The sequence below is a fragment of the Falco rusticolus genome, chromosome 7, assembly GCF_015220075.1.
Source record: "Falco rusticolus isolate bFalRus1 chromosome 7, bFalRus1.pri, whole genome shotgun sequence".
NCBI classification, from domain to species: Eukaryota; Metazoa; Chordata; class Aves; order Falconiformes; family Falconidae; genus Falco; species Falco rusticolus.
In genome coordinates, this window is record NC_051193.1 from 46,241,597 (window position 1) to 46,313,685 (window position 72,089).

Consider the following 72,089-nt stretch of genomic DNA (forward strand, 5'->3'; position numbering starts at 1 on the left):
AGCTGCATTAAAAGTTGTTCTAGGTGTATGTCATATTTTATATTTAACCATACTTAACATCACCATGAGCCTCAGAAAGGATGTCCATATTATTTATCTACTGCTAATTTAAACTGACTCTGGAGTTTACTAGTCCTCTGTGTTGAGCAATAATGTTGTAGGTGCAGGTTCTTCACCTGGGACTATCTTTAGACAGGTGATCTGTTTAGAAACTTTAGGTGGGTAATGGGCTGATAATATTGCTCATTCATTCAGTAATGAGCAGGCCTGAGGATGTGTCCTGAAAGGAGCTAGAAATTATTAGTAGCAAGATTCTAAATTGCTATTAAGGGCATTCTTACAATGGCAAAGGTTGATGGCTAGAGTTTCAGAACCCTTCCAATGACAACTATTCTTTGATTCCATTATAAAAATTGTGATATTACATAGCAGAGACTCTTTCCTCATTTCCATCTGTTACATGAGACAAGGACATGTTTCTGAGGTCACAGGTACAGAAATGACAGAAGACTAAACTTATCTTCAATTGCTCATGAAATAGGTGACTCCAGTCAGCTCTTATTGCCCATGATGATCGCTATCTTTCCCTCCACAGTGATGATTTCTTAACTAGACTACAACAGGACAAAAAATTCTGGGCTTGTCTTAAATTCGCTTCAGATGTCTGTCATTTGAACTATGACTTAAGATAAAACACATCTGCTTTTTTGAAGAATAAGGAATGGGAAATGCATGTTGTGTCATGCAAGAAACTTGCATACGACCGCTCTTTCATTTGTTGCACATTTTTAGAAGTTGCTTTGTTTCTGAGGCAGGAATTTTAAGAAGAGAGAGGAATGTCACAGTTAAAACTTGTCATATGCTGAACTCAGAAATTAGGTTTTATCCTCATCTTTTCTGTTGAATTCTGATGTGTTGCCTAGCAAGTGACTTCAAACCCAAGCAGGGTTTTCAGATGAGGTCATTAACAGTTTGTTCTTTGTTCCCAGGGTGCCTAGCATGATACTCTTGTCCTGATTGGCAGGAGTGTAAAATGCTCACAACTATAGCTGCAGTCAATCAGAGATGTGCTCTCAGCATGCAAAATGAGATCAGCTGCTAAATACTCTGAAAACTTAGGTGCTATGTATCTGAGACAGTGTGCTTGATGTTAGTGGCTATGTTTGACTTGAACTGCTCTGTGGCTCAGTTTTTGGTCTATAAAAAAGGATAATGACAGCCTTCACCTCACCTGGGTTTTGAGAAGTTAAATGCATTAATGTTTGTGAAGCACTTAGATATTAGTCATGAACATTACAGAAAAGTCAATGAGGAAATGAATAGCTGTGAATTCAGAGCAGGGTTTGAATGTAATGCAGTAAATAAGGACTATGAGCACATACTGAACAATAAGAAAATCAAGTATTAAAGAGCTGTTCATTAAATACACTGTCAATTCTGAACACTGAATGAGACAACACTTCTCTGTAAATAAAAGCACATGATCATGGCATTAAGAGCTGTATCATAATGCATATATACCAGAGGCCAAACTGAATTTTGCAGGCACTCTCTCAATTCTGTTATTTCCTAATTGTCAATGCTTGCCTTTTAAAACTTTGATAAAATTCTTCAAATTGTGCACACAATAATTTCATTTTGATGAACACATATTAATACATATGCACATTCTCATAGATACACACAATCACAGAGTACATCCTACCCACTAAATAAGCATAACTAAAGCAAAACTCAAGGTCTTTCTTTTATATGTTTCTATTTCTGTTTTTTCCCCACTTTCTTCTTAACCCTTGCATCCAAGCAAGTTCATAACTCTAAATGTTGATGTTATGTCTAATGATTTACTACCTGAATATAAATCTCGAAGAGTGAATAATTAAGAATATTAATAGACAAAAGACCGGCTTTTTCTTGGAAGTAACCAAATACATTTCTCCAGACACATTTTCATCCCAATATTCTGAAAATGTAACCTGGCAGTTTCCCATATTTCTCCCTGATGTATTTCATTCCTTGTTTTTACGGCAGTTAGGCTTACATTTTTAAATGAAAGGGATTAGTTTTTTAAAGATGCTAATAACTTTTATTGCTGGACTCTGAAAGCACATTTGATGTAGGTAATAAAGCCGCTTTAAAAATACAGGTTTAACAATGCTGCAGGTTAGAGGTGATGGATATTGTAAAACGGTGTTGCCACAACACAAAATAGAATGTTAAGAGTGAATCACTTTTATATATGAAGGCAATGCTTATTTTGCATATGTGACAGATACAGTAATAACATGCAATTTTTCTTTAGAATAGATATGGGTACTCCATGCTCTACCCAATATCTCAAGAAAGCAAATGACTTATGGCCAGTTTTAAGATGAGCAATGAAAATTACCTCACTGCTCTTCCCTGATACGTTTGAAAAGGGCAGCTTTTCAGGATGTCTTTTGGCATGTTCACTTCAGGTCTTCTCAGAACTTAGAAAGCACAACTTTGTTACAAATTGTAGACTGAGGCACCTAAGTTTTGACAAATGGGGGTTATCCATTGAATGCAGCTCTGAAAAAATGCACAGAAATCTGTGGATAATATATATAAATAATAAACTGAGCTCACACAGACATAGCATCCCTTTGTTACTGTTCTAACACAGAACTTTGATAGCTCATAGGCAGGATGTATGGTCTGTATAGAGCCTGAGGATGGGAGCACTGGTTGAAGGATAGACAATTTGTAGGTGATACTAAGTGTCCAGTCTCCATATGCAGAACTAAAATGATAGTGGATATTCCAACAGCACTGAACATAAGTTTACTTAGCAAACAGCTCATTTCACTAGAAATGTGAATCCTCTCACAAAGTTGTGCAGCCAATTTACAGAAGAAACAGCTCCTGGAACCAGGTAAATCCAGGAGAGGCAGATTCAGGGGTAAACATTTCAGTGTTGGTTTAATTTTGAGACTGATACAGTGGAAGTGATGTAAAATAAATGTCAAGGTGTGATGAGTTCATCAGAAAGAATATAGAGTGCTGATTATGTAAACAACATACCTTTCTTCTCTCCTGTACGGAAAAATTAATTCCACAGAATTAATTTTGTACAAATGCTTCTCTCTGTTACTGATTTTTCCTGACATTTATAGCCAAGGGATGTGTTGCTGAAATTTAATTTTCTGCTACATGTGACCAACTTTATGTTTTGGCATGGAGGATTGCCCTTGCATTCAGATGAATAGTATTTGGATTTGCTTCTTGTTCAGGGCCCACTCTACAAAGAATTTGTACATGAACCTCAGCTAAGGAAAGCTAATAAGAAGTGGTGCAGTTTTAGAGAAGTACTAAAACCAGCTAAATAGAAGTGCTGTTTTAGAGAAGATATAGTGAACGACTTAACTCTAGGAAGCATAGATTTAAATGAAGTATTCCTTTTTCTTTTCCAGAATTGATATTCAGGGCACGAGTGTAAAAAAAAGAAGAGCTTAGATGCTCAGATGTTGGACAATAACTCATTTGGAAGGGCAAGAAATAATTTAGAGGTGGATGTGAATTGCAAGGAAGAGTAATGGTTTTACTGTATGTACCATGGCTCTGTACCTGAAGAAATAACAGGACGTGATCAATGATAAACTTATGTAGAAGAAGGGTGTGAGATGATGAAGAACCAGCAGAGATGTCCCTGAGAGAATAATGATATCTTACCCCATGGTCCACATCACCCTGCCCAGCAGGTGTGTTTGGATTGATGAGAGCTCTGTCTTAGGCAGTCAGTAGTAATTTAGTATGGTAGGCCACGCGCAAACGACTTTCGTTACTGCCGACAGCTTCATTACAGCAGGCCTATCCTTCACTTACTGCAGACCTTCTTCCATCAAGCTGAAGATGAATGAGGGAATGACCCAGACCCTATATGTTTGCAGTATTATCCTCTCCATTATTGCTCCCTGGCCTGTTTTTATTTGTAAATTCTACAGTTGTACCTTTAATTGTATAGCAAAGATCCAGAAACATCTTTAATACTTTCATCTCTTTGTACTTAGATACTCACTGCATGTACTTCAAAAGATAAACTACCAGAAATGGAAAGAGAGGCTGCAACATAGCGTGAACGTGCAGACTCTTCTGACATAAGAAATAATTTCCAGAGCATGCTGTGCCACCATGGAGTCATTTTCTTACTGGGATGGTATGAACCATCTTTCTTTAAAAGTTTCCAACCACTTTTCCAATACCTTTTGAATAGAATTAATAGGTTTTTTTTAAACAATACATATATCCAGGCATTAGTCATCCTCTTTAATCCTCTATGTGGGTGCTGTATGCCATTGGATGGAGCAAAGATGTAGTGAGCTCTGGGAATTCCTCTTTCTCAGAGCAAGTGACTCAAAGAAAAAGGGAATTCATATCTTCTGTGAAAGAAAAAATAGCACAAAGGAAGCAAAGACATTGCTCGGATGCTATGTGTATTCAAGGACTACAGGAACAGAGAATGATGAATAAGGAATACACAAGTCAAGGCTACACAGAACTAAATGCAAAAAATCAGAGGACATGAAAGTTTAAAGGATCTTACACTGGACCTTCTTGTTAAAGTCTTCAAATGCATGAGGGCAGATGTATTTGCTCCTGCTGGTGAAAGAGGTTTGACTAATGCTACAGTCCTGACTGAATGGTTTATGTGCTTCTATAAGCTCTGTAAAATCAGTTTATGACAGCATTTGCCTCTGGTTGTGATCATCCCACTCAGAAGACCTGTCAATGTCAATGCAACAACTAAGATTCTTCCTGGGGTAAGTTCTAAGTAATTTCTTAAATTATTCATTCAGCTACATAAAAAAGGCCAAGATACAGTACACAAAATCACTAGACCCCATAATAATAATAATCATCATCATCATCATCATCATCATCTTGTATATAAAGTTCTATGTAAATGTTATATCTTAGATTTGGAAGGTGTTTGAATTTCTTATACTAAGGCTGCATACCAGATGAAAATGTAAATTTCTTATTGATTACAGTCTCTGACTGTTTTGTGCTAGCTAAACCTTTAAAACTGTTTCTACTAGAGACTTGGCATTGTATCATGCAAGTTCCTTACTTCTGTGTATGGATGATATGTGCATTTGTCACACACCTAACTACAAGTTCATTCTTACAAGGGGAATCTGTGTATGTGCGTGTGTGTCTGTAAAATCGTGAGATAGGATCTCCCTGCCTACTCAGCTATCTGACCAAATATGCGCTGATTGTGCTATGAAGAGGCGCCGTCAGCCTGGCACAGGCAGGATGAATGTGTAGCCTATGTAGAATTGGTAACTGTGGACTATGACCATACCTTAATAGTAACTCAGGAAATACAGAATAAAAAGAAAGCCTTCCTACTCTGTCCCAAAGACCTGCAATGTGACTATTAGGTCAAAGGTCAAAGGCCAAAGTCTGAATGCATGTAAATGGGGTCAAATACAAAGAAACCACTGGCACAATAGCTTGGTATAAAGTGATCACACATTAATAGCCTATCAATTATCAACAATTATAAACATATTGGCAAACCATAGCTTTGAGGAAATACTTGTATGAAGATAATTAAGTAGTTTTACAAATGTTCTTCCAAGGTCTTGAATCTGTGGTCTGTTTCACGTCTCTTAGGAAACAGCATATAAACACTCTGTAAGAGGATCTAGCAAAAAACCCAAAGGACTTTATTTCCTAATTTATTTGTTCTGAATCCTACATGTTTTATTAAAACAAAACCTACATAAGTATATTATGCATGATGACTTCTCTGCCAGGTGCAGAAGTGGCAAATTTCATGAACCAGCTGGACAATTTCCTAGAGAATGCTGGTGTGGAGCTGTTGATCAATGTTCACGTGGGTAACAGCAGCACTGGGAGAACAGTGGGGTTATGTGGAAAAACTGCAGTTATGAATGAGACATTTAGTGTAACATTCATGTCAGGTACTTTGTGGGAAAGTGAAATAATTAGTGGCACACTAGAAAATCAAGAAGCAAATTAGACCCTGGCGCTTTATGCTGAGGAAAGCGTAGAGACAAAAAGTATGTATGACTGGTGTATGTTGTTTGTATAAATTAATATTAAAAAATAAAATCTCTAAATTTTCTTCACAGAAACTCTTCACATTAAGATTTCCTGTTTAAATGGGGAGAATATTAGGTGATGTCTTGACTACATGATCGGGAGGGGAATGATGACTGCACAATACTGTGAGTGATAAAAGAGCCTGCAAGGGCTGAAAACAGCTGTAGTGAGACCTCTGCTTTCCCCATGAATGTTAGCTAAGTGTCAAGGTAGACACTAGGCAAATATCCTTAGAAAACACTAGTGACTGTCCCTTGAAGCAACTATCTTCAAAAGAAAGAACAGTAATAACATGTATTCAAATTCAGCAACCTTAAGGAAGTGGAAAAAAAACAACCCACTACAGTAAAATTTAACTTCAAAATGGGAACTATGTGGTAACCAGGAAACTATTTTAAAGTATGAAGGGGAGCAATCAAATAGGTAAAATGCCTTCGAAAGCACTTGATACCATATTGCAGCCTCAAAGTAAATGTTTATCCCTACCAAAAAATAGTCTAAATGACCAAAAAGGAGGAGTATGGTTAAACAACAGAGGGAAAGAGGCAATTGTAGTAAAACTAGATCCTTCAAAAAACAGAAGTTGTATCCAAAGGTGCAGAACAGAAAATGCAAAAAATTCCGGTATGTGAAATGCAGAAACATAATAAGGTATTTCAAAACTGATTCTGAGAAGCAAGCTGCTAAGGCGTGGAAATTGTTAATAACATCTCTCTGAAACACATGAAAACCAAGAATCCTTCCCAAGTCTGTAGGGCTGACAGATGGATGAGGTATGGAAGAAGCACTGGAGGATTCTGTGGCTGTAGCAGAAAGACTAAAAAGAACTGCTTACATTAGTGTAAACCACATGGGAGCTTAGAGAGGTCACTGCACTGAAGCCTTTACTTATAAGGGATGAGTCTGAAGAACTGTCTCAAAGTGAAGTGTCAGCAGAAGAGGTTTTAGAACAGATCAATAAAATGTATAATAACAAACACTGTAAGAAACAGATGGTATTAACCCAAGAATTCTCACAGTTGCCGCTGAACTACTAATGCTCTGGGTGAACTACAGAATAAATTAGTTTTTATACCAGAGAAAGAGCAGGTGGCAAGCCTAATGCCCATTTTTAAAAGGATCCCGTGGGGTACATGCGGGTAGGGAAGAAGCAGGCTGTAAAATCTACAAACAAATAAGTCTGATTTTCTTATCAAGCAAATTGACTGAAGCTGTGATAAAGAATAATAATAATAGACATGGATAAATGTGACATTCTCAGGAAAAGTCAGTAAAGCTTTTCTTTAAAAAAAAAAACTTCCTAGCAAGTTGCAGTGCTATTAATTTTTGCAATTTGTTTACAAGCCTTCAGCTGGTTTTCAGTCCATGCAACAAAGGCTTACATCCAAGCTTCTCTGAATTAATTTTTGTGAGGTATCAAATCAATATAGTGTTTACTGTTTAACTTACTCATTGAAGAATATTTTACATTAATATAGCTCTTCTCAAGCTGAATGGTTCTGAAGCGCTTCGCAAACTATGTTAATACGACTGCAGCACTAAACCGCTGCACTAGCAGACAGTGTACAGAGAGGAGAAAATTACAGCCAAGGACAACAAGGCAAACAATTCATGTTACAAGAAACTATTTCAAAACCTTTACTGTACACTGACTGCAGAGAAATTCTAGAATAGTCTGTTATTGATAAGAGTGCTGGCAAAGCAAAAGAGAAACTGAAATACCACAGGACACTTGGGAATCATGTGCCTCTCCTGGACTCCCCTACTCCCATGGTATCAGCTGTTCTGCTCTCTTTTCTTTTGTACTTTTGGATGTGACAAGGGCTATGTAGCTTTGAAACTATCCTGGAGCCACATCATCCCCAAATGTGCTTCTCAGTTTTGTGGAAGTTGGATTTGCTTCAGAATCTCTGCCTCACTGCAAAGCTTTGGGGAATGGTTTAGCTTTCTTTTAAAAGAGGGCTGGTACTTCTGCCAAATAGGAAGCTGTGGATCTGGGAGGCATGAGATGTGCCTGTCATCAGGTTCAGTGCCTCATCACAAATGAAAGTGTGTGACAGTGAGATCTGGGATTTCTCTAATGTACCACTGACTTCAGGACCCTTTCTATACTGCCATAACTTCTTCAGGTACTGTAGGCAAGTCTCTGATGTTTGATTTTCTGTCTCCCATAACCTGGGACTGCCAGCAGCTGTCTTCTACTCTGCATCTTCCCCTCAAAGGGTCTTGGACCAAACTGCAGTGTTTATCTCCTTTTTGAGGCATTCATAGCCAGGCAGCTGGAAGGAATGAAGGAGCTGGAGATACAGACCAGTGTACAGTGGGGAGTGAGGACTGGGGAAGGGTGGACTGGATCTTGTCTCTGCTGAATTGTCTCTGCTGAGATAAGAGATTAGCAACAGAGTGGAACTCACCATTTCAGTCCCTCCTGGTCAAGCAAGGACCAAGGTGTTCAGGGTCACACTCAATGGAGTCTTCATTGACACAGCCTAGGCTCCAGGGTTACGCGGAGAATGGAGACCCAAGAGCCTATTCATCATGAAAGGTAACTGCTAATTGCTGAATTGTACACCCATGTCTCTCCATTGTAAATAGCCACCGTGGTGGTGGGTGTATTTGAGAAGCATTGCAGTGAAGGCATTTTCAGAATTTGAGTTCTTTCTTCAGACTTTGCTTTCCTCCTGTTACTAAGGCTGCAGTGGCTTACTTAAATTTTACATGCCAGTTTTCTTCTCTGTGTCATTTGCTACCTACTGGGAAAATTCTTTCTCTCGCTTTGACACTGGATTTGCACAAATGACCAGTGGAGAAGGAGCGCTACTGACCCTCCTCTCTTCCCCAATTACTTCCAGAGTCATTGCAAAATTTCTTGTGATTTCAAAGAAGCCAAAAATCTCAGCCCGATTTTATCTCATGAGAAAGAGAAATTTCCTTGGGTCTTGAAGCTAAGGATGGCTACACATGACCATTTTTTCCAAAGGTTTAAGACAGATGTGAAAGCTAGGTTATGAACATGTGATGCCATCCAAAGTAATTTTCTGCTTCATGGGTTGCTTGTTGGAATTTGCCTGGCAGGAAGAAGCAAGCTGAGCTTTTTAAGATTTATTTTTTTTAATATATATAATTAGAATAGGTTTTTATTAAGACCAAGTTTGAAACAGTTTCCCAACAATAAACCTGACAGCACATGACCTCCTGAGAACTGCAATGCAAGCAGAAGGAAGATGTGAAGTGTAAGTAGGAATGCCCCACTTTTTTGGCCCCCAGCAAACCTCACTACTAACCTTTGCTGCCCGTAAACCGCCCTCCCCAGCCCCACCCACCCCCACCCCCCACCCCCCAGCTCAGGAGACTTACTTTGACAATAGGAAAAAAGAAAAATAACTGTAATGATTCAGAATGGATAGTTATCATTACCTCTTAAGAAAATAAAGATGTAGCACATAAGTTAGAAAAAGCTACTTTTCCAAGCTAGATTCTTTTTGCTATTGCCAGAATTTGACAGTGGTAATAAATTCCATGAGGCACAGATCATCCTTTTATTCTGTGCTTACAATGTCCAGCACAATGAGGCCCTGATCCACATCAGAAAGTCCTTGATCCTACCAAACTATAAATAAAATAATTATATACCATTGCCTTTCCTTCTCCAGTTTCTTTCTTTCTTCCAGCTTTCAAGCATAATGAACATGCTGTTCTGAATTCATTCACAAAGTGATGCTGTGAGAGCTACTGAAAGAAAATGCTTTTTTTAAACTGATTTTTTAATTGGAATTTGGTTTTGGATTTCAGTGTTTGTTGTTACTTTTTAATGAAAATGCATTCCTCCTACCTTTTCTTTCTCTTTCTAAGAATATGAAGCAGTGGGAGGAGACGTGGGATGGGTAGAGAGAGACTGAAAAAAAGAGAAAGGACTCAGCAGAGCACCTCCTGAGATCAGGAGTGGAAATCCAGTCATGGGCATGCTACCTTCAAGATATTCTTTGCCTGAGTAACTTTAATACTATACTGGGCTGTCTATCTTGCACAGGCATGGTGACTTGTATCCCAACAGCAGCTGCAAGAACACAGGTTGAGACCTCCTCTGTTCTAGTCACAAATTAGCATCTTGATTCATGTGGGCATTGTGACCAGACCTAGACAACAGTGAGCATAGTTGCCTCTGTGCACACAAATGGCTGTTGCTTGTAAATGACCTCTCTTTAAATTAACCTATTCACGTATTTGTTCCATGATGTATTTTAAATATATATAGTTCTCAGCAGCTACTGTCTAATCTACAGGATTTGGGACACTCTTCAGATTTCTTAACCTTCCAGATTTCCAGATCTAGGTGTGTGTTCTGGACATGTTCAGACTCCATACAACACCTGGGGTGCACTTCATTCTTTTCTGTTGCCTTCTTACCCTGAGAAGGAAACTCAGGCATAGAGGTCTCTTTGTTCCACTCATTGAACTGGATGATAAAACCTTTGTGTAAATATGTCTACATAGGTACATGGATGCTTCTGTTTTCCTTATTATACAGGAAGCTTGTAACTAGAGCATAAAACACAGGTAATGTTTAGACTGAATGTGAAACAATTCCACATAAAATTAAAAGCAAATCACTTTTTCCTGCAGTTCAGCTTAAAAAGAAATAAACTTAATTGAATATGGACAGCTCTATTTTGCAAAAATATTACAACCAAAGGTAATTTGTTTTTGGAAAATATTTTAGTACACCATTTCAATTTCAATGAGATTACTTACTAGAAAATTAAATACATTTTCTGTTAAATGTAATAACGAATTCCATTGTCTGTATTGCTCAGGCTGAACTACAATATAATTGTGTCTAATACAATTAAACACAGTCTCTATTAAAAGTAATAATGCAGTCTATTGTCTACATTACTCAGGCAGAACTACAATACAATTAAGGTCTTGTATCTAAGTCACTCAGAAAATACATGTGCCTTACTACATCCTCATTCTGAGCATTACTTCTTCACAGCTCTCCAGGCTAGTAAGTCTTGTTTGTCCTCATTCTAGTAAGTCCCTGTTGTTACCAGCTGGTCACAGACATGCACAAAATAAATTTAGTGCTTTTATCCCAGTTATTAGTGGACTCAAATCAGCAAACTTTTCAAAGCTGCCATCCAAAGCATTTCTCTGATTTTTTTACCATATCTCATGCCATTTAGCTAGGGCTATTAATGCTTAAATATCTTTTACAGTGTTCCAACTATCCTTCAAAGCTCCAGGGGTCCTTCAGTGAAAACTACTATATACTCTGGTTTTAAAAATATTTCTATTTTATAATTATAATCATTTATGTAATTTCTAATGTCTGATAACAGAATCTGGGTGCTATATTGACTATAATAAGTAACTTATGCTTCTTGAGAAAGCACTGCATGTTAAAAATTTTGGTAGAGTGACTGGTTTTACAATGCAAAACCAGAACCTTGAGGAAGAATGGGAATGGAAACAAAAAATGTTGAAAAGAGACAAATGTGATTTTGGTAACAGGTTGTGTCTAACTGAGCAAATATTCAGTATGCCTTATTGACAGAACACCTTTAATATTAAAGCCTTATTTCTCCTCAAAAGATCAGCAGAAAGGTTGGGAAAATGAAGAATCTACAAAAGTGATCAAAGACGGTGGAGGCAGAGTAAAGAGATGTGACAAGTAGTGTAAATACAAGTGAGAAAAACTAAAATTTCTTCGTATGGCTCAGAAAATTTCTGTGAGCATCAGATCAGTTCTGGTGACCCACTTGGCATAATTTTTCTAGAAGCAGAATTAATCATTGTACAAAAGGGCAGATCTGCTAAAACTATTATCTTATTTTACTTTAAGCCATTATCTAAATTGTAATTTCTTGTTGTTCTTGTTCCTAAAAGTGAATTTTTGTCATATGTCCATCCAATGACACAAGGAAAAAACTCCTGTTTCCTTTCATCCTCTCTACTTTATTCCTAATATTCTGTTACCTTCAGAAGACACTGAGGATCACAGTGGTATGGAACCAATGCACAACTACATTGCCTTGTAGTGCATTGTGTTAGCTTCCAGTACAACTTTGACTAACTGTGGAAACTTAAACTTTTTAACATTTTGAATAACGTTTTATCAATAAATAAGATTGTTGTTAATATCTCTGAGGCCTGGGTGGTGAAAATAAGAAGGCCTATACTGAATGCAGAACTTTTGCTTCCAGGTATTTACTGCCTTGGTTTTTATTCCACTTCACGACTGTGCTTTTCACTCATGTCCTCTGTTCCTGATATCTACCTTTAGAGAAGCAGCTTTTTTGGGGTGTGGGTGAGGGTTTATGAGGTAAGAGTATAGAAACCTGCAAGAAAAAGAAATAAATGCTTCTGGATATACAGGAATTATGGCTAGTTCAATTTGGAAATTACATAAAACCTGATGCAAAGATGTATTAACTCAGTTGTAGAAATATTTATTTGGGTAACTCAGAAAAATGCTCATCAAAAGTTTAATGTTTTAACAGTGTCTGTGATACAAGGGCATTCTACTGTAGGTACCTCTCTGCCACTAAGTCCATTTTAGCATTTCAATTTCAATTTGACACTTAGATTTCATCCCATTGGAGATAATTACAGTTATTTTCATTACTATAATGCCTGGAGGTTTCAATCAAAATTAGAAAGCTTTTGCCAGGTAGTATAAAAACATATTATAAGGTATAAATTTCCACCCCTGAGAAGTTTACAATTTAAATAGACAGGATGTACAATGGGAGACTTATTTGCATCTGCAGGCATTCAAATATCAGATCTTAAATACCAGACTAAGTGGCTTGACCAATTGGAAGTGGGAATTGAAAATACTTTTCCTGAGTTCCTGACAACTCTTCAAAAGAAAAAAAAAGTCTCCTGCAATAGCTACAGTGTAAAGAATTATTTGCAGTTTTCTAAAACAAAGTTCTGACTTGCATCTGTTGCTTGTCTTGTATTTCAGAACTGGCTTTGTCCCAGCTCACTGCTGCATCCACTCTCAGGACTCACAGATGCTCCTGTGTTATTCACTTTGATAATAAACCTCATGCCAGACCTGTAACTTTCACCACTATACTAATACTCCCCATATATTTTAACCCTCCCAAAGTATTATTAAACTTACCTAAAAATCCTCAGTTTCTCTTTTTCTAGGGCTCCAAAGAATCTAAGGACGATATTAGCATGGTGCAAATAATTCTCAGCATGAATCAACAATGTAATGTACACCTAAACCTTAATTTCAGTCATCAGTATCAAGGCAAAACCAGCTATCCAAAGGTAAGACATTCAGTACCTTTTGCAGTTCAGTGTTAGCAACTCGCTGCACTAAACAGTTCTACAGGAATGTGAGGACTGAAAAAGGCATAACAGGAAAAAGATACTTAAAACCATACAACATTTCCGATTGGCTAAATGACTCAAAGTGGTAATTTCATATCCAATAGGAAAAAAGAATAAAAAATTCAAAGCTTTTTGCACTGGACCTTAATGTGTCTTTCTGTGCATCATAAAAGCAGAATGATTTTATTACTGATTATTCACAAGGAGACTGAAACTAAAGCACTGAACAATTTCTACTTCTAATCACAGGACTTTCATGCTTGAACTTCACAGTGTGGCATGTATGTTTCTGTGGGTTTCTTTGTTGTTTTTTGTGTTTTTTTTTAATTTGATTCAGTCTTTTGTCTTTGAAAGGAGCAAAAACAACAGCTGATTTGCTTGCAGAATGTTTTGTATTTTTGGGGTGTCTACAGACATTGCCAGGAGAAATTAATTTGATGACCCTGAGACTGTAGCTGCAAGTCAAGCTCGCCAAAACCTGAAGTAAATCTGATAATCTTTGAAAGGACCAAGTTATAAAAATCAGGGTTATAAATAAAAAAGAGCCCCCTGAACATTTTCTCTTATAGGCAATTCAGCCTAAATCATACAGCAGTCTTTGCAACAACATGGAAGGAATGATTGTGGTGAGGCAAAAGGGAGAAACTTTGCCTTCTCTTTATAGTAGGTATTTATCTAGCCTTGTTACTACATCATCTGAGCCCACAAAAGTTGAAATATATTTATTCACCCAGTGCTACCGAAAATAGAAGCTCGAGTTATCAGGAAGTTCTGTGAATTGCAGGTAGTCACAGTGACAATGCAGGTGCTTGAAGACCTAAGCTAGTGCAGTTACTTTTGAATAATTCGTTCTTTCTCATGAATAATTACAATTAGATCATGCTATTTTCTCTCTCATGAGGAAGAGAAGCACATTAAAGCAATGGTACTGTGGCTAAGATTACAGGCTTCCCTGTTTTCTCAGTAACTTTTCTATAACCAGGAAGACACAGCCTGGATGCTGAGGCCCAGTAAGGATGATTTATTTGAATTTTGACACTCACATCTCAAGAGGTAGCTGTAACAAAGGATGACAATTAAGCAAACCTCTGTGAGCTTGGCTTCCTAGTATCAGTTATCCAGACACTCCAAAATCAAACTTCTATCTAGCCATCTATTCCCATGATCCCCTCTCAAACTGTAATAGTAGTAAAATAGTTTCTTTTTTGACATACCGCAGTCACACAAATATTTTACTGGAATATTCTACTCTGAGACTGAAATTCTTCATGTATGTGCATCAGCCTAGGACTGTTCACAAGAGTGTTTTAGGAAATGGTTCCTTGTATGCAGACCAAACTGGTAGATGAGAGAGGATGAGTGTAAGTGAGTAAGAATACCTGAAATTTGTTTTCATTACTTTATATTTGTTATTTATTATTAATTCACTATTATAAAAGTTGCAGCCACTCACTCAGAAACAGGTAACATTCCAGGTGATTTAGATGGTAAAATCCACTGTGAATACTGGGCAGTGAATTTTTGTAAGGCATACCTCTTGGACTGTACTTTGTTTTATGGACCCTTTGCTGAATAGTCACTATTAGAGACATTCACAAATATGTGCTTGCTTTGAAATAGCCATGAACAAAGCTCAGGAAGAAGACATTGAATTATTTGCTATGAACAGATTCCCAAATCAGATTTGCTGGGGAAACATGCTGCAGTTTTAGAATGTGCTTTTTAGTGAGAACCTAGTGAAGCAACATCCCCTTACACAGATTCAACTGCCTGCTCCAGCAGTGTGAGGGCCAGACTCACCATCTGCTTTCCCTTAAAGAGAAATATTTCTGCCTGGGCAGAAGAGTAAATTAGGTTGATGTATTTTTGATTGTGGGTTTTGTTTTTTTGTGGGTTTTTTTCTTGTGTGTGTGTGGTGTTGTTTTTGGTTTTTTTGTGTGTGGTTTTTTTTGTTTGTTTGGTTGGTTTTTTTTGGTTTTTTTTCAGTTACCACATTACAAAGTATTTAAATTTAGGATCTTTCTGTGATATTTTGTCCCAACTTATAAGCTCCATATGGTTCTTCAGGACTTCCCCTAGTTAAAATACAGCTATTGGAAAAACAGTTCTTTCTCTAAATAGGCAGAAAGAAATGTGGAGTCTTAATGAAACAGGACTAGTGACTGATGGAAAGCAAACACTGAATTAGATTCTGGGCCCAGATTCTGTGCTATAACCTCCTTTCAACTTGGTTCAGATGTAAGGTGTAGCAGGAATAAAGCAGAGAAGGTGTAAATCTTTTGTCACCCCCTATTTGGATCAGATAGATATCAGTCCTAAGGCAGAGTATTTGTGCAACTACAGGGTTCCACATGAAGCTTTGTTTTTCCTCAGAGGGCTCAGAGCTGCTGAGACTAATCCAAATGCAGACTATTCCTAAGAGTTAGCTTAGCTTTTGGGGAGTATTTGGGCTGCTCTAGTTCAGGCCCCATTGCTCATAGTTCAACTAGTAACCAGAGTGAGGAATTTCTGGCAAGTCTATTGTATCAGCTTTTAACTGCTAGAAAAAGAAAAAAAGTTTAAATTTGGTCTTGGGGCAGACGTCACTTTGAGTTTTGGCGTACCTATCTCTTTCCTAATATGTATATACTGGTAAAGATTTTTCAAGTGTGGGAAAGTGGCAGACACAGAAACAGCTGGTGCAGAATATTAAATAGGCTTAGAAAGAAATGGAATAAACTCATGGAAGAAAAATCCATCAAGGACCATTGAAAACAAAGATGCCGTCCCTAACTCAGAAAGTTTTTGAGCTGCAAAGCCCTGGATACTGCTACCGTATCTCTGTTATACATTACATTACACTTGCCCTGACCTTATATTATGCCCTAGGCATCTATCTAGGGCACTGTTGAACATAAGATACTGGGCTGGCTGGACTTTTATTCTGACTCATTATGGACATTGTTATTTTTGCGTGACAAAATCTCAAATTTCAATGACATTGCTCTAGACATCATTTCCATGGAAACCAATTCTACCGCAATTTACTGACTACACTTTTAAAATACATTAGAGATGATGCATTTGCATCAAATCTCATGGAAATCGACCAACACCTTTTGTATGTTTTTTACACTTCTGTGTAATGATCCAGGAATGAGGAGCTGTCAAGCTTGACTAGTGACTGGCATAACATGCAGAAATGTTATACAAGCCTCATACTGATGAAGTTCTGATTCTGCATAGGACCACCTTCAGAGGAAACAATGTTTTTTATAGTGCAAGACACAAGAGATGAAGGTTCAGGGGTTGTTCAGCCCAGAGGCTGTTTCTTCTCCTCAGGAGCAGTGTGGAACAGGCAGAGCTTGACAGGTTCTCAAGAAATAGCTGCTGTTACAACCACAGCAGCTAGTAGAGTGCTGTGACTGTGGTTTTGTGCTGCGAATCTCAATACTTGGAAGAAGTTCACATCTAACTGTATAACCTGCCTCCACAGTCCCTTTGGTCCCACTGCTTCTAATGGGATTACAGCAGGGATCGATTTGTTCCATAGAGTTTATGTTAAAGGTGCCACTAACTCAAATATTTATTTCAGACATTCCTTCAAAAGCTTCTGTGCCTACTGACACCTGCCTCAGTGCTCAGGGTCAGTGCCTTTGTGCCTTGTAAGTCCTGAAGGAGACACTTCAAGGTACTGACCTTTTTCCAGTGAAATTGCTGTTGTGTACATACATCCTCCTATGCACGTGAAAAACCAGGCATCACCTCTTTTCTCCCTAGCTGATTAATGGTGAGGATACATTATCAGAGCTAATAGGAGTCAAATGAAGAAAACTAGTCAAGTGAAACCCTGTAAATTGGTTCCTGTGCTTTCTCCATCTCTTCTAATACCTAATGCCAGGGATTTTCATTCTTGTCCAGCCAGGGCTAAAAGGGAAAGGATTAGAAAGTAAATAACTCCCACATCTGCAATAGGGGAGCAGTCAACTGTTTCATTGGCCCATTTATTAGCAGGACAGAAATGTAAATCTACATCACAGAAATGTTTTCTTCCTCCTGTACAACCTGTCATTCATCTTGGAAAAGTAGATTTGTATATTGGCTTTACAACTATACGTGTATGTTTGTGTGTCTCTGCGTCTTTGTTATTCTCTGCCCCAAGCTATGTGACCTTTACTGAGGTGAAATTATCAGTTTCCAAAGGGAATTTTGCTACTGGAAGGCAGACAAGATTTGACCTGTTCCTCTTGGATGTCCTATTTAAACCTTTCTTTTTTTTTTTTAGTTTAAAACTTCTACCAGTACTCTCCCTGTTGTTGTGCCGGGGGCAAAAGGGTCCTGCTTCAGGTGGCAAGAATCCTGCTAGCATAGGCTTGGTGGTGATCTGAAGACCTAGTTTCAAGACCTACTGAGAAAACACTGGGAGGCAATGTTCTGTCTATCCTGGCTTTCCTTCAGCCATTGCCAATGACTACCAGTGCTGAGAAACCTTACAGGGCAAAGCTGGGTAGGTAAGAGCAGTTCCTGGCTCTACTGACACCCAGATAACAGGCCACTGCTGTCACCTGCTTTCCTTGTTGTTTTCCTCTTATGTCTCATTCTCCATCTGCCACACAAATGATTTTGAAAATTCTGTAATTGCTATTAAATTTCCTCTGCAAAAGTGCCTCCAGTCTCCTGTAACAGAATAGATAATGATATTGATCTTTGCATCTGTACTTTTCCCAAAGATAATGGTGAGAAGTTGGGGAGATCCACTGTACCAGTGAGCGGTTTCCCCATTCCTAGTGGTCTGGTGTGTCTGTGACTCTGAGACTCTCTGCACACTGGGCTGCTTCCCATAGCATGTTATCATAACACTTTCTGTGAGATATACTGCAGAGACACCTAGGGAATGCAGGATTGATCCTCTGGTCAAGAGAGAGAAATGCTCTGGGAGAGAAAGTGCAAATCCATTTCCTATACATAGAAAGATGAAATTCCTCTACATGCACATAGCTTATTATTCTTGCAGTTGCTCTGTTTCTCTCTTTGCTTCTGTCACCCTGATGATAGTTATCTCCCAACATCAGTAGTCAAAGTAATCTCTCTACCTTGACATAGAATTTGATTCAGTAAGCCTATCTGTATAATAGCTATTGTGACACAGCACACAGTGTCTCAGGCTTTTCTTACTGAATATTTCACTTTAAAGCCAGATAAACTGTTTTCTTTCTCTTCTTTTCTCTTTCTAGTTTAGAAACACTACATTAACAAAATAAATAATGTAAAAAGCCTGGACTGTCTTCTCTCCTTTCTCCCTTCTCCTCTTAGTAGTAAATATTTGAAAATAATGGAAAACCACTTTCCATGCATAAAATTGCCATACACATCTTTCCTTTTCCCTAGCTAAAGAATATTAAATTAAAAGTGTCAAGCTGCAGGACTTTGTAATAAAACATTGTCAACACAATTGGGTTTGTCTTCTTGTTTGACTAACATTCTTCTTGTTATTTTTCAGTTTGGAGCCCTGGAAAACTGTAAAACTAGCTTCATTCTTTGTGTTCTTTTTTTAAAGCTTTACTTACTAACCTTCTAAACAAAAAAGCCAGTGGCCACATTCAAGCCATCAGCAGCATGCTCTTCAACTAGCAAAAAAAAATAGTGTGTGCCTCTGGATTAATAAACAATATGAAAGCACCAAATCACTAGATGTATCTAACTGTATATAACAAGCAAATATACCACTTACTGGACTGTAAAGCTGACTGAGTGTGAACAGCAACAAGCACAGTGGAACCTGACCCAGACTTTATCTCTTATTATCACAGCAAGAATAATATAGCAATAATAATATTATCAATGTACTCTCTTTCTCAACAGTTCTGAGTATCCCAGATACACACTTGCATGCAAATGCCTAAAAGCAACACCGTAATAACAACCTATTGTATGTTCCGCAGCATTCCTGACTGTCTCTACTGTGATTTTATCTATATATGTCTACCATTTGTAAATGACTATGGGAATGAATTGTTTTCATCTTATGAGCTGCTCACGAACTTCATTATCTTCTAAGAAGTAATCAAGGGACGTGACTATCGCCTAAACATTTTTTTTTTTCTTGCCTGTGGCACACCACTGCAAGAATAACATACATCAGAGAAAAAACAATGCCCAGTGATTACTGATGTTGTGAATATAGGTATTATAAAGAATGACTACTTCCTAAAGTTTTGTGAATACAAGAGGTTTTCCACATGAGATTTTGTGGCAATCACAAGGATGATTCAGTTTAACAAAGTGACTGTTTTTAGAAAACAAAAGACTGTCTCATTATAGCTTAGCTAGAATTGCTACATAGCTTCATCTGCAGAGCTAGGCTGGCAATACTGTCCATTTGCTGCTAACAACTACCCAGATGATCCATTAAATACAGAAAATTCCTGTAGCTGAAACAGTCAGTATTTCCATGCCAGTATAATCCTATTCTGCCCTGTTCTATCATTCTATACATCTCAGAATTAGTTTTTGTCTCCTCCAATGAAAACTATAAAACAAGAAAGTGACAAAGGGAAAAGAATTGCTGAAAATAAGTCTGAAAGCAACAATTGCAAAGCTATAAAGCCAACTGATCTCTCACAGGATGATAGCTTAACTTCTTTGAGTTAGTACTGGACAGTCTTGACTGTTAAATACTAACTCATTCATTCTTCACAGGACTAAAATAATGTTTCACACCATTCTTGCTAATTTGAATAGATATTAAAAAAGCTTCTGCTCCTTCATGATCTAGTTGCTTTTTCTACAATGAAACTGTAATACTAGTATGAAAAATTCTTGTAATGCTGATACGAACAACGTTGTCTTTCCAAGCATTAACCAGTACAGGTCTAGATATCCATCAGTCATATAATTTTCAGTTTATAGCTCAGGAAAGTGCATCATAACAAATAATGGTGAGTAAACCAAAACCACAAAAAGGAATAAATGTTCAAGCTGGGTCTAGGTTGCAAGAGATCCACCCTTACAGATTTGTGCTCATAATGTTGCCTCAGGCCTGGGACATGTATAGGAATACACTGATCTCCATGATTGAAGGCTGTGATGTCATGTGCATTCCGTGCAGAGTAATGTCTTTGTTTCTGTGTCAAGGGGGAAGTCAAGCTTTAAAACATTTAGCAAAAAGAAGTATCTCTGGACACAGTAAGAAATACTCTTCTAGCACTCATTTCACTTTAGTTAGATTCTCTTTTTATTTTCAGAATTGCTCAGGTATGAAAGCTGTTCTTTGTTCTTTCAAGAATGATGTCTTAATGGCAATTCATCACAGCAGCCATGAAATCTTGATGACAAATCCATAAACCCTGAAAAAGATTGTAGGGGAATTCATCTCCTAATTTAAGCGTGAGGTAGTCTGCTGCTTAATATAATAAAATAACAAGAAGTAATTTGCTGAGTAATGTGCATGGAGATTTGGTGTGGCTTGGAGTGTGCACATCTAAAATAAACCCTAAACCCTCAGCAGTTTTCTTCCCTTGTGAGCAATCTGCAGATCAGGTGACTCTTTCTCAGAACTCCTCTGACAGTTCACTCACTGGTCTGAATAGTCCAGTGCATGCTATCGAGCTTAGAAGCAGCAGAATTTTTCATGTTCTGACCTTGTTGTGACAATATAAAAAAAAAAAGGGGGGGGGGGGGGGGAGGGGCTACCCTGCAAGAAAAAATATGCTTCTTCCAATGATTTTCTTATGCTCGTATTCCTAATACCTGCTGTTCTAGTGTATCAGGGCTTTTTTTTTTTTTTTGTCAACAGCTAACAGAATCAGTATATTTTAACTTTCCCCTGAAAATATTTTGCTTTTCAATGGCAATTCCAGTTTCCAGCAAGTTCAGTTTTAGATGCCCTGATTTCCCACAGTCACATATCATTCCAGTGTGGTGACTATTTTAAAATTTTTTTTTTTACACAGAGAAACAAGGCACAAATATTTAAAACTAGCTGTTCATTGTAAGATGTCACACTATGAGTAAACCAAGGTTAGAGCCCGACTTCTTATGGAGTTACTTCAGCCTCTGATCTGGCAAAACATATCAACAAAACCATTATAAATAGAAATAATTTCTAGAGTGTCCCTCTACCTCTAACTAAATCAGATTTTCTAAATTTCTATAGAGAGACATCTGTATACTCTAACAGTGTTGTGACTTGGAAACTCCAGTTCTGAAAGCCAGGCTTTCATGCAGCCTCCAGTAAGGTTACCCTGAGTATTACCAGCTGAGGATTGATCATTGCACATTGAATTAACAAGTATATTTTATTTCTGTGAAATCTAATGAATGTCATGAATATTTAAAAATTAAAATTATTTTTCAGGATGAATACATTCAGACTTCTACTGGATATTTCAACAGCCCCAACAGCCCAGGAGGAAGCCAGCACACATGAATTTGGAACTACTATACATTCTCCTTTTGGTGAGGACTGATTATGCTTTTTTCTTTTTTTTAAAAAAGAACAACCCTCACTGCTTTTTTCATTACATATCTAGCATAAAGTTAATTCACAGGAAGCTCGATCCCCATGCTTTCTACACTTGTATCACTTCCATTTTCCAGTGCTCATGCTAGTTTGTTGGACTGGTGCGGTACTGTTTCTAGGTGTCCCGCAACCTCTGCTGCATATGAGCTGGGAGCCCACAGCCCCACAGCTGGGCTGCTGGGCAGCCAGGGCCAGTAACAGCCTTGCCAGCAGGAGAAAACAAAAGTATCCAGACAAAAGTTGCTCACAAATTATGACAAACCCAAATTGTCATATATCTTTCTTATGACTTAGCCAACTTAAGCAGAGAAAAATCACTTTTTCTGCTAAATCAACCACTGTCACAACCCTCTTCTGTCCACTTTTATGTCCCTGATGAGTAACACCTTTACAACTAATAGAAAGTTTCTGTAACATATAAATTAGGATTTGCAAAGTGCCTTTCCACAGTACCCTTCTTTTAATTCCCTCTTATTTATCATTGTAGTTTCTATATATCTATGCATGAGAGAACAAGCAAGAACATGTTACAGAAACTAGAGGTAACTGTGAAGTTTTCAATAAAACATGATTTTGGCAAAATCTGCCAGTTTTCTGAAATTAAAATGTTCAGGGGAGGTGACTTCATTTTGACAGAGCTGTGATGTGACCATGATGCTGTCAGATCTTCTGTTTGGTGCCCTGGGACCTGAACACCTGGCTCCTCAGCATCCCATCTGGTGGGCTGATCGGAACTGAGAGCATGAGCAGCCTGGCATCCAAGCACCCTCAGCTGCTTGTCAGCCCAGGCTCCCAGAACTTCCAGCTTCTGGGGCAGCCGGACTTACAGAGCACTTCTACAGGCTGCACATCTTGGGGAATCTGTGCCAAGACCATGGGGTTGGAGCTCTAGCTTGTTTCCCAGAGAATTTAAACAACTGGGAGTTTTGTCTTGAATCAACCCCAAATCACATTTCAAAGCATTATCTGTGAAATGGAATTCTCCATCTCTGCCAATCACATAAATTACATTATTAACCAAAAAGAAATTTGATGCATGCAATTTTTAGTAGTCCATCACCAAACCCCAGACAGTAGGAAGCTTTTATTTAATTTTATATATATATATATAAAAATATATATATAATGCTCCCTCAATATAAATGGATAACAAAAAATCAATACTTTTATAAATGCAAAGAAGCTTCCATGTTACAATTATAGGCACTCTTGGATATAGCCTACATACCGTAAGGTACTTGACAAATTTAACTTGGCTGTAGTAATGAGGAATAAAGAAATGAAATTTATATGTCAAATATGACACAGGAAATCTTGAGAAGAGCCAGGCTAAGTATCCAGATCTTCAGAATTCCAACCCTATAACTTATCCATGCATTTTCTGTCACTCTGTATTTCTTTACATGGGCTGTAAGGCTTGGTATTTATGCAAAGTGAGTGGAGACATGCTAGGTTATGTTCCCTTTAGTGTCAGAGAATACAGTGTTGGAAACATTCTAGTAGGCTGAATGATGAGTGATGAGTTGCTCTCTGATAATCAAGATGTCAGTTGACAAGGCACCTTTTCATCCACTGCAGTTCTGAAATTAATTTACAGAGCAACAGTTTATACTAAGAATTGCCTAAGTCAGCTTACCAGATGTCCACTGGAAATATAACACAGCAGGAAGGAAAAAGTCTTGGAGGTTCCTGGAGTGTGTAGAAGATAACTTCCTGACACAGTTGGTTAGTGAGTCAACCAGGGGAGATGCTCCACTGGACCTGCTGTTTACAAACAGGGAAGGGCTGGTATTTTATGGCTTCTCTGTAACTTAGCCAAGTCAAGTCAACAGGTATTTGAGGTCTATGGTAAAATCTCCTGAGATGTAGGAATTACATAGCTTCCAAAGATGAGAAAGTTCTTTATTCTATAAGATCTGGATGTGTTTGCAATGCTAATAGTTCAAAAATAAACCAGCACAATATATGTTTGGTATTCTGGTACAAGGCTGAAGAAGTTGCTATTGAATACATTGCTGTTCACACTACACAATAAAGACAAGGTCACATTATCATTCTTTCTGGCTTTCAAATTCAGGAAATTCCAAAAGAAACCAGCCTGGCAGCTCTGAATATTGAACTCCTTTGCAAAAAAGCTTCTTTCACACAATCCTGCCAGTGTGCCTTCAATGCCAGGCAGTGAATGGCCATAGAGACCAAAGTATCCTTCTGTCTGGAGGTGGTCTCTCCACATCAGAGGTGATGAAGGGCTACAGAGAGAAATGTTTGCAGTAGTGCCAGTGCTCAGCCTTTTGTGAGTATAAACAAGGGACATCAGTCTCCAGTGCTGTCAGTCTACCACTCAAGCTGGCATTAAACTCCCTTTTAAAAAGAATATATGTCTGATTGATAGAAAAGAGTTTAAGAAGGGTGAAACCAAGACTCTGGATGACCTAAACAAGCATAAAGAGAGCAAAGGACACTGTGCTCTACCTCAACAGTTTACTTCAGAGTCTTAAAAGACTATTAACAAATAGATGAAGGCAATGAGTACACAAAAGGATATTTTCAATGCTCTTTGGTACCACAGAGTTTCAGCAATATGTGATCAGTGAGATGGCTAAGCATGCATGGAAACAAAAAAGGGAAAACTGTTCAGAAATTGTAAGGAAAGATGTCAGTGTTAAGTTAAAGTACTTACTTCTATCCTTTCTCAAAGTCTACTGTGCTTTCCCCAAGGAACAGTTATGGCTTTTATAGTACTTAAGATTTTTGTTGCTGTAAGAACGATGATATCAGAATCAGGTTCTTAATAAAATAATGATCTATAAAGGGCTCAGTGGCTTGATTCAGGAAAGCACATTTTTATTGCTCAGTCAAAAGAAATTTCTTGAGTTGTGGTCGTAGACAACTTGCTAAAGCCTTACAGACATGAAGCATAGATTTCTAAATTTCTAAAACTTCCAGGACTGATGGAATGGAGGCAGTGATAATGAAGTTATCTAAAGAGTGGCTGGTATATTTAAAAGTATGAGAAGCTAGAGAAGCAGAAACAGCTGCAGCACAGGGAAAGAATAGGAAGAGCAAAGAATGAGTTGGTTTTTTTAAGAATACCATCTTGGTTTACTTCGTGCCTGAAGAATCTGGAGGTGAGAAGAATGATCAGCTCTTAGGGATCTGTACATCTAGTAAAGAAGCTATAAGACTGGCTGACATCACTGATGAAATCTACTTTGATAAAATTTTAAATGAAAACCAACCCAACCCAACCCAAAATCTCAGCTTCTATTGAACCAGGTTAAATAACTCTCCTAAGATCTCTTCTTGTTAAATTCACTAAGCTCGTTAACTACCTTCCTCATAGTGTCTGAAAGTGCTGAATCCCCTTTTGATTGGCAATCATAAGTGAGAAGACTAGGAACAGGAACAGAGTTATTATCAGATTAAAACTATATGGCCTCTCCATAAGATTGACAAGGAGAGTCCATTTCAAGTTGAAATACATGAGATTTCTGCATTTTTGTCTTCTTATCATTGTTTGTATAATAATAGCACTTACTGGATATACCAAACTGGAAGCTACATGCTCCTATATGTGTTTATGAATAGAAAGACAGAGCTGGTATCCCAGAGAACTTAACCCATTAAGTAGATAACGAGAAGGAAAAATCTAAACAGATTAAAGTTTGGGATGCCTGATCCTCCCTTTTTCCTAATGTGTGACTCTAGGGCAGTTCATGTATACCTGGAAGCTGCTGAGACCTAGAGTTGTAAATGGCTGAGAGTATATACTTTGTTTCTGATTAATTGAAAAATTCAGTTCAAATATTTTAATTTCCTTCTGAAAGGTATGACATACATCAAAGCCTCAATGAGAAAACTTAATAAAACAGATGATGCCATTCATGTGCAGCTCTAATTTTGTGACTAATGCTGTACACACATAATCTGATCATTTTCTGCACAATCTGTCCCCTTGGGACATTTGAAAGTGTTCTCAGTCTATACATCAGTAAACAAGTAATATCAAAAAATGAGATTCAAGAATGGGATCAACAAAGTTTACTGTTGTGCACTGTTATCTACTGCCTACATGCAGCACTAGGTCAGGTTTTAACAGTAGAAGAGATAGTAAGGTTTTTAACTAAAGGCTAGCTTCTAGAGGTCAAAGGTAACAGGAAATCTCCACCTTATTTTCCTTTTGAGAGAACTAAACACTTTGGAGATTCTTCAGTCAATGGAAGATGACAGATACAATTCTTTAAATAGCATTATTTTTGTGCTGAAGGAGGCAGCAAAGACACAAATATACTAGCATTTCCCTGTTACGTGAAAGTAGGACCAATAGCCTTGCTTGAAAGATTCTCTCCCCTTGCCCCAAAGGGATTTTGGTTAAAGTCAAAGCAAGGATATTTTGTTTAAATATCCACGTGATACTGAAATTTAATCCTGAAAAATAAAAGAGCATTCTAATACAAATGTGTGTCAAATTAGACCTATTTATACTAATGTAGCATGAAATTGGATCATCCTGTCAAACTGGAATCTCTTGAGCTTCTAATGTATTTAAATATTCTTTTTTCTTTTTCTGTTTTTTGCCCTTGCTTTTCACTTGAACTCATTTGTTGAGTGCTCCAAGATTTATGGGTGACGTGCTCAGTCTTGAAGTCCCTAGGTGTGTGCACGCACATGGATTTTTACAGATAACTTTAGCACTGTCATGCTGATTGCAGATAGAAAGCTACTTTGTTATAGAAGTGTGAGTTATGCATCATGCTGACATCTTAGTTCTGGGATGACAGGTTTCAGTGTTTGATGCAAGGCTGGAAACAGGAAATGTTGGGATAAAGCAGAAAAGGAGCAGAGAAGAGGCAGTGACAAGTCAGAAACTGCTTTCTTCGCTTAGTTCAGTGTATATTTGCCTTTGGGTTCTGAGGGTTACTGAAATATAACAATTGGAACTATCTGAAACCGTGAGTTCTTTGCTGCATCTAAGCTGTCTGACAAACCCTGGCATTAGCTGAACTTACTGATATCTGGAAATGTATAAAGAATATTTAACTAGAGGAAGCAACAACTGTAAACAAAATTTTGTCTTGGCTGAAATGTTAGAGCCCTGCTTTGTGATCTAGTGATAGATAGTATGCTTAAGTGGCCAACTAATAATGTTTTGCAGAGGTGCCTACTGAATGATTCTGCTATAATGTAATCTGAACAGATTCAATCTGGGAGGACATGAATGTACAGAGTTGATATTCTCTGAGTGTACATTGGCTGCATATACAGTAAAAGCACAGTAAAACATTTGTCTCCGCGTTGCACATGAATGCCAGGAAAAGTCAAAATTTAAAAGTTTTCTAATAGTTCCAAGTGATAGAAATGCACTTTTTAATGCCAAGTTTCTTAAGTCCAAGTACATCCAGGAGTTTCAATGTGTACATCACCTGTTCTCCCGTGAGAACCTCCTTGCATTTTGTAGGATGTCCCCGCCAAGACATTTCACCAGTCCCTTCTCTACTTCCTGAGACAGCTGGAGAAATTCAGGGGTATTCTAGAGATCTTTAAGGGATGATTAATAGGGAAAGTGCATGACCTGCAGCACCAAAGCGCTCCTTATACACCTGGAATGTCAGTGCATATTTACTGACATTTGAAAATGAGCCTTTTAATCATGGAAAGATCATTTTGCAACTATGATGAAATGAGGATGGTTTAGAAACCTGGGGATACTGGCAGAATCCAGAAAGGATCATCTGCATTACCAATGACAGAACACACTGCAGTCATTCTGATGCAAATTTTCTTCCTTTACACTTTTTTCTCCCTCTCTCTGTACCACAAAAGCAGAAACAACAATAAATCTGGATTCTCTGCATTAGGTTGTTTCATTGCTTTCCCCAGAGATCTTCCTCTACAGTATAAATCCATCATACTGTGCTCAGATTAGCAAAGTTACTTAACAGAACAGACTGTCCTAGTGGCACATTTATTAATACCATATATAATGAGAATTTAACCTTACAGAAACTTTAGTATCTTTATATTTAGCATTAACAAAAAAGGACTCCCCTCCCTCAAAACACACACAATCACTAGTGAAGTTTAGAGGGTAGCCCACTGCCTTCAAAGATGAATAATGTACCCAAATGGCTTTTAAATATCGTATGCTGGAAGCTTATAAACCACAGTTAATTGCACTCTGATTCCTGGAAGGAAAGAACACATCTATTATTTGTTTCAGAGGCAAGAGAATAATAAAAAGAATTATAAAAATCTGCCTGCTACCTTGCAGGCAGGCAGAAGGATTCCTGAACTGATGCTAGGCAACACTGGAGGATGAAAGCACCGACTTGGAACAGAGCCCTTGCAGAAATGGTGTTACAGCAGAATCCCACCAGTACTTTCAAATCTATCACAGCTTTCTAAAGCCACTGCATGAATTGCCTATGACAGCACAAGAATAGGTAGGCAGTGACAGATAGGAACTATTCATTTAAGAACACCAGGATACAATGATACTCTGAATGCTAGCAAAGTTGCAGTCAGTCTGGTGAGGTTACTGTACCTTTGCTTAAGAAGTTGCTCTGTAGAAATGCAAATAAACATCTCTGTTGGAAGGATTAGAAGAGTTATTTGGCACATGCTGTTGGGGAGAAATGAGACTGACCAGCTGACAGGCTTTTCTCAGATCTAGATGATAAATTTTAGGAAAGATATGCAAACCTTCAGTTTTGTTTAGCACTTTAAAGGCAATTTTTCACAGAAGTCTCAGAGGTAAATACATACTTGTGGGTTGTCTACTCCCTACCTTCATTGTGCTAGCTGAAAGGAGAATTGCATTGTCCAAACTTAAGTAAGAAGTGTTGAAATACTTGGCATATGGGAAACTGTGGGTAGGGCCTTCTCCAGGAGCGGAAGAGTCACTTGACTAAAGGGGAAAATGCTCAAAGACCAAATTTCACAGACATTACAGGCACCCAGGATATACTGTATCCTCTCAGATTTGGTTTCTGTCCTGTTTGGTATAGTCCTTTGTTCTGAGGTGCAGAGTATATATTCATGCACAGAATATATTTACGGTCTTTGCCGCAATACCTCTTAAGTTACAGGCCTCCATAAAAATATGTGTTGCTAGCTAACACTTAGGGACATAGTAATATCCAGCTTACTATGTATGCTAATGATATACTAGTTGGGTAGGGAATATCAAAGGAAGATCTCCCCTAACATTAACCAATATAGCTCACATTTTTCAGACTTTTAGTCTTTCAATATTTAAAATATCCAGAAAAAACTCAGTTTGTGACTCATCTGGAGTACTTACAGGTCCAGAAAGGTTATTTTGAAAGCTTAGGTTATATGGCTAATCATGTTGGTTACTAGAGGTAGTATCCCTTATGAAAGCCATAACTACCGAGATGTTCTTCAGTGTGCCCATACACTGAAGAAAAGTGATCCAGTAGTTTTATTAAATATTTTCCTTAGAGAATGTTCTACCTAATCTTCTGGTACTCCCTTTCCCTGTTACACACAGTCATTGTCATGGTATCTGACCATACTGCCTTTCATTTGGTATACATTATAACTCTTTTTGTTCAGTATAAAAGAAAAAAATCACTAACCACATCTTGAATGTTGTGTCATATTCTAAATGGGTTGTAGAATACATTCACTTTTTAACCAAGAGAGGTAGAGAATCTTCTGACATCAGACTCTGTCTTGAAAAATTAATTATAATCTTTTTTTCAAAGCTCCTATGCTGATGGGTCATGGCTGTGGAGGGAAGTGCTTCATAAAATCAAGTCACTTCTGATACTTGCCTGCTCCTCTGCTAAGATGACCACTGCCCTGCTGGCTGGACTTAACATAATGTCAGTGGGTACCTCTAAAGGGAACACAAAGAAACTCATAACAGCTCATCTTTTCAGCTGTTGGCTGTAAAAGATGTGATCTTTTTTCCCCTGGAAACTGTGGTAATTTTAGCCATGTCTTCGGTACAGCTGGTACAATCCTGGCGGTCATGAGGCTGAACTTAGGTAAACAGCTACAGGGACTATAACTGAGATTGAACTCCTCATTGGTCTTTCTGGTATAGAGTTCAGATATGAAAAAAAAGCCTGTAATGACAATGCAGGGGATGTACACACTTGGTTTCTAAGAACTGATCCTCGACTGTTGATCCTGCATGTTCCTGACAAATTTGCCCTTTGGTGGTCACACTATAACCAACATAGGTCAGATTTGAAATGGAAGCTGCAGAGTGAAAACCCCATATCCTATGAACAGTATCTCCTTCTGGTCTTTCTTCCACTGTCCAAAAAACCCCCACCAAGTCAACAAAAGAACAATTGTGTCATAAGGGAACACATACAAGCAGAGTCCTGCTGGTGCCATGAAATCTTCCATTGTGTTTCATACCTAATGTCCCAGGGAGGGGTGCTTGAAAAGAAATAGGAGGCTGGAGGTATAATAATAATGTCAGGTGAAACAATAAGAATAAGAAAGACTGAGAGAGATAAAGCATTTGAATGGAAGAGGAAAAGGAAAGGAAAGGAAAGGAAAGGAAAGGAAAGGAAAGGAAAGGAAAGGAAAGGAAAGGAAAGGAAAGGAAAGGAAAGGAAAGGAAAGGAAAGGAAAGGAAAGGAAAGGAAAGGAAAGGAAAGGAAAGGAAAGGAAAGGAAAGGAAATGGAAAGGAAAGGAAATGGAAAGGAAATGGAAATGGAAAGGAGACTGATAAGGGGAAGTAAACATGCTTCCTTCCAAAGCCCTTTCCCAAGGTAGTCATTCATTCATCGTTGATCCATCCAAGCCTACACAGCTTAATTAATTCCAGGAAAGACAGAAGCTACTTTGTAAACCTTTTGAGCTTGGGCTAATTTTAAACCTACTCCAGCTGAAATATTTACTGAATGTCTTCCTTATAAATTATGTCATATTCAAAAAGTGAAAATCCTCATTTCAGCATCATCAAGTCAAGTGGAAAACTGCAAATCCTCCAACAGAAAATTAGGGAGCATTTGTTCTGTCACAGCTCAAGTGTTCAGTATTTTTTTCCCTGGAACAGACGTATTTAGGTTTGCTAGCTGGTGAAACTACTGTAGCTAGTCTGCAGTGTCGCTGGAGACAGGCATCCTATGGCTACAAATGAGTGCATTATTTAATCATGAAAAGACAAGACTTTGAATAAGAGAAAGCATTTCTAAGAGAAAAGGACTCTGGGATCTGACTGCATAATTCAACCTCATTCCATTTTTTGAATGAAAATGGAATGCTGCTGAAATGATGTACTCATGCCTTGGGAGTGCCCTTCATGTACACCAAAGTACACTGATGTACTTTATTCAGTCTTGGGAAGAAACCGGCTCTGTAGATAAGAGGACAGGAAAATATGCTCTCTGAGCATTTAACAACATTAATTGCTTCATGTCACATTAGAAGGTTACATACTTAGTCCGGTTTGCAAAGTAGGTTAGGTAGTAGCACTGTTTCAAGCTTTGGGGTCATCTGAAATCTTTTCAAGGGGCTTGATTTTTAAAAGGTATTTAAGTATTTAAAAAATACCTTCAAAACAAAAGTTTTTTGAAAGTACCTCTGCAATAACATTCTGTTTTGAAATCTAAGACTACCAAATCATTAGATGTGTGAACTTTTATATTGAATACTACCATTTTACTCATGTAAATGCAAGACAAAGGTTTTGTAAGTTATCTAGAAGTGACTTGGCAATAAAAGACCTGGTAAAGCTGTGTGGAAGCCTAAGCATCAAGTACCTGTCACAACCAACTACCAAATGGCACTTTGAATGTTCTTCATTTTCTCTTGCCCTTTGCGTTTCCTCTTATCTGTATTTGATTTTTTACTCCAGTTTTAGCAAATCCAGTTTTTACCAGTGCAGTCATTAAGACTAAAACCAGTTAAGAATGGATACACCCTATAATACTGTAAAAGAAGTAGCAGATTTAGGAAACTTCGTGAGCATGGGGAAGTAATTTAGAAATATATCAGCAATGCAAAAGATTGGAACTTCCTCAGAAAGAAAGTAAAACTTGTATCTTTACAAACTGTAGAAAATGCTTCTTTTGTGCGGTTCCTGAAAGGTGGCAACATTACCTTAAGTTGGAACAGGAAGAGAAGCTTCACATCTTGGTTAATTTTTGATGTGTGAAGCATGATGTGAGAATATGGCTCTGTTAGGTTGTTAAGGCTTGCATGCCCATCCAAGTCCACACAAATGACTGAGTCTCTGCTATGGAAGAATAAAAGAGCCTAAGATTAGTACTTAATCACCTTTCACTACACCTTTCAGTTAACATCTCTCTACTGCTTGCCAGTCTCCTTGCCAGTGGCCACCATGGTTCATAGCTCAGCCAAATTTTGGCAAAGAGGATAAATGTAGTCTAAGAATAGAGAAAATGGCAATTCCTATGCTAAGGCCCAAGCAGATCACATTCTATTTGGCACCCTGCTTCAGGAGCTGATTCTGCAGCAAGTTTTGTATTGGTCTTTGTAGGTTGCATCAGTGTTTTAGAGAAAAATATGCAGTGTAGTTAGGGGAACATTTCCTCCAGGAGCAATAGACTCTCAGTGTTAAATTGAACAGTTTAGAAGCAGAGAATTAAAATTTGCTAGCCCTCCTCTTTCACAACATCCAATATACAAAAAGAGTGCAAATGTTTAGATTACCTGTTACTTTTGTCTCTAGCTTTTGAGACCAATAACTCAAGTATAATATATCTAGGAATGAAAAGGCTACAAGGTGCTTACAGTAGTGTATTGTCACATTTGGAGTGCTATCACACTGATTTCTATATGATCAAAAAGAATTAAAAATCCATTTAGACCTGTGGCAAACAGGCTGTGCAGTGGACAATATTGTATAGTCTCATTTACCAAAAAAAAACGCAGGTGTCGGCTGCTTTGAAGTTTACTTTGATCTTACTGAGACCTACAACCTGGCATATAGCCAAAGAAAGGGAGACTCCACAAATGAAAAATTGAGCACCAGAATTTCATAGTATCAAGAACACAGACAGAGAGAAGCTGAGATTGTTAGGAAGTAAAGATTCATTTTATAAACACTAAACATTGAGTGGTACATCACAAGACATAAGAATAAATAGACTGTGGTGCTGAATCCCCTGTTATGCTTTGAACTTGCTATTAAGATTAACCAATAATTATAAATAGCCTCCTGAAATCACATCATTCACTGCACATTTCAGGTCCCAAAAGGAAAGAAATACAGATAGTAAGACTAATCAGGAATGAACTCAGACAACCTTCAGTCTCAAACTGTGATTGTATGTATGACATTCCCCCCCTGCCCCGCCCAAGTTACACATTTCAATGATGTTTTTAAAAAATATCCTCAATTCACTATCACAATTATTGCTCCATTTTTTTCTTCCTGAAGTCTTGGCTTTTTAACTCCTCATCTTGTCCCCCCTCTTTGAAACCACTAGTACGTTATTTTACCAAACTACTTTAAAAGAAAATCTCTAATTCACCATGCATGTCTGCCTGCAGTTTCACAATCGTGCTGATACAAAATCCTCATCTTTTAATAGAATAAAAATATGTTGATTTTTCTCAACGTATAGACATTACACACAAATAATTTTAGGTACTTTTATGGAGTTACTGATTCTTTACCCTAAATTGAATCCCTGTTCTAACACTTTCTTTTTGTCCCATTATAGGCTGGAAGATCTTAGAACAGAGTTTCTACCTGCTTTTCCTTCACTTCCTCTGTCCTGCAAAAGCTTCTTTGCCTGCTTTTGGCATAATTCATCCACATGGACTGTCTGACATTTGACTGTGATCATTACCTCCAACAGGGAAGGAGACTTGATTATTAACAGGTGGGCTGGAACTTTTATTCCTTAAAGTAAGTTACCCTCTCTAACAGACGCTTCCTCATTTTAAGGGTACCTAATTTAATACTTGGTGACTAATTTGCTGAAGTGTGGATGACTAGCAAACGGAGCAGGTGTCAGTGGCAGATACATTGGTATCAAATATTAAATACTCTGGAACACACTTTTGTTTCTTGAGTTGGACACCCAAGGCTAATTCAGAATAGCACATCTGTGCCTTTGCTTCGCATGTGTAATATGGAGCTGTAATACAATTCTCTTCACAGAACTGATATAAATATTAATGTTTTGCCTAAGAACGGAGACACGGAGTTATGAATACAGTAGATTGGCCTTTAATTTGATATTCAGTGAAGATATTGGGTGGCATATAGTAAATAAAGCATGGGAGACTGTGCAATAAATGGTGAAAATTAAAAGCAGTATCGAATAGTTACCATTCAGCAAGTACTATCCAATCTGTGCACTGAATTAGTCAGGGAACCTATGGGAAACATTTGATCTTGTGATTAAGGACTATCATAAAGGCATATGCAGAAAGGATCTGAATAAGGATTGCACTGGAAACCTTAATTCTGGCATGTCCTAACTTTGGAGTGTTGGATTTTGCAAACTTGATGTTTGTTTGGGGTTTTTTTAATGTAATTTTCAGGAGATAGGCAATATATATATATATTTGCAATATACTTGCATTTGTTTATACTAAACTGCTACTGCACTCACAGCTTCTGAGGAGAGGAACTTTATTGTCAAGGGCATCAGTGAATGATAAAATATCATTGAAATCACAAAGGAGAATGGCATCCCCTAAGCAGACATACTGAACATTGTCAGAATAACAATAAGATGTAAGAAAGCCATGGCCCATTGTGTATCTGTTACAAGAAAAGTTTCTTTCTTGTGAGAAGCCCTGTTACTTAAGAAATTTTAGGAGAAACACTGTAAAATGTATGAATGAGAATGACCTTGTTTTGGCAGAGAAGAAGAAAAGGCCTGATAGAATCTGAAAGGTCTGTTTCTAACTCACATCTCAGCACTGTTTCAATCGGCTGTTGCCCAGGGCTGATTCACTGTTACATATGTTACTGTTCTCTCTAGTATGGGGTTGAGCTTAATTAAACATGGAAGGGCTTATAAGTAAAGGCTCCAATCCCTAGGCAGGGAACATTTTGCTTAGGATCACTGACATGGTTCCTCACATGGTCCTTACAGAGGTTCTCTGAGGATTATAATTATCTGGTATCATAGCTCTTGTGCCACACTATTGCACAGTCTGAGGGTAACCTATACCTGGTTCTGATTTACCTGAAGGTTCAGGTCAGCTGCAGGGCTGACCTGATAGGCTTCTGCTATGAAAAACCTGGAAGGGGATTTCTAATGTGAATAGTCATGTCTGTACTATTAGTGAATTATGACACAAAAGCATCATTTGGGATTGGGTCCTATTGTTTTTACAGCTGTGTTTTTCCATGTCCAGAAGTCAGCCCTTGCCAGCAAAAACTCATCTCAAAGCAAATCTCAAAGTCAGACTAATGAAGCTATATGCAGATGAAGCTATACAATGCCATATATTTAGGACTCGCTTATAAGGGGAAGTAAGTGTGTAGTGCAATCCACATAACATCCACATCTCCCATGACATACACTTGTAGTGAAGGCAACACATCACCATCCAAACATGCTAGACATAGGCCTGAATGGCAGTATATGTGTGTTGTTTCAGCACTGGAATTACATTAGTTATACAAACCAAGAAGAAAGGCTAATTAGCTTCAGTGTAGTACTGTGCTGATATACTAATAGTACTTTAGAGCTAATAGTTTAGCTGAGGATTGTGTTGTATTATGTGTGCAAACCAACATATTTAGTGGTGTTTGTCTTCAGAATGCTTCCTTGCTTCATGCAGACATTTCATAGAAGTGCTTTTGTCTTCACTCAGATGCACCTTCCATCATAAAAAGTCACTTAGCCAGCAGAAAATGTGCCTTTAAGTAGTTGTGATTAATTAAAAAAAAAATTGGTTCCTAGTACACAAGCCTCACAGCTGTTACTACTAAATTCCAGTCCAAATTCTAGAAACCTATATACTATGATGTGCAAAATTAAGGTGTTCATTGCACTCCTCTCATCCCAGACATTTAGGACACATAGATATTTACAAGGTACAACTGGCACAGCATATTGTGGAGCTAATCATTATGTAAATGAATTAATTTTTAGGTCAGCAAATTGACAGACAGACTACAGTTGTTCTAGTCTCCATTTGAATTATACTATTTATTTCTTCAAACTTCTAATTTTAGAAATGGAAACAAATAATCTGAACATTACAGATTCACAGGTATTCTAAAAACTTAACCATTTCTGTTCTGTGCACAGCATACTTTGTGACTTTGTCAGTTTGCTTTCCTTAAAGACATCTAAAATGGCAAGAAAACTTGTCTGATCTTTCTAGTAAACACAGCTTCACACGTAGGGACAGTTTTATAGTGTAAATAACAGCCAGGTTAAATTACCACTATAAAAGCTTTATACTCATGAACAGTGATTTCTGCTTTTCTTAGAATGTATTTACATCATTACATTGCAAAAGTAGATTTATTTTTTTTTTGTTCTTGTGGCTCTTGAATATATAAAAGAACCCAGCCCAGTAACTAAATCAAGATAAAAGAAATCAGTATTTCCTTTTCCCTGGGATGTATCAACCTTCATTAGGAATGCAGACAGTAAAAAGGCAATTTGGGACTCTGAGAGCAGGTTGCAAAAATAATTTACAGTTGTGTTCACTGTTGGCAATATACTAAATCACATCAAGACTCTTCATTTATTCAGGTTGCATTCAGTATGGTATTAAAATCCAGTCTTTCCATTGGTGTTTTTATTGTTGTTTGCAAATAAGATACTTTCTTCTAGATTTCTAATGTGCCAATAGAGACATCTCTGCACAGATACCAATTAGTTACTTACAATGTAACAATAGCATTAGGAAGCAGACACAATGTGGAATGAAACCATGCCTTATGAAGGCAAAGTTGCTTCTCCTTTCTTTTTAATTTTATACTGGAGCAGTTCAGTCAATGCTCATATAGTAAATATACTGCCAATTTTAATTACTGAAAATCTAGGACAAACACACTAAAGTCTTATGTATTTACACTCTTTCGAAAACATTTTCCAACAGAGTGCCATCTCAATGTGCTTTATAAGCTGTGAGTTAATGAGGGAAGTCTAGTGTAGCAGCTAAGTGCAATGCTATTGGCCCTTTCTGTGAGCAGTCTGTACTTAAATATTTGTCCAACATCTCAGACTGATCAGTGGAAGAACCAGGAAAACCCCCTCAGATTTTCATAATTACTCAGTTTGGTGTGTACCAAGCAAAGCTACCTTCTGTTCCCTTCAGCTATGATCTGTCAAAGAAGTGCTTGTTGGGATATAACTTTAAAGTGTGATTACATTTGTGGTGGTTCTCCATTTAGACAAACACCCTTTTTCCTGGATTCGCCTAGTGTTCTCCTTCCATGTGCCACAGACTGCTGCCACTGAGATTTTTTTGCTGGTGCTGCACTACTATGCCAACACTCTCCTATCCCTTGAAAAGCAAAGCTCTGTCTGAGCCCTTGTACTGTCCTTGGCACAAACCTGTTCTTTATATTGTGAAATATGTATACTAACTTTCTTTCCTGTACTCCTTGTTTTAAAGGTAGCTCTGTAACTCTGGATTCCAGTCAAGAAGAAAAACCCAATTACTGCAGGCACGAGCTATTTCACCAAGATTTCAGTCTTATCTTTTCAGACTTCAAAGTAGTTTGGGTCAGTAAATACACTGCCCTCTGAAAATGTTAAAAGAATTTCTTGCTTAGCAAATTTTAATATTCTTCTTCCTTATGCCTTTGAAAGGCTAACTCTTAAAAAGAGAAAAAAGGTTTAGCAAAAAGAAGTGTTTTAACCCAGACTCTAAAGCTCCAAAGAATCTCTAATCCTCTGAATTTTCAGGTGTTTCTCTGAACTGCTCTCAGATGCTGTCTGGGTCGCAGGATGCCCTCTCAGCTCTGAGACCCTCAGTTCTTTTATCTAGTGTAAGAGCTTGCAGAATATTTCCACATTATTCACGGACTGTTGTGACATGCTTTTGTCCTTCAAAGCAAGGCTTTTACAGCTTGGTAACAGTGGTAAGAACTCATTTCCTCTGAACTGCAAATTTAAAAAGAGGCTAAGACAGCTTGTGGCACCCTGTCAAATACTGTAAATTGTTCTCAGAACACCATATTTCAAAACTGATGGCAGTGTAAACTTATGGGTGGATATGGTTGGAAGGTAGCGCTCAAAGTGAGATTGTGGGGTACCAAATCTGCTCTCTGTCAAGGAGGTCAGAACAAATTGGCTCACTTCAGGAGACAGAATATATTTTTTGTCAGATCTTCACTGCCAGGCTAGATTCCAAATCACATGTATGTTACTTCCATCTCGTATGTTAATGATTGATGATATGTGAGAATGGAAGAAACATGAAAGAAGAAACATGTGCACTTTTATGTTTACATTGTCTTTATAAGGAAAGTGAAAGGAGATTTTTATGTGTATTTAACATGACAAATGGCTCTGTGACATCAAACCTCTGTCATTCTTTGAATGAATTAGTCCCAGAGCTCTGTGGATTTTACTGCTTTCCCCCCCAAAAAAATGCACTTCAAGACAGACCCAATAAAAGGTAATTTTAAAACACTCTTAGATTTAAAAACCTCATAAAAATAATTTCTATTTAATGATGAAGTTATGAAAACTTATATAAAGACTTAATTTATTGCTGTACTAAAAGCATACATAATAAATACTAATACAAAATGTAGTATGCTTGCTATCGTAGTGTTAATGCGTATCAAACCACTAACTGGTAGAAATAAACTGTCAAATTCCAAAAATCCAATTTATTGACTTGCTAACTCAGTCAAAATGGATGTAGCCTCTTCCTGTGATACAGAAAAGAAGTCATTATTCAAAAAGTTTATTTCAATTACTGATTATATTTAAGGGGAGAAATTTGGAAAGACTTGATAAAAATGTAAAAATTGTTTTCTCTTCCATGCAATGAATAAAGTCTAAGTATAAAGAGGATCAACTAGTTTTACAAAGGTAAAGGATCTGGTGATTAGAAACAATCTTTTCAACTCATTAATAATAGAAGTTGTTTTATATTCCTCTACTGAGAGACCTTTCTTGGTGGTTTGGAAAGACTTGCACGAAGTCAGGCCTAAAGCAACTGTGCTTAGATTTAAAACAAGATGAAAAATAAAAACACAATTTTGATAGGGTTTCAATTTCCTTTCAAATGCAGCTTGGCATAAATTGTAAGATAAACCTTATGTAATAAATAAAAATGTAAATTAATGATTTTCAAACAAATTAAATGTGTGAAAATTAAGGATTTGAATGGCTATAGATTAAGGTTTCTAAATGATTTACGTCAATGTCTGTACATTTCGCATGTCCTTCTGAGTCAGTAAAAATATTGCCATATACCAGAAATGTACTTCCTTTAGAAAATCAGCTGGAATGCACCAATAATAATAGAATTTTAAAATTTTAAAGCAAATTTTCTACTCACTGATTTGAAAAATGATCAAAATCCTGTACTTTCAATCTCTTTGAATTGGTCTGCTTAAAGAGCACAATAAAACAAATAAAAGCATTGTTGTACAGATCAGCGCAAGAACTAGTAACAGCTTATATCATGTTTTGTGAGAAGCTTAGCAAGTGAATTTTGGGGAAGTCCTGAGTACCCAAGAGATTACTGACCTGAGGCAATGCAAGGATTGTAAAAACACAAGGGGTAGCAGCATTTCTTTTTTCTTCTCTGGCTGCATGGATCCCAAAAGCTAGTTTATGATAATTCTCCACTGTGCCTTTTCTTCTTTCTCTTCTGATAAAATGCAGACCCAGTAGCAAATGTGAAATGGCTCTTCGACAGCAAACATGGCAAAATTAAACATGCCCAGCAGAGACAGAAGGTCTGTCAGTGTGTCTCGCTGTCTATCAGTCTCAAGCTATGATTATTAATTTTCCAAGGTAAGTGCAGAGAATGCTTCAATGAATTACAGAGAAAGACCTGAGCCTGAACCATGTTTCAAGAGTGCAGATTAATCAATAGCATCACAAAATACTGTATATAAATTATGAATATATTTATATTTACCAAAGCTAAGGCTTGTGAAAGATATCCAGGTCTAAAAATTAATTTCTGTTGTTGCATCTGATCTCAAATCTGGCAGTGCTAGAAGAGGGTATACATGTGTGTCCTATATCAGTCTGAATACAGTCAGCTTTATTTATAAAACCAGCCTATGCCCTTATTTAATGGTTTGGCAGTCATGCTAAACAATTGAACCTTTTAGGGAATAGTGTTAGTTGAATGTCAATACATACATATGATTGCCTTTCACCCGCATAGAGAAATGATAATTAGGCTTTCCATTGAGTTTTCTGAGAAATGAAGCCAAATTAAAGCCTATTTATAAGTATTTTAATATCATAAAACAACCTTAAGGCAATCAATTTGAGCAGCATTGTAAATATGCCCTTCATTATGTAAAGGTTGGGTGTTCAACAACAATATGCAAATATCTTTTCAAGAGTACTTGCTTTTGTCTCTTCTCTTTATTTTTCAGGCCCAATGTTTCTCCCACTGGGGAAAGTGTGCAGAAAACCTACTATCACTTTCATTGTTTATTTGTATGTATAGGACTTCTGTTCTTTAGCTGAATCAAAAACTTATATCTGTGGCAGCTTTTTGCATTAAAACTTCTATTTAGATGTGACTTAGCGTCATGAGAATGTTCAATATTTACAAGCCAATGTTTAGTGGCAGAACCAGAAATTCAGACACTTTTCAGTCTATATGAATTGTCACAGCTCCACTGACTGCAGCTGAGAATCTGTCCCATAAATCCCATTTCTATTCCACTCCTCCATTTAGTCTGTTTCTAGACAAAGCTGATCATCTAATTCCAAGACTGACTTACTGCAACCATAAACAAATTACTTTTATTTTGGACTCAGATTTTCTGCCTAAAAGGTAAATCTGAAAATATCTGGCTTATTCATGTGTTGCTTTTTTAATTGAGGAATTCCACTAAAGTTAGAAGGGCACAGATCTAGTAAAAGTGAAATCAGAATAAATATGAGTATTAACACACAGATGTGTCTGAGGTCACTAGTAAATCAGTAAGATGCAAGATGTACAGCTGCAATGACAAGCAAGGGAGACAGACCCCAACAAGCTAAATACTCCTGTTCACCTGCACAGCCCTAAGAGTTAAAGCTTGTGCTCTGCAACTGAAATCAAGGACATTCTGACAATTTAACTGCTAGTAATTTATTCAGCAGCATGGTTTTGCATGACATTGTCTTCCTACTCTGCTTAAAAGAGAACGATATTATGCATTCTGCATCTTTGCTCTCTTCCCTTTAACAAGGCAATTTCATCCTTCGTCATCAACTTGTGGTATCTTAGACTTCCAAAAAATTAAACTCCTGTTTAAGCCCTTATCAATACAATCCCTTTAACTTATCCTTCTGAATTTACACACCACTAACACCAATTTATTATTTTTTTTCTTATTCTGAAGCTTGTTGGATTGGATGAAATCATACACAACTCACAGATCAATAAGTAATTCATTTAAAATGCCAGGGATCATTTGTGATCTAAGTTCTGTGTGCGGGTCAAAGTAAAACAAGCACAAAGCATATGTGTATGCTCTGAAAAATAAGCACAAAAAATTCAGTTTGCAAAACTTTTTGAGCGAGAATCACCTTAAGGAATCAGAGAGGAGAAATGAAAATGGCAGTCCAAAGTGAAGGCAATACAGAAACGTTCCTGTTATCTTAATCAGGTATACTGAAGTGTCTTGTCCATCACTGAAAACAATTACAACTACAAAATGGTACCTTGAAAATATTTGGAAATGTTGAATTACGAGGACCCTATGAGGTATCACTTCAACATTAACTAGTGTAGCAGCAAAGCAGTTTTTCTTCTGAATTTTTTGCTACAGATAGTACCATGCCATTCTGTGTTACAGGGGAAAATCCTAGATAGTCCAGTCCCTCTGTGGCAAGTGCACAGCTGTTTACCGTGGTAAAGTGAGACTTTGTTTTTTTGTCTTGAGAGACATTGCAAACCTAGTGCTTGGTAGAATCAAGGTTTACATTTTCATTTAATCTTTTTACTTACTAGTGCTGTTAGGATGCAGTGCATGTTCTCAGCTACTTCTAGTAGCTAGTTTCAACTAGGCAGCTCTGTAGAAAACAAGGAAAGCTCTCCTGCTTTATTAAAAACTTGGAAGTCACTAAAGTTCTGATAATGGGCTTTAGCTGACATGACTTCAGCAAAGAAAACGAAATGTTAAGCACTACTGAACTTACATCAGCAGTTTTTTGTGTGTGAATAAGACCTGGGATTATATAAACATCTGGAAAAGAGCTGGAGTCAGCTCTGGCACATACGGAGACAAACCCTCAAAAAGCAAATACAGAAAGCATGCTTTGGAGGCAGCTATCCATATTCTTCACCAAATGCTCACCTTTATTATGAAGCTAGCTTTAATAGGCTGTCTACAACTGGTCAGCTGTTAAAGGAAAAATGAAAAATACTCTTGGGTGAAATACTATAAGATTCCACTTATGGTTTTCAGCCATTATCATTCTGTCACATTTGAATGATATTTCCCTTGGAAGGAATGTCCATTTTGTATTAAATCTGAAGGGCACTGCTTACTGAATGGACAAGTTGTCGTCTAAGACTGCTTTGGCCTAGCTGTGCTTACTTTATGAGAACTGACAGTACCGTTAATTTTCAATAAACCCACTTGCTTGGAAGAGATTATTTATCCAGAATGCAATTTCTCCAGAAGCCAAGAATGGGGAGAACATTTAGAGTTAAGCAGTTGCTATGCTTTTAGAAGGGCATAATTTTAATTGTTCCTAGGAAATATAATTGTTAAAAGCTCGAACTGTTAAGAGTATTAACAGTTAAGAACCAGGGGTGTGTCAAAGCTATTTCTTTAGTTCTGGTCAGGATAAGGCTTTGATGTAGGTCTTCTGGGTGTCCCCACTTACTGCATTTTTGTTTGCATCTTAGAGCTCATTAAATGGCTTCATTTCAGACAGAGGCAAACTAGACAATGTGCTCCAGAAGAGTATCCACTGTGCTCCAGCTACTAATGGGTGCTCATGCTATTGGACAAGACTAGATAGATGTAGTCTGAAATGGAACCACTGATAAGTGAATAGCGTGGACTCCAGGCCTTTAGCACCAAGCTATTCAATATCTACTTCTATTGTACCATATTTTGCCAACATAGCTGTATCTAATTCTTGCAACTGGCAGTTTTGATAAATGCCTGCTTCCTGTTGATCAAATATACATAAGGCACACTGAAAAACAGTCTGTGCTCTTGTCCATAGGAATAACCCTTTCAGGGACATTATTGAGGAGTATGGAGATTTGGAAAAATCTTCACAACTTTTAGCACACTGTAAACTTTTACAGTGAGTTACTTTTTATCTTAGGTCTCACAAGCAGAGGCAATATAGAGGAAAGAAAAATGCCAGTCATGTACCAATTTCCATGGCCATTCTTTACCAGGTAGAAAAAAGAGTTCTGAGCACTCCTGTCGATATATATTAATTTGATGCTTCTGTGTACTCTTACTATACCAATTGTCATGAAAACTGATGCATACATAAGAGGCCAGGTTTTGGCTATTAGTAGATTTGTCGAAGAGCAGTGGCTGTGCTCTGGGAAGACAGAAAGTACCTAACAATCACTAAAATTCTGTAATAAAACTTTTCATGTCAAAGGCTTTAATGAGGGTCAGAAGACAAGACGTTAGTCCATTCTTATAATGATCACAAGATTGCAACGGGAGATGAGAACATTAGATCATTCCTATGGGGATTTTTTTTTTTCCTTAGATTTGGGTCATTAAAGACAGCTAATGTTCTGTTGCACACCTGTAGCAAAGGCTACTTAGTGATGGGATACCACATCTCAACACCAGACTAAATGTAATGTAAAACGGAACAACTCAGCCTTGTCTCTACCTAGTCCATAATCAGAATGCACATAATTAGTTATGCATAATCACAACTGTTTAAGCCAGTTCAAATAATGCTTATATGTCTTTCTGAGACTACATAACACAATTTCTGCAACCTCACCTGAGTACTGTACAGGTATGGCTCAAGTAACCTGTAGTCCCAGAATTTATGAACAAGTCATAGCACATGTATACAGATCAACTTTTCCTTTTGAACACTGAGGTTTTATTGCAGTCTTTTAAACTAATTCAGGAGTTAGATTTCTTTTATTGTATTATTATAACTCTTTTACCTTCACAAGATAAATTTGTAATTTGAAGCTGGAATCTTTATACTATTTAATAAGACCAGGAGGACAGAATACAATGTTAAGAATACTATTCTCTATTGGTTGCATTAAAATACCGTTAATAGTATGTAAAAAACACACCAATATCTTTTACAATGATATTGTACAAACCAGGATCCCAGTATAGTAATTGCCTTCGTGTGGTAATAAAGACATGAGAAACTTACAAAATACACCAAACAAGCAGGAAGAACAAGTGTATTGGACAGAGGATTTGAAGAGGTATGGTTAAAAACAAGTGGGATGCATCCAGTTCTCAGATACTCAGAAGTAGCTGTAGCAAAAAGCACTTCATCCCTGAGCTCCTGAAGCCCCTTCAGCACAGGAGCCTGCAATTCCCTGAAGTGCAGCATAAGATGCCAGCCCAAATTCGCCCATGAGAAGTATTTTACACATTGCAGTAGCACAGTATGGGGAAGGTAATGGAATAAATGACCAGAGAACTTCTAATCCTTAGAAAATATCTGGTCTTTCTTTTCATTCAGTGGGAATTTAAATCCCAAAAAATAAAAACTAAAAACAACTGGAAGTGTTGATCGGTGGCTGCCTCAGAAAACAGAAAAGGTACAAATGAAATAGAGTGATTGAGACAAGGGAAGAAGTCCTCAATCTGACTTGTCTGGAGACCCACAAGTTTCCTGAAGTAATAAATAAATACATAATAATAAAAATTACCAATCTTTCTTGCCTGCCTTTCTGGGGATAGACGGGGTGAAAGCAGTGCAACCACAGTAAAGTAAGTCTCGGTCTTCTCTGAAAATCATCCTGCCTGACAACATCATGCTTCCTTTTTCTGGGTGTTAGATTTACATCAGAATTTCAGTATTGTCTATATGAGCTTGTGAGACTCAGAAGAAATGCCCTCCAAGATGTGTATGATCTGTAAATACTGGTTTGTGTTTGTGTCAAAGGAAAGGGGAGAAGGGGAGTGATTTTTCTTTTTTTTTAATCAGAAGATGTAATAGCTTATGACAAGGTCTATTATCCCCTGGAAGAAAAAGGAAAAAAAGGAGTGTCTTTATGCTGTAACAAAAGCTAAATGACTTCAACTGTCAGCCCCCATCAAGACACACCAAGCAGGGACAGTGATTGCTAAGCCAATTTTTCCATCAGTTTTTGAAAGGCGCTAGCAAATACAAATAGGGAAATGGGGATGAATGTGACTCTATAAGCATTATTATGGTTGATATCTGTAGATATAATCTACCCCTTCTGATCATTTTCATGTCATTTAGGAGAGCAACGCTAGGAGCAGAATGCAGCTGTGCTTCAGGGGGCTGAGAAACATAAAGTAACATTTCTGTTTATGCTAATACAATTTGAAAAGAGTGTCCCTTAATCCCTGCAGGTTTCTCTATCAAAGGACAACACAGGTCATTTTCCTGAACCAATGTTTAGGTTAGATTTATGCATTGTCTATCATCTGTAAATGAGGTAACCTATATTAATACAATTTCAAATGTTGGTCACATTTCTGTATCCCAAAAGTTCCCAAAGCAATTAAAAGCCTGTTTCCATGCAGTACTGAAGCAGTCTGCCTGCTTCTGGAAGAAGGTGGAAGCCAGCTAGTAGGCAGTATCACTTGGGCTGATGATTTGGCAGCAGGTTCTCAGCAAGCCTCTCCAGTTGTGAAATGCAGCCACTAGAATATATTCAATGTCTACGCTTTGCAGATTGGGTGTCAGTCAGTCTGAGAATTGATAAGGCTATATGGCATAGGATATTAATCTGGTCCTAAAGGAGAGAAAACTGCATTATTTTTTTGGCCAGGATGAAAGTGAATGCTTCTTTGAAGAAGTAGAGGGGGGGAATCTGTGGATTTGCAGCTTGTATTTACACATCGAACCATTTGAGCTCCTATTAGAACAGGTAGCACAGTTTGTTACCTCTTTGGATAGGTAGCTACTGATCATAGTATCTACCTATTCACCTTTTTATACCTACTCCATCAAGGTGAGTCAAAACACTTGCTTGAAACTGTCAAGAAAAGAACTCTTTATTATGGCATTTTTCTACCAATTCAGACCAGCATGTATCTAAGTTTTGCTACATAGGGTATTTAATGAAAAAAAGATCCTAACATAAGCTTCCCTTCCTGGAAACTGGAGTTTTGAACAGTGACTTGCTTTACTAAGAACCCAAGTTGTGACTTAATAGCATCGCTAAGGTGATATGGCAACTGGCTCCCGCAGAGCCTTCAGATGCAGACCTCTACATCTTTCTTCCTCAGCCGAACCTAACAAAACAGTGATTATAAGCATGACATGTAAAGTCAGGCATATAGTTAAACCTTCTAAACTACAATATACAAGCTCAGAAATGTCTAGGGAATGTCCTGCAAACCAAGTGTTATGATGTCAGATTGTTGTAAGACCCTTAACTGTGGTTGTGCTGTGTCCTGGGGCTTGATGTTCTCAATCTTCACTGACTGAGATCCATTTCCATTTTTCACTGCTAGGGATTTTGGACCTAGGGATTCTAGTTTTGCCATTTATTTATAGCCATCCAAGGTGGCAATCTCATGTGATCAAAGTGTGGATTCTTGTGACAGCTGTACTATTGTGATGACTATTTCCCACCAGTGAGATGCACAACAGCATGTCCCTGAGGTAACTGCAGCTTTCAAGACCCCAAATAATACTGAGGCTTTTTTTGTTTGCCTTCACTGTCTCTCTATGCTTCTGTAAGTCTCCAAAGACTCTGGCATGTATTTCTACAAGTGAGGGAAGTCTTATTTTCAGTTTTCTCTTAAATAAAATGTCAGCAAGTCAGAGATGATGTCTTCAGCTATAGAATCACCTTCACATTTTGCAAACTGTAATTCTAGAAATTATTTTGTTGTTCTTCTTTTCCACCCAGAATATTTTCTTACTTCACTTGCGTTCACTTCCACTCTTAGATCACTTTCCTCCCAGGAATGTGATATTTGGAATTTACTGCCTATCATTTAAAATAAGCCCACATATGCCTTTAGTTTTGATGAAATATCTGGAGAATGCCTAAATTAATTCTTTAAAATATTTTGCTACTCCAAATTAACTGACAAGATTTAACATGAAATAAAAAAATCTGCTGAAGATCAGTCCTAGAGTTTATAAAAGTCTTGGAAAAAAAACCATATGGGAAGCTCAGGGGTTTAGGATTTGCGCGAGCCATTCTCAGCCCATGCTTTGGCTGCAAATTTTTCTTCCACACATCCAAAAGGTGCTTAGAACTTGTCTCTTGATTGCTGTGACAGCACAGCATCTTGGAAACAGCATTTGACGCTTCAGAGGCTCGGGATCAAGTGTTCCTCCCTGTATCTTTAGAACTGGTGAGATTCACTGTGGAGTGGCATTTTCACCTTCCCCCAGAGTATGACCCAGACAGCCGACAGAGGAGCACACAGCAGTCTGCATAGGTCTGTCAAATTCTGAGTTATCAGATACTGTAAGGAAAGTGAGTGAAAGGAGGGTATTTCTGACATACCGAAGCACTTCTATGAAATAGGTTTACTAAGAACCTCTGGACAATGCTTTTATAATACTTATGTGTTTATAATAGAGAAAAAGTCATATGTAAAGTAAAAATACTAATATATAACACCAGATACAGGAATCTGACAAGCTCCATTACTATAAGAAGCAGGAAAAAATTTCTATTGAGAGCTGATGGAATGCTTGACTTATAGAATCACCTAGTTCATATTTTCCCCTGCATCCAAACTAATAAGAAGATCTTGTGGATATAAAAAATAAATATACCAACATGAAATTCCTTACCCAGCTTTTTAATGTAAGTAAGTACATAGCTGTACTTAGAGAAAGGCTGTAGACAAACAACAGTTATAAAGAGAGATTCTATAGATGGCTGGAGAGAATGAAAGGTAAAAATTATTACAGAAATATTTGGACATCTTAAAACAACAAACAGTTCAATACAATTTATTTAGTCAGGGTAGACTAAAATTCACTAGTATAATAACAGAACCATTTGTCTTAGCAAGTATCTTGTTATTGGTGATCAATATTGTCCCTGAGATGACTGATGGCTTTGTTTTCCTGTGGTGCCTCAGCCAGTCTAAATTATTTATTTGACATGCTGCCTCTTGGCAAAACAAGGAAACAGTGATAAGAAATTTGCATTCCTCTGATACATACCTCTGAATTAATATAAGATATTCCTCAAGCTTTTGGTGAATGACATATGGCTGTAGTTTGAGGGACAGTTTTGCTGACCAGACTTGGTTTTGTCTCCTGGCGTGAATGGCAATGAAGACATCAGAACCCAAGGAGTTACTTCTTTTTGTTGCACGTGGCACAGGAGGACATGATGGCTTTTGCAGAAATATCCAGGATTTGGATGCCTGTGAATACTCAAGAATCTGCGCCAGTTTTCCAGAAGTTTTAAGTTGTTACACCAAATTTTAGTCTTAAGACAGGGAAAAGTGTAAAATAATAAAAGACCATAAGAACTTAATAGCAGGACAGGACAAATGTCACCCAAGCTCACCAAGCTCACGATACTGCCCCTGACAATGGACAATAGTGGAAGCTGAGGTGAAGAATGAGTATAAGAGTATAACCAGTACAAAACAATATTTCCCCTTCTGTATCTTGCCATTTCTGTGTCATCTGTTCTTCATGCTGAGGAGTCCTGTTATAAAATGTGTGCAAGCCTTTCAATAACTCCAGGCATTCTTACTCTTCTCTGTACTGTTTTAGCTGTGTTACAGCGTGTTTAAGATGCAGTGATCAAAAGTGCACTCAAGGTGTAAATGGATTTACAGAATGGTGTAACAATATTCATTTTTTCTCTATACTCTTTCTTAATACATAAGTCATAATATTCTACCGTTTTTAAATATTTACTTCTATTTCATAACATTGTTTTACATTGTTGCTGGGTATGAAGCTGATATTTCCAGACATCTGTCTGCAATAACTCCAGTGTCTCTTTCTTAAGTGTTAAGAAAAATAATAGTTTAGAGATGGTCATTGTGCATTGGTTTCTCCTCATGCATTGCTTTGCATTTTTTTACATTTATTTTAACTTGCTGTTTATAACCCAGTTGCTTAGTATCACAAGACCCTTGTACAAAACCTCATTGTTTGGTCTCCTCTTGAATAATTTTGTATTCTCTGCAGACTTTGTCTCCTCAGTATTTACCTTCTTTATTAGATCATTTAGGAATACTTTCAGTGGCACAGGCCTCAGCATAGATTCCTGTGCAGGACAAGAAAGAAACTCCAACCCTATGTAAATGCAGGATGAAAATACATTGTTAAAGACAAAGATTAACCATGATAAGACTGAGGGAACATGCCTATCTTGCATGATTGTTTTGTAGCTTTCACAGAATCACAGAAACACAGAATGGTCAGGGTTGGAAGGGACCTTTGGAGATCATGTAGTCCAACCCCCTGCTAAAGCAGGTTGCACAGGATCATGTCCAGGTGGGTTTGGAATGTCTCCAGAGAAGAACACTCCACAGCCTCTCTGGGTAGCCTGTTCCAGTGCTCTGACACCCTCAAGGTAAATAAGTTCTTCCTCATATTCAGATGGAACTTCCTGAGCTGCAGTTTGTGCCCATTTCCTCTTGTCCCGTCACGGGGCACCACTGAACAGAGCCTGGCCCCATCCTCTTGGCATCTGCCCTTAAAGTATTTGTATGCATTGGTGAGATCCCCTCTGTCTTCTCCAGGCTAAACAGGCCCAGCTCTCCCAGCCTTTCCTCACAAGGGAGATGCTCCTGTCCCCTCATTGTCTTTGTAGCCCTCCGCTGGACCCTCTCCAGTAGTTCCCTGTCTCTCTGGAACTGGGGAGCCCAGAGCTGGACATAGCATTCCAGATCCAGCCTCACCAGGGCAGAGCAGAGGGGGAGGATCACCTCCCTCTACCTGCTGGCCACAGTCTTCTTAAGGTCCCATGGGCCTTCTTGGCCCCAAGGGCACACTGCTGGCTCATGGGCAACTTGCTGCCCACCAGCACTCCCAGGTCCTTCTCTGCAGAGCTGCCTTCCAGCCAGTCATCCCCAAGCCTGTACTGGTGCATGGGGTCATTCCTTCCTAGGTGCAGGACCTTACACTGGCCTTTGTTGAACTTCATCAGGTTCCTCTCCACCCAACTCTCCAGCCTGCCCAGGATTTGCTGAATGGCAGCGCAGCCTGCTGGAGTATCAGCCGCTCCTCCCTGTTTTGTAACATCAGCAAACTTGCTCTGTTCCTTCATTCAGGTCATTGATGAATAAGTTGAACAGGAATGTACCCAGAACCTAGGGAACGTCTCTTTGCCTTAACATCATAAAAATGTTGAAACTCTGTTGTCTAACTACCCTAGTAAAATGGATGTAATGTTTGCCTCCACTATGTGCGCATGTGTGGTATTCTCACAGAGGCACTGCAAAGCACAAAATCTCTTCTATACATGGAGCAGCTCCAGAGAGAATTTTAGCTTATGTTGGCAGGTTGTTGGCAGCTCACTCACACAGATTGTGTTTCTTTATACCCCTTTCTGTGCAGAGCTGTGTGTGTAATGAGCCCTCATCCCCTCCAAAAAGTGGCAGTTCTGTAAGTGAGCTTCCATAACACAAAAGTACTACTTGACTAACCTGGAAACAGCATTTTGACAAATTTTGTTTCTGGGATATATGATTATTAGAAATGATGCCAAGTCTTCATATGAACATGAGTATTAATGCTGATGTTAGTAGTGAAACCCAAGGCAGACATTTTTCTAATCAAAGACCATCTTGCACACAACTCCCATGTCACTGTAATTGGACAGTGTTGATGGAATTACAGGACTGTCTCTGGAAAATGTAGACATGAACCACAGCAATTACTCATTTCAGGCTCAGGTAAATTAAAAATTCCCATGCTTGGTGCTGCTATGATAGGCTGCCTGGGGGTTTTTTTGTTTGTTTGTTTTGGTTTTTTGTGGTTTTTTTTTTTCATTTCAGTGGGGGTGTGCCAGTGCTAGCCCATTGCACTGGTACTAGCCTATAAAATGTGCTCCTGGCATTATGGTGGTACACAGCAGCCTTCACGTCCTCCAGCACCCACACCTACGACAAGCCTTGGCATTTGCCTGGCTCTGCCAAGACACCTAGGGCTCAGCGCTGGAGAGCGGCAGAGGGGTTTGCTCTTCTGTAATTCACAACTGGAGGCTACCACATCAACTTTCCACTGCAACGTTGTCAGTATTAAAAAACGAAGTTGGTGTGTGTGTTCATGTCTGGCTCATGACTAGTTCTGTGATACATGATTTCCAATATCTTTGATCTTGAGATCTGCAGTGTAGCAGGATGAATCTCTTGAGTACTGGAAATACTGTATTGTGTCATGCTGTGAATCCTACACAGCAACTAACAGCACTTTCAAGCTTTTGTTTATTGTTCCCATTCAGAGAAAATTAATGCACTTTGAAGAGGTAAGGCAGAATGGACAATTGCAAATACTGCTGAAAACAATTAGTTCTCATTTGCTTAACACCATTTCCTAATGCACAGCTCTAAAACTTTTCACAGGACCTTTAAAATACAATCAATTTCCCTTGTCTATTTCCTAATAATTCAAACTGAGTGCAGAACCTGACATGCAATCAAGCTGATACAGGTCGATATCCATTTTCTTTCCGTTAAATAGGGATTTTAACACAGTGACACAAGCTGTGGAATCACAAACAGGTACTGTATATCTGTCTGTGTGCTGAACACGCAGAGTGAGGACATGACTCAGCTACCTTTAGTCATACTGAATGAAACTCACCAGTACAGCTGCTTTAGTAGAACAAAGAATATTACCAGTCATTAAGACAAAACTAGTCTGACAATCATTCAACCTCAAACACATCATTTACATTTACATTTCATTTACAAAGATAAGACTTAAACACTTCACAAATTGTGTCTGATCTCACTTTGGAAAGTGGATATGAGATGTTCTGTAGCTGGAAATGTTAAAGCTGGAACATGTAAGATCAAAAACAAGCCCTACATAAAATATCCAAAAAAAGCCCCACAAAAATATCCACTTGTCTGTGGAAGCACTTTCTTCTCTGTTTTCAGCACCACACAGTAATAGAAGGTGATGGCTGGAATCTGCAAAACAGTTCTGCACCCAGTTGAAATTGCCAAAAAGGCTTAGGAAACCATGAGGGAAGGAACTGTCAGAAGCTTGCCTAAAGACCACATCTAACTATTTGTGAGTAGGACTGTGAGATGACCAGGACTTAATTTTACATGTCATCCAAAAAATGCCACATTCCCCTTAGATGAAATAACAAATTATTCATGCACAAACTCAATTACCCTTATGTCATCTATCACAAACTTCTATCTGCAATGGCTGGTTATGATAGTCTGAAATCTGAGCTTTTAATGTGGCTCTGATGCAGTCATTAAAACAAATTAAGGACAGATAAAATTAATAATTGCTTCATCTTTTTGCAACTAAAATAGCTTTTGCTTTGGTAACTGCTTTCAAGGCCGATTGACCAAGATTTTGCTGATGCATCACTGTACAGAGGTATAATTTTCTACCTGAAAATGACTGACTCAGTTTTGCTGGATCATGGTTTACAGGACACAGCTAAAATGATTAACTTTAATTTGTTGCTAGGTGTCAATGAATCATGTGCTTGTGTTTGGAAAGAAGAGTGCTAGCTAGTGAAAAGGAGGAAAATATGCGTAGCAGAATAAAGTTATTGGGATGAATGATGGACTAGATATGAAGCTCGTACAAACAGTTGCACAGGCAACAAGGAATCCTGAAAAATGGAGCTAAGCAAGTATTTCCATTAGGTCAGGATATGCTTTATTTTCATACATTCACTTGACTCTTTTTCTTCTTATGTCACTGAAAATCAATACAAGGCTATCACCACAATAAGATGGCTTTCACCAAATATTTTTCAAGTGGTCCACAAGGATGTTTTCCGCTGTGTCCTAGTTTGATATTTTATTTTTGTGTCTTGTTGCCAGAATTATTTCTCTGAGGTTTGCCATATGAATTAATAAAGGTGAAAGGGAAAGAAATTTCATAATAAAATAACTTTTCCCCAATGTTTATGAGCTCAGAACCAAAAAAAAAAAAAAAAAAAAAAGAAACCCCTCCTTATTTTACATAGAGGAAAATTTAAGGTGCAAAGACCTTTATATATAAAGAATATAATAATATTCTTTATTAATAGAAGATCATTGGTGAAACTGCACAGATTTCTGTGGCTTAGTGACCCGTGCTGGCTACAAGATCTTACTGATGAATTGGTCTCGGTGAACACCAATACTACTAAATCACTCTATGCATCTGCCTTGTTGACAGTCTCAGTGGAAGAGTTAAGGACTTCAAAATTGATATCAGGTGAGAATTTCAGTGAAGGAGCTATGGCAAATTTGCATATAAAGAAATAATTGCCTATGAACACACTGACAGCTTTAGGCTCTGCCAATACCTACACAAATCCCATGAAACTGTTCAACCCATACTCATCTGGAAGACAGTGATGTCTAACCCATGATCTATGAACCCTGGTATAATTTAACGCTTGTAAAAGTTAAAGTCAATATCTGCTGATCACCCATGTTCATTCTATCCTTTCAAAAAGTCATGCTCCATTTCTTCACCTGGTAGGAATAAAAGCAAGGTTTTGACTTACGTATCTACTGCTAGATTAATGATCTTAATATAGTCTACCTGGCAAATAGCTACCTAAGCATGCACAAAACAGTCCCAGACTCAGACCAGGGGTGATTTGTGATAACAGAATAATCCTGTAGTAGTTCCAGTATACGCTGGATTCTTCCCATTTTCTTCATGAGAAATATTGACATGTATGTGAATTTACAATGCTTGAGAGAAAGATTTACATTCCTCCCAAGTGGTCTTCTGTGTGTTTTAAAAACATTTATTTAAATATACATTTACCTACCACTGGTTACCATAGGCGGAACACCTATGCTGGGAATGTAGAACATTAGTATTTAAACAATGGTGATTACTCCCGAGATGTGCAAGTTGGGGAGAAAGAAAGACATGGATGAATGAAAGCTCCTGACTCTCCCAACATATGAAAGACTGCCTGCATCTCTCCCATTTCCAGCACACTCATGACCATATCCCTAATGTATTCAAACAAACTGTTTTGAAGCACGATGGATTCATACCTTATGCACAAGAACTAGTTCTTCCATAGCAAAACAGAATGAATGAAAAATGAATAGAATCATAGAATGGTGGAACCATAGAACATGGAACAACTCAGAATGGAAGGGACCTCAAAAAATCACCTGTCCAGCCTTTCATTGGAAAGGGAGCATAGAACCATAGAAGAGCAAGACTGTACATTCTTTCCCTCTCATACACTCACAGCACAGACACAATTAAGGCCCAGGAGGGCCACCCTTACTTGCCATGATTTCCAGGGCACACTTGCAAGACAAACATTATTTACTACGGGTGAGAATACTAGGATTTGACCTGTCGCCATATACAGTATATAGTCACAGTATATTATTCTACTAAGCAAGATTCTACATTTTTCTATCTCCTCCTTAATCATGTTTATTTATTGTTTGAAAACAAGTTTCAAAAGATATTGATTACAGAAAGTTTTTTCTTCTCTACTGTCTTTCTCTCTCTTGCTTTCATTGCTGTTATAATCAAACCCCCTTTTCTGCCAGTCTTGGTATCAAATCTGAGCTTTTGTACTAGGCTTAGTACAATTTGCACAGAGAATAAGACTGACTGTCACCCGTGGTTTGGGTCCTCTGAAGGAAAACATCTGTTGAAAGAACTGTGTGAATTTTACCCATGGATATAGTGAGGGGGGAAAGTTTAAAAGAGTTTAATTCATTTGCATCCCTAAAGATGACTTGTTAGCACTGTTGAGAATTAAAGTGTTAATGTGGTTGTGAGGGCTACATGGGTTGATTTGGTGTGTTATTGAATTATGGCAGCCTGTATCCATGCCAAACAATGTATCTCTGAGGGGAGGATGTGGAAAGTCCAAGATAATTTCTAGAGGTACCATCAATATCCCTAAAGTTCCTGCCCCAGTGTTTGTTAAATATTGCAAACAGATTTGCAGCTGAGAAGGAACAATTTAGAGCCAAAACACTCAGGGGCCCTGAAACCACAGAAAGCTTTTTCAAATTGTGGGGAGAGAGAGAGTGGAGAACCCCCCACCACATTTTTGCAATGGTTTAAAACCCATTAAAATGGCATTGTTTCTTCATTTTACATTGCATATCAGCTGGAAGATCAATGCATCAGCTTCAGTGACTGAGGCAAATCTCTACAGACAGGCACAGCTTCTTGCAAAGAATTTGTATTGCCTTTAAATATCCTGAAAATTATATATGGAGGGTGAGTGATTGGCCTCCCAGAGATTATTGTGGAGTCAACAAGCTGCTTTAAATTTTCTGAGGACAGGCACAACCAATGGTCTCATCCCAACTGAACGATAAACTTAAAAAAATAACGACCTAAAATTCAGTGTTCAGGAAAGAGCAGCAGATTATTCTTGCCATAATGAGGTGTATCTGATGGATTGTTAGGGATCTAATAAGTGTCCTGTCAATCCTGATAAATGTCTAACCAGAAGTCCTCCTTCCTGCCACCTGAGAACAGCCTGGTTTTTCTGTTACTACCATATTCAGAAAGACCAATTATCCATCTGTGTGAATACTGTATCTGCTGGCAAGGTAGAGCAGTTATTAATACTTCTAGTCATGCATCTAAATTGTGCATGGATAGCTTGAGGACCCAGAGTTTTGTGAGAGATCAGTAAGCAATCTGGACTGGGCTGCAGTATGCTAAAGGGCACGTGTTCTAGCTGTATCAGAAGAAAAAGTAATAATCCTGTCCATCAACAGCACAGATAATTGGGCACTCTCACTCTTAAATATCAAATACAAAGTGAGGGGAAGGAACTCTCCTTGATTTTAGCAAGTCTGTGCAATATATTCTTAAAAGTATTTGATAGGACATACTGGTAGACATGTGAGCTTCATCAGAGTTTACTTTGGCATGAAAGATTAACTCAAGGGATAATATGATTCAGTGATAAGGGTGCTAAAAAAGGTGTTCTCACATTATCTTAATTTTTTTCTGCAGTTCAAGCAGCTGTTTACTGCTAGCTGTCTTCCAACCTCTACTACAATTTCTTCTCCAAAAAAAGGCAGAGAGGGTATAGTCTACCATCCTTGCACTGTCCTCTAAGCTTAGCAGCAAAAATTTACAGAATCTCACGAGTCTTCAGTAGTGAAAGCACCAGTATGCCTCATAATATCATATCCAATCTAATGTAAGAGGTGATGACTTTATTATTTGCCTAAATACCCGATTCTTTTTGAATACTATACAACTGGAATAATATTCAGTGTCTGTGACTTTCCCTTGTGTTCTGAGTTTAAAAAAAAATTCTTATTACCTCTTTTAGAAGTCCCACCTGAATTTTCACTAGTTTTATTTCTTTTTGTAGAGTTGTGCCAAAAAATAATTAGAAGCACTGGATTGGCCTCCTCGGCACAATTCATTACATCAGAATTTTCCTCTTAATATTTGCCTCTCCACTACAGTTTTGTTTGGCATCTCATACATGAAATGTGCACATTGCATGAAATATATAGTTGCAGTTTCTATTATTTTACTTCAGTCCTTTGTGTATTTTGGTGTTTCATTTTGTCTTTGGCCTGGTTACACAGATGGCAAAATCCCAAGTTTCTGTATTTTTATTCATTTTATTAAAGTTGCAGATAAGATTAACTTGTGTAGGTTTGGACTAGGGATCAAGATATTTTGAATTCAGTGATATATGCCTGGAAATTGGTTATGCAGAAATGTAGTTCAGATACTGATTTGTTTGCACCAATACAGCTCCATTTGCTTTGGTAAGGTAGCACTAGGACACCTGAGGTCTTAAAGTGGTCCACGGTCCCACTACCATGCACACTATACAGCCTTGGAAATGGGGAGTAAAACAGCAGAATCTGGATGTGAGGACAGTAAATTTAACAGAACTACAGTTCTTCTTTATTTCCCACTCTTCACAGAACACCTGTGACAATTCTAATGTTTAGAAAAACAAAAGGTTATTAAAATCTGGTTGAGAGAAGCCATCAGCAGAGTAACCATCTCCCTGGCACTTCTCCCATGAGCTGTATTTCTGCCCTGAACTACCCAGTTCTACTGCTTCAGTATTGTTGGGTCCATGAGGTCAGCCAGTGCATTTCATTTTTGCCAGTGAACTCTGCCTCAGTCATTTCACTGTGAGTCATTGAGAGGCTATATTTGTGTGAGATATATGCTGAGGTTTTAAAAGAGGAGGTGCTACATGAAGTGGCTAAAAGGAGTCTCAGAGAGATGATTTGTTTGGGTCATTACGCTGTGACAGGCACTGTGGGCCAAACCAATGCCCTCAAAGGTGAAAAACAGATGGGTTAATCTAGTGCTCTTAGTCTGTACATCTATAACCATCATACCACATATTGGCACCTCTAGTTTTAAGGGGAAGCATCCTGGTTACTGTTGCTTCCAGTGCCTGAAATGACATCCAGTGTCTCCTCTAGATGCTGATACTCCCATCCAGCAGCATTTAACAAAAGCTCTTGGGACTCAGAGCATCTTTTTTTCCTTTTCAGATTCTTTCCTTATAAAGCAGGGAACATTCATCCTGCATCTTTCAAATCAATACCAAGGCAGCAGGGTGATCTGCATACAAATCAACTTGCAAATTTACACCCTGTCTGACTCTGCCAACAGGATTAAAAATCATTCATGAAACAACAGCTCCCTGTAATCACACCCAGCCACATTTCAATAATAACTCAAGCATATAAAAGCTTCTCGGTTTCATATGTATTAAAAATAGTTTCTTCTTATTTTCTACCTCTTCCTTGGATAGTAACTTCCCATTTTCTTGAAAGCTTTCTGCCCTGCATGTGTTTTACCATCCATCCTCCAAAAAACCCATCTACTTACTGTCTGGAAAGATATTTCCTACTAATCTAAAGAAAAGGTGATTGTTTATACCCCAATCTGATAGCAGGCAGGATTTGAAAAAAACCTGAATCATCAACACATTACCACAGATCCCAGTCACTGCCTTCAATAAAAGTAATTGCCCCCAGGTTGTCACTAAATGTTGATCTACAATGAGCCTGGTAGTTATAAGTCTGCTCTCTGTGGACAGTTGTCTATTTCAGAAAAGCTGTCAGGATCCTATTTAACATCTTACAAATATTACTCAATCTTTAATAAGCAAAGCAGTTAAACATCTTTACTGGGCAGCTTTGATTTTTGATTCATATTATGATGTGTCTAGGTAATTAAATGCAGTGCTCGCTGGCTACTATTACACTGCATTGTTTCTGCCTCACAGATCTATCTTAATGCAGTGTCATTTTCAGTTATTGTGGAAATGGCCAAAGTAGTGAAAAGGGGCTTTTCTTGAAACAACACATAAACGCAAAAAAGCATACTTCATCCTGCAGTTCCTTTTGCTTGGAAGAACTGAGACAGGTCTTGAGAGCTGTGAACTATTTTTGCCTTAGTGACAGTGCTGTGTAAGACCGATAGCAGTTGGAGTTCTTGATCGCCTCATGGGGACGATCTGTCACCATTTTTCAGGGGCGATTCCTACATTCCCAGCTTTAGAAAGAGTAGTTACAGACTGCAGGTATAATGGGATTCATGAGTTTGGAGGGCAAAGCAAGGTTTTTGGCAAGGATACCTAATAATCACTGCACAGTGAATTCAGTCTTAAGAACTTGAAACCAACTTGTGTCTTTTTAGTCACATAACCATTTCAGTACTCAGAGCATAGATCTGAAACTACCCTCAAAGTGATATGATATAAAAAGCTACAGTGTCTCTGTAGTATTTTTTTGGTCATAGTGCTTTCTTTTATACAAACACAGTTATTAATTAAGCATTCTGGAAAAGCATCACTGTTAATAATTTTTCTTTTTACTCTCTTCATACTAGGAGGGCAACAAATTGGCAATCACAGGAGGAATTATGCAAGAAGAGAGGGTTAAACAGATGCTGAGAATGAAAGTCAGTACTCTATCTAGTCACCTTCAATACAGCAAGGTGGAACAGCACAGTTGTTTGGTTCCCTTCAAGCAAATAGAACTGGCCTCAGCACTCATCATATATAATGTACAAAAGGAGCAATCCCTGTGTTTCTTGAGTGTTTTATGAAGAATATGTCTTGTAAACATCCAAATACAAGGCACTTCGAAACACTAAAATGGATATGAAAGCAACTACCAAGTGGTTGCTTCTCCATTACGTGGCAAGGAGCATGCATGTGTTGCTGCCTGCTGGCAGAGAGAAAGAGTTTCTCAGTAATGTCATTCCTTCCATTGTCATTACTTAATAATGCCATTATTTATTTTTGCTGCTTCAGCTGTGGGTAGTTGAGCTGCTGCAGGCATGGGAAGGGGAGATAGTGGGCTGTGCAGAGTTAGGGCTGAGAGCTGTAGTGACTAAATTGCTCTTACTCTGCTGGAGGGATGGGCTTTAGAGAAGGAATACAGTAGTTACTGGTGCTGCTGGGAAGAAGTACTCATGCAGCATCACTGCCTCTAAATATCATCCAATCCTACTGCTGACATCAGAAACCAACCTAACTTTCTGGGGCTAGTAAAAGACATTGTAAAGTAAACAGCTGGAATGTGACTATTTGCTGCTTTCAATGGTCTGCTGACCTCACCCACATCCTACTTTGCTTACATTTATGGCCTTGGGCTCATCTGTCACTGTATGACAGATCCACAGCTACCCAGTGAATTAGCAGTGGTCAGGAACAGCATGGGATTGGCTTGGCAGATACTACCTTGCTTTAGCCACTTAAAACTGCTGAAGAATGCTTTTATGTTAAAATGAATCTGATCCAAAAGCCTATGTTAGGAAATAAGATCTTAGACTTGCAGGTCTTAGACCCACTGGGATCTGGGATGCAGAAGTCATAGAAGGGTTTCAATGCGGTTTGGCAGGAACATGACAGAGATAAATCAGACAATGCTAACTGAAGCACTTGCTTCCTGTATTTGAAGGAATAGTAAAATGGTTTCCAGGTTGAAATGTCCTTCAGTGTGTTTAGTTCTTACTTCATACAACGGCCTCTTAAACTGTACCTATGCTGATGGAATCAATATAGAAAGCAGGTAGGTCTGCTTAATACATGGGCCTTGAACTTGCCTGTTCAGAAAATACCCTCAGCACAGGCAATCAAAAACATCCTGTTAATGAAGCCATAATAGTTCATTTTAATTTTCTGACTCTAGCTATTCATTCAAAGGGACTCCTTATGCACAGAGCTCCCTTAAAATGAAGACTGAAAAACCCCTTCAAGGGAATTGAATCCATTTATTTGCACCAAAGCAACTATGTTTTATGTTTGCAACATACGCTGTTTACCTACTTCTATGTTCAAAATACACAAACCAGACTGACTCTTGTGACCAAGCTATATTTGCTTAACACAAGTTTTTCTCATGAAAAAGGCTGTGACTGAGTATGTTAAGGCAAACTAAAACTCAATGCTGATAACACTACTACTCATACACTAAGAACACTTATACCTCATGTAATGTAGGACAAACCACAAGCAGGGACTTCCTGTTTCTGCATTGATATTGTTTGGCAATACTGAAGAAGAGAGATAATACAGAAGTGCAAAGTGCTTTATGCAGTGCAGTCTATGGATTTACATGGCCAGAGCACTGGCCTTTAACTGAGATCAGATTTTACTCGTAGAGCTGGGGGCAGCACTGTTGGGATGGTGAAGATGACGAGCTGTGAAATGTTGCAAACTCTTCCTTGAAAACTTTGTCTCTACTAATAAATCCCAATATACTTGGTAAATTCCAAGGGCATTGAAACTTGATTGCTAGAATGGCACTTGGCATTTGGCCCACACTGAGTAGCACTCCCCCAAATTATTCCTGGGCTTTGCTTATTCTCAATAAGCAGTTTGCATGCAGCACCCTGTTTCGGAAGCTAACAGAATAAACCAGCCTAGGCATGGGACATACTTTGCCAGCTGGCATCAGTATCTGGGAACTTTCCGGCACACATTACATTTGCTACCATAGAGGTAGCTAAAGTGTCTGATGCATTGGGTGTGTTAACAAGGGACTGCAGCCCTCTTGGTCCCTTGGCAGTCCTGCACCTGTTTAAAGCAAACACTCTTTGTCATAAAAGAGAAACTGTAGAGAAAATAAGGCATGGAAATGAAATTATTTTTGAAGTATTTGGCTTGCACTGCTTAATAAACTCAGGTTTGGAATATCTACTTTGGTGCTCATTTTCTGGCCAGAGAGATGCAAACATAAAATCTGGCCTCTTTGGGAACACATGTCATAAGGCATTAAGGAGGCAACTGGACAAATGCCAAGAAATATCTATAGGACTTTGACAGATATGCCAAATAGCAAACATCACACTCGCTAGTTATATTCCCTTGAGTCATCATGTAATTGGGCTGTGAAATTGTGTGCCAGTGGTAAAAACGGCCTACTTCCTCAGCTAGAGCCAGGCAGGGAAAGGAGGGAAATTTGGCCTTTATGTTCTCCTGATACTGAACTAGTGCTGAGCTCTAAAATACCACCTACTGACAAGCCTGACAGCCGCAGGGGCTGGACCTTGACATCGGAAGCTCTCTCTCAATTCAGAGTGATACAGAAATGGCGGTTACCACAGGAGGAAATATAACCCTGAGGGCTACTCCAAGCTGCACTCCCAAAACACTAAGTTCAGGCACATGTTGTTTAGGGCTATGTCCCACCAGCACTGTGGCACAAAGATCCTGAATCCCCACCACTTCAGCTTTGTCAGGCTATGATCAAGACCCTCTTTTTGAATACAACACTAAGATGCCACTTTGGTCATACCATAACTTCATCCCCTCCCCTATTACAGTAGAAACTCTGAGATATGAATCTGACAATGAATAGGAAATGTTATCATCTATGCATTACTAAGAAAGCAATCAAATGAAGTTAAAGGAATATAACGTCTATTTCATTTCAGAGTTGCAGTTACTTATGGTGACACCTGTATTGTACATAAATGAGCTGTAGAGGAATGCTTTACAAATGCTTTATTTATTACAAATATTTACAAATGCTTTAAATGTTTTACTGTTAAGAAATGGTAACATGAGGCCACATGATGATAACCACTGGGAGAGATGTGCTTAAACATGGGGTGAATCTATGATGTATTCCCAGGGAATTAGAAAGCACGGATGTCTTATACTTGAGCATTAGAATCTACATGGTTTTATTAATTCCTAAGAGAAAAAAAATGGATAAAATGCTGTGATTAGGATGCTTTTCCCTAAGTGGTATGCAAGACCACCATTTAAATGAAATAGTAAAATTAAAATACATTGATTTATATAGAGACTTTATCTCTTTGAGTTAGTTTTGCACAAACCGCCATGGCTGTCATGTAAAATGTCACAGGCTAATACTACCTCTGGTGTAAAAGCTATCCTAATGTCATGTAACAAACCACAAAAATTTAGATTTCTGATTAAAACAGCAACTGGTTTAAGCATGCAGGGGAATTTGTAAATCATCTTTCTGATGAAGTGTTGGACACACTCATTTGTATGAAGACTATGCATTACTGATTTGTAAGAAGACTATGGATATATCTCTTGTGTTCTTTCTTTCTTGTGAGGCTAAAGCAAAACCGATTCTTGAAAAGATGCATTCAGGAGAGTAAGGCAATGTCCTAGACAAGGAAAACCCTCAAACGTCACCTGGTCAGGTGAACTCTAGCCTTGAAAAGCAGGCTCTTCAGCCTCTGTTTACTTTTTTCATTTGAGAATCTGAGAACTGATACTGTACTATGTCTGTATTACAAAGGGGTAGAGGAACCTGTGTGTCAGCTCCCTATCAGATCAGGCTTATGGAGCAGAAGGGGCCACAGAGACGACTGGGTAAAGCAGGTACAGGCATGCCACAGCTGAAGTATCAGGTTTAGACTGCATGTGGTTAAGACAGTACACCTACTGGTCCTCCTGATTGTTTTAAATCTATGCCTTTAAGTACTGTGTGCAGTAGGCAACATAAATTTGCCCATGACTGCCTCAGTGAATCCTACTGCTGTCTACAGAACCCTGAGAGAGAACTCCAATGGGTACAGGGCTCACTGGCACTTCTAGAAAAAAACCCTGGTAATTTGTAGGGTTTAAACTGGTGCAGCCTGGCCAGATCACACAGGCAGGACAGACTACTTCAGTAACATGACAGTATCCATAATGGTATCCTGGATAAATACTGTGCTATCTGAAATGCAAAGTGACTCCCATGCACGGCAGCAACCAAAGTGAGTGGAATAAGGGTACCTGAATTATGTTTATCTCTGATGCTATGTTACAAAGTGGCATATGGAATAGTCATTTAATCTTATGACATCTCAGCTCCCCCACGTGACAGTGCTAGATTTTCCTTTGCAAAGCACTACAAGTCTTTGAATAAAAAGTCTTTTCCCTCCATGTAATAGTCCTTTCCCCTGACATAACGGCAATCTCATGTCCAAGGTAATTTAAGATTAGTAAATTTGGCGGGCTTTTCTCTGTACAATGAATGAATCACAGGTAAGTTTATATTGTTTGGTTATACACAGAAAAGCATGATAATGTATGTATTTACTCATCATACTGTCATAGTCAGAATGGAATGTAAGTTGAAATATTGGGCACTTTTGGTTATGAGAAACATGGATATTGCCATATGCATCCCTGAGCACAGTTAGGTTTCTGTTGCAGAAATGTGCAACAGAATTCTGCAGTTGCAGTATTTTCCAAACTAGGTGGCTACAACAAGGTCTTTTACTCCCACATACCAAGATACACTTCATACCACTCCCCCTGCTGCCTTCTAGTCTCTCCTCATCCAGGGCACATGCTCACTCACTCACTCACTCACTCACTCACTCACTCACTCACTCACTCACTCACTCACTCACTCACTCACTCACTCACTCACTCACTCACTCACTCACTCACTCACTCACTCACTCACTCACTCACTCACTCACTCACTCACTCACTCACTCTACTTCTTCCTCCTCCTCCTCTCTCTTCCTCGGCTGCTTTCTCTTCATTGGCTGCCCAACCACTTAACAAAACCAGCCACAGCTGCACCTTATCTACATCAGGCAACCCACCGCCCCTGAAGCCAGCCCACAGCTGTATATTATCAATGCTAATTAACTCAGCTTCATTCCTCTACAGAAAACTAGATTATTCTACAGTTTACTTCAGGGGTACTCAAACTTTTTAACCAGGAGGCCGGCAGACGGATGAAGTGGCAGGCAGCCATCTGCGGCTGCTTGGTTCCCCCCCCAACCCCCGGTGGGGGGTTCTGTAAATACTGGGGGCTGGATTGAGGACCCTGGGGGGCTGTATCCAGCCCGTGGGCCGTAGTTTGAGGACCCCTGCCTCAGTCCATAACACAACTGTAGTGGCTATGTTAAGAGGGGAAGAAAAATCAAGTCCTAAATAGGGTGATATACAAAGTGATTTAGGCTACTTTTCCCTTTTCACTGACTGTAGAAGAAATCTCTGGTGATCAAGGCCTTTACCAGGCTTTAATTCCATGACAATTTAAATTGAGATAAGTTGAAATCCCTGGTTAACCATTGCCTCCTTCCTTGTTCCAGCTGTGATGCTCATCTGAACCTGTGGTGAACCTGTTCAAGGAGTGAAACTGTCAGAAAATTATCCTTACAGGGAAAGAAAGGAAAAAAAAAAAAGAGTAGCTTTCCAGCACTTTAGTTCCCTGAATTGGATCATTTTGTGATATGAGCTGAGCACGTGGCTGACCCAAGAGATGGAGTGCTTGTCTGGAGACAGGAACACAGAGCTGGGACTAAGGGTGGGATCATGGCAACTCTAGCTCATATCTGCTTTTTGTTAGAAACATCTGGATTTAGCTAGAAAACATAGATTATAGACTGGAATTGAAAACAAGATGCCAGGGAGACTCAGGGGCTGCAGATCTCTACAGAATTTGAGGCCTGGTTTTGGGATTGTTTATAGACAAAGATCTGTTTATAGATAGGCTTTATTCTATGAAGTTTGGTAACCTCTGTATCCAGTTGCATTCTGCAAAGCAAGTGCAGAGTGAGTTTAAAATACTGTCATATGAGGATGGGAACTGTATCTAATTAATTCCTTTGGTTCTGTAGGATAATTTTCTACTGCACACTCAGCAGTATTACTTTTAATTATGAATTTTAAATAATTTATCCTTTTGGGTACCTAGTTTTTGTAAGAAAAGTATTCCACAGCTCCAAACCACTGCTGATGGAAATTATCCTTCAAATGATCCTTGATTTCCCTTAATTTATTCTTAATTTCACTATTTACTACTTTATCAAAAATGACAGGCATATTGATGGGAGAGAATGAACTTTTAGGAAGCTTTTTTCTTATCTAGAGGGAATGATAACATTAAAATCTAGCTAATTAATAAATCAAAGCAAACTACAGATACAGGTTTGCCAACATAGTGTTTCTTAGTAACTAGCTCTCAAGAGCAAACAAGCTCTGTAGTTGGAAAGGTGCGTAAACCTCTCTTAGCATAGCTGCCCTATCTTAGTAATGTGAGCTGTGCCTCAAGTCCGGATTCCCTAGAGCTTCTATGCTAGCTCATGTCTGGCAGAAGTCAGATGGACTAGTGGGTTGAAGATGAGGCAAGGCTTGAACTCCAACCTGGAAGCTTGAGCTCCTACTCACTCATGCATGTTGAGTCATCTGGCACAGTGAACTGAAGCCGCAATCAGGCAGACATAAAAAAGAAATTCTACACATGACTTCTGGATGAGTGGAAGAACCTAAAAATGTGTTATGTGCAAACTGTCCTCAAAGCTAAGGAGAACTGATAGACACTTGTAAGCTGCAACTATGTCAATAAAGTATTTCCCTGGATAGTTCATCGGCTTCAACTAACTCAGCAGATAATAAATTAAAACTTCTATTTGCACAGATAAGAAGCAGCACAGCTGTTATCTCACTAAATTATGTTTTTACTGGATCACTTTCAATTAAGCCTATTTTCAACAAGTCTTCCATTTTGCAAGATAATGCTCCTTAGTTCATATGTTATGGAATGTGTGAGAAGAAAGAAAACCAGAAGTTTCAAACCTCACCTCATCAAATCTTTGAGTAATTTATAGTAATGGCTTACACTGCTACAGTGCCTTTCATCGTCAAGGGCATTGAAGCCATTTAAGAAAGCAGGGAGAGAGAGAGAAAAGAGAGAGAAAAACAGGGAGAGAAAATTACATCACCTTTCAACAAAATGCAGCCACTTCCGAGGAAGAACGCTGAAGCTGTCAAGTGGCAAACAGAAGAATGATGGCAAAACCAATGAAGAATGCCTTCTGCCATGAAAAGCAGGAATTAATGGAACCCAAGTACAGCATCCCATCATGAAAATTATTTAAAACACCATTCATAGCATCTGTATATTTATGGGGAAAGTTCCATTGTATTTAATAACCATGGAATATTAGGGGGTTTTCTTGATTTTACTTTCAAAATGAAAAATGACAAACCTGGAAGCATAATGCCTCTTATCAAATGCTGAAGATTTTTTTGTGATTAACTTGGAGCAAAATTTATTATTATTTAACACCGCAGAACTGGAATTTGACTGGAAGTCTGCATCCAGCTACAGACCCATGTTATTTGTGACATCTGACAAAACCATGGACTGAGGCAACATAATCATAATGCTACTTGGCACTTTACATCTTTAAAGAACTATGGATATATTAATTAATTTCCACAACGGCCTAGGGAGTAAATATTTTCATACTGATTTTACAGATTAAGGGGATGAAACATAATGTGTGGACATGACTTCTCCAAGGCAATCTATCAAATAAGTGTCAGATGTAGGGCTAGAAGTCCAGATTCATCAGTCCTTTAAACAATGATGCCTGGGGCAGCCACTAATTTATTTATAAAAAGTAGCTTAAATCATTCTCAGATCCTCTTTACTATGTTATTTTACTTTGTATTGCTTATTTACAGTAGTAGCTGATGATGAGGACTTGTATTGTTTCATCTTTACAATTAAATTCTTTATATTTCAGCCTCAACAGATCCATTTTGGATCAGAATGCATGTGTCAGAATGGGTATGTCAAATCTGTCTTTCTTTCCATTGTTTGCCTGGTCTTTTCTAATGATACTTTATTTTTATAAAAGCAGACCCCATCATTGCAGCCTGCTGTTTTGCTTTTATTTTATTTTTGCTTTGTAACAATACAGAGAGTAGTTTAAGATGCATTATTTTTCTTTTCATATTCTCCTAAATATCCTGCTCCCAAGAGCTCCAGAGCTCAAGGACCTCTTGGAAAGCTTTTTAATACACAAAATCAAAGGCTTAGAAATTCAGATGACGATAGCTTGCTCAACAGATCAACTCAATTGCCAAAATGCAAAGTATCTGGTCAGATAACAAGCCTTTTTATTGACCAAACCAGTACTCCTGAAGATTCATGTTAAATAAAAGGAGCAGAAAACAGAAGAGACAGACATGATACCTTACTGCACAGCATATTTAGGTTCTGTTGGACTAAAAGGCATTTGCCTAGGAGAGTTGAAGAGCAAATCCCAAAGCTGAGACCTTTTCTTCCTCTGCTTTACCTTCTCCCTTCCGAAGCATCTGAGGTCTGATCTAACAGAAGTAACAGGTGATGTTTTCCTCATGCTACCCTACAACATCACAATGCACATCTGTGATTATCTAGGAAAGTACACTTCATAATACAAAAAGCAAATGAGCCACTTCCAAAATAACCAATATCCTTCCTCAGTCAGTGTCCCAGTTTTGTCCGCCTTAAGTCCCTGAATACACTTGAGAGCCAAGAAAGCAGAATTATCCAGACAGCAATAGTCCCATATAAAATCAATCTGATTCATTTTCTCTTATTTAGAAAAGAAGTTCTTCAGCAACATCTTGCAAAGCATTTACCTAAGGTTGTGCCTCAACAGTACATTTCACTTCCAGCTCATGACAATTCATTTTAATCACTATTTGAAGATAGAGCTAACGGAACTGAAAGCCTTAAACCACTGTATTTTTGTATGTAAGAGAAATAAAGATTTTTTATGAAATAATTTGAAATTAATTCTGATGGGAATCTGATTAGGAGCTTCACTTCTTATTTTCCAGGACTCTGTGTACATTTTAATTCTGTTATAGCTACAAACATACAGTAGTGTGTTCTTTGCACTAACTTGTGGCAAAACCAGTGCCAGATCATTTGGTTTGTTGTTGTGCTGTTTGTGAAGCTGATCAAGATGTTAACATGCAACTAGGCTTCAAAGGGTGCTCCATGGCAAAAAGGAGAAAGAAGTGAGGACAAACTAAAAGGAGGGCAGCAAGAAGAGCTTTTGCCACTGTTCAGGTTTACCCTTTTATAAGCTGATGACTTCTTGAACCCAAATGTGGTTGAGTCAGTGGGCAGAAATCATCTTCCAAATCCAACATAACACAGAAGAGAAACATTCATAAGTGATATAATTGATTTTGGCAATTGATCTCTTTCAGTGTATTGACTCAATCTTCCTTTGCCTCCAGGAACAGGGAGTAACTCTCATCTTGTAGAACTGGACCATTTGCACCTGAGACCAATCTACAAATCCCATGCTCTTCAGGCTACTATTCCACCTAACAAACCGAGAGACAACAGCCAAGAACTCCTCTAGGATGACATCTTGTTAGACTACCAAAATACTAAGCTGCTGCTAAGGCTGTGACAGTTAGCTTAGCCTACCTTCTTATTAAGATAATGAGCTCTACAGAGTTTTAAATTAACATCCATATAAAAGCTGTTTATAAGAACAAACCCAAAGCCTGGATGCTTCTGTACTGTCCTCAAACATTGCTAATGTTTATTACAACAACCACCCACTGTGTGCTGAGCATGTGAAATCCTATCTGCCCAACCTGGATGATTCTGTAGCCACAGCAATTCCAGAAGAATGGATATAGCAATAACATAAGTCTGCTAAAGAAGCTTTCTGTTCCTCTAGCAGTCATTAAGTTTCAGTGAAGGGAGCTTTGCACTGACTTGTTTCTGCTTCCTCCTCGTAGAGGTTCCTGCTTTTTAGCAATCTTTACGCCAACCATTTGTCTTCTCCCCACTGCTACTTACCCATATAGCAACATTCTCTCTTTGGTGCCCCTGTCCCTGGTGTGCAGGTATAGAACTAGAAAGCTTATGTAAAGCTCACAGCCTTACCCCGTAACTCCCTGCAGTTAAGCAAATGCAATTCCATACATCCACTTGAAGTAATACAAGGAATTAAGCAGCTTCATTTTTATGCTTAGAAGAACATTTATGATGCAATGATGGCTAAGTCCTAGGCATTGTAAACCCTTCAAGTACTCTTGTACATGAGGGGACAACAATACTGATTTAATTTGAACTGTTGAGGGTCTGTCTGGTTTTGTGAAAACTCTGTGTAATGGAACTGGCAGATCTTGAGCTGGGGGAGGTGGCACAGCCTACACCTGCCTGGATTACAGCTCTTGTTAAAAATGGCTGTCAAGAAATTATTCAAGCTGGTCACCAACTTTGTAGTACATGATCCAAACCAACACTGGCTGCTGAGATTTCTGCAGGAAACTCGCCTCCTAAATAGGGCAATTCTTGTCTCTCTCAAAGCACAGCTGTCCATTTTCCTCTACCCTCACTGGAAGTGAGGACTACAAAGGTATCTTTAAAATTTGGTTTTCCTTTTCTCATAAGCAGAGTGTCTCAGAGTCCATAATATAAGCCTTCTTATATTATGGAAGAAGGAATCCAAGGTCTTATTCAGTTATGGCTCCTCTGTTTAACAAACACAAAGCTGATAACACTCCGAGAATTGTCTTCTACAAATGCACTCTTCCTTCCAAGTCTCCCCCTTGCAGTGTCTGCTCAATACAATACTGTTTCCCACCCTCTGCTATGGTGCGGTTATGTACTCCCTGCTATAATAAAAAGCTGTCATTTTTCACCTTTGAGGTGGCTACTCTTCATAGCAAGATCATGTAATGAACTGGGAATCCACAGGATGAAAGGCTGTACAAACGTACATCAGTTTCATTACAGAGAACTGTCTCATAAAGCAATAGGTTTGGGATATTTGAGGTTTTTATACTCAATAAAATGAATCCTTCAGAACTTGAAACAGGTGGGCTTTTTATTGCTGTTTTGGTTTTGTTGTTGTTTTTTTTTTTTTTTTCCTAAAGGATTGTTGCAAAGAAAGTTAGCTCAGAGCATTAGTCACTGCTGTCATCTTCTGTCATCTTTGTTTCCCTGTGACACAATCTGAAGGCCTGTGTGCAGTGTTGTACCTATCTCTGTCCTAAACATGCATCAGTGGTTACCTGGAAGGCTGTGGATGAAAAACTGCTGTCACCCCTTGAGTAATTGGAATAAGGAAGGAGGACACTATATGCACTGATTTGACAAAGGATTAACCTGTTTCCTCTACTGTAAAGTTGTAATGGTCTCATTCATTACTCATAGAGCTCCATGACACTTCACATTAGGGAATGATGCCTCTGGTTCATTTCGGGAAGTGATCTGCCACATGGTTAGGAAAGAACGGATGGGAGCCAGAAAGGAGTGGTGGAGGAGGTCCATGTTAGATAATGAGAATTAATACTGATATTTACTGGGATAACAATTAACTGCCCTTGCTCAGTGTTTCAGAGCAGTCAGAGTGCTATGAAAACATTAAATAACCTTCACAATTATGACTCTGAGATACAGAAATGTCCACCAGCACATTGTGATTTGCCTAAGGAATCCATGTGCTTTGAGCCAGCAAGAAAGAAAAAGAAAAAAAGAAAATCTCCCTGGTTGCGTTGTGTACAGTATTGAAAAAATAAGGCTGCGCAAAAGTCATTCAACCCCATTCCATATGTCTTCACCATGATGGAAATGGGTGATGTTTTGGGGGCTGACACCATAGAATGGAGCCCTTGATCCACCTCTGCAAGGAAGCAGTGGTGAGCTGATGCTGGCTCGGATAGTCAGTGTCTGGATGCATTGTCTCCCCTCTAGCACAGGCATGCAGCACACGTAATTACCTATGCTCCACTCCATCAGCCTCCCTGTTTCAGGAGGCTGGCCCATTTCCCTCCGTTTAAAATTTAATCAGAGATTTTACTGCTTATCAACAGCTTAACGGGAGCAGTTAGAACTCTAAAACTTTGCATATTTTTGCTTAATTATCACTAACAGACGGATGCCACTTTCAAACACTCTCCTTCCCAGCCCTTGCTCCCTGCAGCTGCTCAATCCTGGAACATAAATTCATTGGTTAAATAACCGATAAGTGGCAAAATGATTAAAGATTAATGGAAAGACAGAAATCTTATTTCTGCTTGATGTTTTATTTTTTATTATCTCTGTTAAACTGCAGTCTATACCTCCCATTTAGCAACATAATAACTCCTCTTATCCCTGCTCTAAAGCAACAAGCAAATGGAAACAGTGTCCTGGAACTGTATAGATCTTGAAGTCTCAGGGCATACTGCTCCTGTATGTGATTCACATGCAGAAGCAGTCACCTGTAACAAGCTAATTCAAATCTAGTAAGGGATCAGCTCATGATACCCTTTCTCTAGACAGACTGGTTTCCATTAATTTCTTTTTAAGGTGCCAAGCTTCTTTGACTGGGAATGGAGCAGCAAAGTATTTTAAATACAGGAGAAATTGTCACGGTGATCCAGGACCAGGAATTCAAATGCACATGAATGGTGATGGCTGTTCCTGGGACAAAGACTATTACCAGTCTCCTACTCCAGTCACTTCCCATA

General features: G+C 38.3%; 1 long non-coding RNA gene across 1 annotated transcript; it reads left to right on the plus strand.

Moving 5' to 3' along the window:
* The first annotated feature begins 6,130 nt into the window (after nt 1-6,130).
* LOC119151864 lies at nt 6,131-40,066 on the plus strand. Its single transcript, XR_005105582.1, has 5 exons — nt 6,131-6,305; nt 13,261-13,386; nt 21,785-21,885; nt 33,629-33,790; nt 39,737-40,066. It is a non-coding gene; the product is annotated as an uncharacterized LOC119151864 (long non-coding RNA).
* The last annotated feature ends 32,023 nt before the right edge of the window (nt 40,067-72,089 follow it).